We start from the raw sequence: 72,089 nt of genomic DNA on the forward strand, positions 1-72,089 counted from the left end.
CATCACCTGTCAAAAGAGGAATGTATTTAACGAATTCTGAAGTCTCCTTTTAGCTCTGACATGCTATATTTTAAAGCCCCCATCCAGTCCATTGTTTCTATGCTTCTATGTCTATGAGAAGGTCTCAGGCTTCAAGGAATTCATAGTCAATTAAGTAATATAACAATGACAACAATAGTAATAAATAGTCTTATAACTATTTTTATTTATCCTTTATGCCAAAACTAATAGTTCCTACTCCATGAGAGTAGGAACCTCTGTCTTAAATAAACTTTGTATCTACACAAGCATCTAGCAATGCTTTGAATATTATAATTCTATCCTCTGACACTTATTAGTTGTAACCATGGGCATGTCACTGTCTTCGTTGAGCCTCAGTTACCTCATCCCAAGGGTAATAATACCTTTAATGTGTACTTCACGGAGTATTTGTTATAATCTGATTAGATAATGGGTATATATCCCACCCCAAGCATTTATACTGGCATGTTGGGTCCTACCACCCTATGTTCAAAGATACTCTGCAGATCTAAATTGACAACCCCCTACTTTTTATCTTTAACAGTCACAATTAGCTTAAAGCAAAGTATTTATGGAAATGAGGAAGGAGAAAATTTCAGACTTAGAGTTAGTCAATGAAAACTCATAGACTTGGGAAATGTCCTGTGCAAGTAACAGGAGACCAATGTCATGTAATCACTGAGTACATGGACAAAAATAAGGTGTAAGAGTGGAAAGGTAGAAAAGAGACAGAATACAAAGGGTCTAAACAGAGGATTTTGGATTTGATGCTGGAGTTTATTGAATAAAGGAGTGACATGGTCAAAGTTGAGCTTTAGAAAAATGTATTTGACAGCTAAGTGGAGAACGGAATGGAGTGAGGAGAGACTTGGGATAGGAAACCAATCAGAAAGCTATTGAAATAGTGCAAGTAAGAGGTAATAAGAGCCTGCACCAAGGTGGTGGCAGCTTCAGAGGAAAAGGGGAAGGAGGGTATGTACAAAATATACTGAAAAGAATCAACATTACTTGGCAACCAATTGGATGTTACTAGGAAGTTGGTGGTACTCTCAACAGTAATAGGATAGTTAGGAAAATTGGAGGATTTGGGGAGAGAAGGATGATAATGAGTTCAATTTTGTACATGCTGAATTAAGATATCTATGAGACAACCACTTAGAGACTAAAGGTCAGGAGAAAGACTGGATCTGGATTAGTAGGTCTGAGAATCTTCTGCAAAGAGATGTTAATTGCATCCAAGGGAGCTGATGAAAGCCAGATAATGCCAGTAAAAAAAGGGGGGGGGGGGTTTCCACAGTTTTGAAGCAGATAGATATCCAGAAGATTGAGAAGACTGAAAAGGACTCTGAGAAGAAGTTGTCAGAAGGGCATCAAGATGGGGACATTGTAGAGTTGAACTAAATTACCAAGGGATGTTGGGGAAGAGAGAAGAGTGTAACCAGTGCGGGAGTGATTACTTGAAAGGAACTGAGGAGTGGAGGAACTAGAACTCTTGGTGAGGCTGAAGAACAGGATTAAGGATCACAAGGCAGAGGGAGGTGGAATGACAACAAATTATCAAATAAGGTGATTTCAGAGCTCATGGACATGGAAATGGAACATTTGTGGGTGACAACAAGATCAAGGGTATGACCATTTCTATATATAGCCAAGGTGGGTTGGAGGAATAGGTCATGGGAAATGAGAGCAAAGAATGTAGTAGCCTCCTGGACTGCTGAAGTTTGGGGTTGTTTTTAAAAAAAACTTTAAAACCAATTACTTTGTCAGAAGAAGGCTAGCAGTAACAGTTCAAAGCCCCTCTCCCCATTGGCAGGAGGTCTGAATATCAACTACCCCTGATTCCCCAGGAATCTAACTTCCCCAGCATGAATCAGCACCATTCACAAAGTCCAGGATCCTCACTCCCTTCTCTCAATGACTGGTCCTGTTTCGCCTAGATAAGAAACTTTTAAAAACCTATGTTCCTCATATGGGGGGTTTAACTCCATCCAGCACTACAGCAGACTGTCTCATGTGTGTTCATCTTCCTTGACAGCTCCTGCACTGTACACCTTCCTTCAATAAAGCTTGTTTCCTATGTTTGTCTGCTCCCTTATTGAGATAGATTTTAGATTTCTCTGGTGGTGCTATGTTTCTCAGTCATTCCACTTCTCAGAATTATAAGCTGTCACCTAAGGTTGTAAATAGAAATTTGTAGCCACATTTAATTTATGAATGTGTGATTGAAGGAATACAGATAGGAAAGGCCCAGTCTGGAACCACTCACCTTAGCAATATTAGGACTGTGAATTAGGGCTCTGTTCCTTAGGTTTTTCCCTTTGGTAGTATAAATGACAGATAAAGAAGATTCTGCCTTTCTCTATAGGACTTATTTTTTTTTTAAGCAATTGGGGTTAAGTAACTTGCTCAAGGTTACACGGCCAGTTATTTTGTGTGGGTGCTAAGTATCTGAGGCAGGAACTGATCCCGGGTCTCCTGACTCCAGGGCGGGTGTTTTTACTCATTGCGCCACCTGGCCGCCCCCTCTATAGGACTTCTATATTCCAGACCTCCACAATCACATATTAAGAGTAATTTGCAGGGCGGCTAGGTGGTGCAGTGAATAGAGCAACTGGCCCTGGAATCAGGAGAACCTGAGTTCAAATCTGGCCTCAGACATAACACAAAAAACTAGCCGTTTGACTTTGGGCAAGTCACTTAACCCCAATTGCCCTGCCTTTCCCCTCCAAAAAGGAAAAAGAAAAAAAAAAGGGTAATTTGGAAGTAAAAGGAGGAAGGGGTAGAAAACATTATAATAGGAAGCTGGGAAAGTTGGGTGAAGGGTGATGAGAATAAGGCATACAGAGGGAGAAGGAGAACAGAGTTTTAACAATAACAGCCAAAGGAAGAAAGGAGAGAACATGCATGAATACTTAGGGAACAGCTTGAAGAATTGTAAGATCATTTGGGAGAAAGAGTCAATGCCAGGGACTAGTGGGTGGAGCCAAGATGGCGGAGTAGAAGCACAACCTTCCCGTGGCTCCGGCTTCCACCCTCCCCAATCCATGTAAAAAGGGGACTGTAAACAAACTTTGGAGCTGCAAAACCCACAAAATGACACAGAGAAGCTAACCTCCCACTGGGGACAGCCCGGCAGGCCAGCAGGAATTGGCCAGCCCAGCGCTCTGGGAGCCGAGCCCAGCCCCACACCAGGCATTAGCCCCAGGGCGGGGCTGACCAGCCGCCAGCCAGAGGGGCTCCAGATCAGCAGCAGCTGTGGCTGTTTCCAGATTTATCAATACATAGATGCGAAGGACAAGGTGAGAGGCCAGTACAGTCTGGACTTTGGGACCCAGTAAGTGGGAGTGTGTGGCTTTTACCCCTGGGACAAGAAACCGCTGAGACACCAGCACAGCCTGCCAGCGCCACTTGGCAGCTTCAGCTCCTGGCCTGCAGAGTGTAGGGAGACCAAGCATCAGTCTGAGGGGTAATCACTCTTCCTTTAACATGCTTGGACCTGGATTGCAGTCTAGGGTGGAGGTCCTGGGGTGTGTGTCCAGCTTGCCAGAGCGTGTGGAGACCTCAGAGAGGGCACCCATCTAATACCTCCAGCAGCTGAGAAAACCCCAGTGTTTGGGACGAAAACTCCCCTGTCTGGTGGCAGAGTCCTACTGTGGCAAAAAGCCCAAAAGTCAAATACTTGAGTGGCAAAATGAGCAAGCAAAGGAAACAAAGCAGACAGAAGATTCCAACATTACACTCCTATTTTGGGGATAAGAAGGAGCAAGGCATGGAACAGGAGGAAAACAGTGAAGTCAGAACTCCTGCACCAAAAGCTTCAAAGGAAAATACAAGCTGGTTACAGGCCATAGAGAACCTTAAGAAGCAGATAAGAGAAGTGGAGGAAAAATTGGGAAGAGAAATGAGAACGATACAAGAAATTTATGAAATGAGAGTCAACAGCCTGACTGAAGAAAATAATACCTTAAAAAACAGACTGACTCAAATGGCAAAGGAGGCTCAAAAAGGCAATGACGAGAAGAATGCCTTAAAAAGTCGAATTTGCCAGGTGGAAAAAGAATCTCAAAAGCTCACTGAGGAGAATCATTGCTTCAGAATTAGACTGGAGCAAATGGAAACTAAAGACTTTGTGAGAAATCAAGATGCTGTTAAACAGATCCAAACAAATGAAAGAATAGAAGGCAATGTGAAATATCTCATGGGAAAAACCACTGACGTGGAAAATAGATCCAGGAGAGATAATTTAAAAATTATTGGACTGCCTGAAAGCTATGACCAAAGTAAGAACCTAGAAATCATCCTCCAGGAAGTTCTCAAAGAAAACTGCCCTGATGTTTTAAAACGAGAGGGCAAAATAGAGGTTGAAAGAATCCACCAATCACCTCCTGAAAAAGATCCCAAAAAGAAAACTCCTAGGAATATTATAACCAGGTTCCGGAATTCCCAGATTAAGGAGAAAATATTACAAGCAGCCAAGAAGAAACAATTTGAATATTGTGGAAACACAATCAGGATAACCCAGGATCTGGCAGCTTCTACACTGAGGGATCGAAGAGCTTGGAATGTGATATTCTGGAGGTCAAGGGAGCTGGGATTAAAACCAAGAGTCACCTACCCAGCAAAACTGAGTATCATGTTTAGGGGGAAAATATGGTCATTCAGTGGAATACAGGACTTTCAAGCATTCTTGCTGAAAAAACCAGAGTTGAATAGAAAATTTGACATTCAGATACAAGAAGCAAGAGAAGCATGAGAAGGCAAACAGGGAAAAGAAATCATAAGGAACTTATCAAATTTGAACTATTAACATTCCTACATGGAAAAACAATAATTGTAACTTATGAAACTTTTCTCAGTAGTTGAAGGGATTAGAAATATATATATGTCTTTATATGAGGGTATGCGGGCATATGAATACATATGTGAATGTGTGTATATACGTTTACAGGTATACATAGATAGAGGGCATGGGACCAATTTAACAGGAAGGGATGATACTTAAAAGGTGAAATTAAGAGGTGAAAGGAATATAATGAGGAGATGGGGAGAGACAGATTGGGGCAAACTATCTCATACAGAAGAGGAAAGGGAAAATGGTTACAATGGAGGGGAAGAATAGGAAGGCAAAAGGGAATGGGTCAACCTTATTCCTATTGAATCTGGCTTGAGGAGGGAGGGAAATACACACCAAATAGGGGATCTCACCCTCCAGGAGAATAGCGGGGGAAGGGGATGAGAGGGGAGATGATGGAAGGGAGGGCAAGCTAGGGGGAGGGAAGTTGGAAGCACCCACTTTTGAAAAGGGACAGGATCAAAGTAGAGAATAGAACAAGTGGGAGGTGGGATAGGAGGGAGGGAAATATAGTCAGTCTTTTACAATATATCTACTATGTTATTGTTTTGCATTAGCTGCACATGTACAACCTATACTGAACTGCTTGTCTCCCCAGTGGGGGTGGGTGGCAGGGGGGGGAAGGGAATGAATCTGGAATTGAAAGTTTTAAAATCAAATATTCATATATATATATATATATATGTGTGTGTGTGTGTGTGTGTGTGTGTGTGTGTGTACTATTATTAATACCATCTTACATGTAATTAAGAAATAAGATATACAGGCACTGAGGCATAGAGATCCACTGGAAAAGTCGAAACGGGTATGGGAGAAAATATGGGAGTGAGCAGATTGGAGGTGGGGATATCCTGTGGGACTGCTGTTTTGGGGGGATGGGTGGGGGAAAAACAGGCAGAAAATTTGTAACTCAAAATCTGGCGGAAACAAATGATGTAAATCAGAAGTTAATAAAGCATTTTTAAAAAAAGCAAAAAAAAAAAAAAAGAGTCAATGCCAGACTAAACAATTTCACAGTATCTAAGAATTAGAAGGAACTTTTGAAGTGATTTAGTCAAAGCCATACCTGACAAAGGACCCCTTCTAGATCATACTCAAGCAGTGGTTATCCAGCTCTGGGTTATAGAATTCTGGTAGTAAGGAATTAATTACCTTCCAACATAGCCCTTTCCACCTTTAAACAGCTCTAATTGTTAGGAAGTTTTCCTTATGTGGAACCTAAATAGACCTCTTCACAACTTTCATGTGTTGTTTCTAGTACCAATTTCTAAGATCACATAAAACAAGCCAATCTCTATTTCCCTGTGACAGCACCTTACATATAGGAAGATATTATGGAGGGCATTAACATGGCCTCCCTAAGTTTTCTTCTTTCAAATGTGTTTTATAGGCAATGAAGAACCACTGAAGCTTTTTGAGGAGAGGCATAATATATGGAAAATGGTGGTAAGGAAGATATAGTGGCAATGGGATAAAAGAATGGATTTGGTGTGGAGCAGAAGCTAAAGGCTGAGAGATTATTTAAGAGATTCTTGCAGTATATAAAAAGTGAAATGGTGATGTCCTAAACTAGGGTGTCAATAGTTCTAGAGGGGAAAAATAGGAAGACAAGAAAGAGACCAGGAGAAAAATGGAAAGGAAAGTATAAAAGACAATGAAATGGAGGGAAATACACAGTTAGCAATCACAATCCCAAATGTTAATGGGTTGAACTCAACCATAAAATGGAAGAGGATAGCAGAAAATATTAGGATCCAGAATCTAACACTATATCACTTACAAGAAAAACACATGAAACAGAAAGAAATACATGGAGTAAAAATAAAGGTATGGAACAGAATCTATTATGCTTCAGCTGAAGTAAGCAGGAGTAACAATCATAGTCTCAGACAAAGAAAAAGCAAAGATAGATCAAATTAAAAAATAACCAATTAAATTACATTTTGCTAAAACAATGAATTAATATAAGTAGTAAACATATATACACCAAAAATCATAGCATTTAAATTCTTAAAGGAAAAGTTAAATGTGTTATAGAAATAGTAAAACTATGATAGTAGGAGACCCCAATTTACCCATCAGACCTAGATAAATCTAACCATAAATTAAACAAGAAAGAAGTTAAGGAGATGAATAGTACTTTAGAAAAAGTTATATATGATATGTCTCTGGAAAATGGTGAATCAGAATAGAAAGGAATATACCTACTTCTTAGCTGTGAATGGCACCTTAATAAAAACCAATCATATATTGGGCAGAGGTCCCTAAACTTTTTCGGTCTACTACCCCCTTTTCAAAAAAAGTTACTCAGTACTCCCCTGAAAATCTACTTTCTTTAACCTTTTAATGTCGTTGTTTTTTAAATTTGCATCATTTCAAAAAAATATAATTTTTAAAATGCATCTCAAATTTAATAATTCATTGTAAATTTGTAGGGTTTCTGCATTAAAATTTTGATGATGTATTCTATCATGTAACTATATGATATCATATTGCAAAGTAGTCATTTCACACACATATTCCTGCCTATGCATGCTGGACTTCCCAACAATGCTCAATACATTTGCCTGCCAACACTTGTTTGTTAAGATATGTTGGAGGACTTGACCACTGATCAGCTATAACTTGCATTTTGTGTGTTTATTTTAAAAATAATGTAATCACTATGACTTTAAATCTTTTATACAACAGATGAAACATGCATGAAGTTTTTGAAGATTTTCTTCTCTTCTCTTCTTTCCTTATCCTTCTACCAACTCCTCATTTTTATTCAATGCTGCCTAATTACACTTGAGGCTACTACCATTCCCTGGATCATTCCAGCACCCTGCAGGAGGCAGTAACACCCACTTTAGAAACCTGTGTAAAGCACAAAAATCTCACAAATGCAGAAAAGTAAAAATATTAAATGTATATTTTACTGACTACAGTACATTAAACAAAATCAGATGCAATAAAGAGCCTTTAAGAGCAAACATTAAAAACTAATTAGAGACTAAATAACTCAATGCTTAAAAAAAAAGGTGGGCCCAAAGAGCAAATTATAGAAATAATCAATGATTTCATCAAAGATAATGACAACAATAAAACAAAATACCAAAATTTGCACCATATAGCCAAAGCAGAACTTAGGGGAAATTTTATATCTTTAAACACTTTCATCAATGAAAAAGAAAAAAATGAACAAATTGGGCATGCAACAACAAATAAAAACCTAGAAAACCAACAAATTAGAAATTTCCAATTAAACACTACAATAGAAATACTGAAAGTCAAAGGAGAGATTAACAAAATCAAAAGTTAAAAAATCATTTAACTAACAGATAAAACTAGGAGCCAGTGTCTTTTAAGTAAATAAGCCATTAGTTAATTAAATTTTAAAAAGAAAACCAAATTACCATTATCAAAAATGAAAAGAAGTAAATTCACAACTAATGAAGAAGAAATAAAAGCAATAGTTGGGAGTTATTTCACCCAACTACATATTAATAAAACTGACAATCTAAAAAATGGATATTTACAGAAATATAAATTGCCCAGATAAACACAAGAGGAAATTGAATATTTAATTAACCTTACCCTAGACAAAGAAATTAAGTCATAAATGAACCCTCAAAGGAAAAATTAGGACAAGAGGGATTCTAGAGCAAATTCTTCAAAACTAATTTAAAGAATAATTAATTCCAAAAGTACATAAACAAATGGGGGGGGGCAAAGAAGGATTCCTACCAAATCCCTTCTATGACACAAATATGGTCTTGAAATCTAAAGCTGTGGGAGTCAAAACAGAGAAAGAAAACTATGGACCACTTGCCCTAATGAATATTGGTACAAAAATAAATAAATAAAATATTAGCAAGGAGACAGCAGCAATATATTACAAAGATCATACACAATGATCAGACTAAATTTGTACCAGAAATTCAAGACTAATTCCATATTACAAAAACTGTAAATATAATTGCCCATGTTAATAGCAAAAGCAACAAAAGTAATTGCTTGTCCTTCATTCTCAAGGAGGACCAATGACATTAGGAGGTTGATGTCTTGAGTTGCAAGTGAATTGGATTTAAGTGAAACTGAGCTATACAAAGTCATCAACCTTACTCTCTCCACCAGGGTCATCTGAGTCCAGTGGCAAGACATAGGTCATGATGACTGGAGATGGAGACCTTGAAGGCCTTTTTAAGCTAGGGCTTTCCCCAGGTCTCAGTTTGTCTGAGGAAACACTCATTCAATGATTTAAGGCTAGGTAAGAAATGAGGCAAAATATGGCCTAGTTTGCCTACTCAGGAAAAACAAATCAAACTGAGAGGGGAAGACCATTATGGTTTCTGCCCAGAACAGAAAAAAATTGCAATTTACACTCACTCTGAGCCATCAAAACACAAACAGTAACCAAATGACATTTGACCTGGACCTATTCTTGGCCAATTGGTGAGAGCTGGAGTGATTTGGACTTAAGGAATGATTAAGTAGGTCCATCTGAATCCCAATAGACTTTATCAAACCCTGGCTATCTATTTCAAGAAATAATAAATAAAACTACATGAGACAAAAGAGTTAATTGTCCAAGTTTCTTTTTTAATGATAGAATAAATAAATAGGGAAGAGAAAAATTTAGCCCCCAAAACCCAAGATATCTTGAGAAGTTTCAGCAATCAAAATTTATATTCCTTTGGGCAGAGTACCCACATATAAGGGTATGATTCTCCATGTGGACAGAAGGAGAGGAAGAAGGAAGGAAAGAAGGATGGAAGGAAGGGATGGATGGAGGAAGGGAGGGAGTATTGCCCAACTAGAACTGGCCAGTTGGGTCCCCAGTGGGTCACCTACTACTACTCACAGGCTGATTTTTGTCCTTTGTTCCCAGAGAGGACCAATGATATCAGGAGGCTGATGTCTTCACTTAAAAGTGAATTGGATTTAAGTGAGGCAGAGCTGGGTAAAGTCACCAGTCTTACTCAAATAATAAGATTATTTCAAAAGATACAGAAAGAGCTTTTGACAAAATATAACACTCATTTCTTTTTTTCTTTTTTTTTTTTTAAAGCAGTAGGGGTTAAGTAACTTGCTCAAGGTTACACGGCCAGTTATTTCTGGGTGTGGTGCTGAGTATCTGAGCCTGGATTTGATCCAGGTCATCCCGACACTGGAGCCGGTGCTCTTACTCTCTGAGCCACCTGGCCACCCCTAAGCAATTGGGGTTAAGTAACTTGCTCAGGGTTACACGGCCAGGTGTTTCTGGGTGTGGTGCTAAGTGTCTGAGCCCGGGATTCGATCTCCAGGTCTTCCCAACACTGGAGCCGGTGCTCTTACTCGCTGTGCTATATAACACTCATTTCTATGTAAAAAAAAAAACTACTAGAAAGCATTGGAACAAATGGAGCTTTCCTTTAAATGATAAGTAGTATCTTTCTAAACCCAAGTGCCAGTACCATCTGTAATAGAAGTAAGTTAGAAGCCTTTCTAATAAGATTAAGGATGAAGCAACAAGATCTGTTATCACTATTACTATCTGATAATTGTTCTAGAAATGTGAGCTATAGCAATAAGAAAAGAAAAAGATGTTAAAGTAATAAGCATAGACAAGGAGAGACAACCATCACTTTTTTGTATATGATACAATGGTTTACAGAGAGCCCTAGGAAATCAACTAACAAATTAGTTGAAACAATTAACACCTTCAATAAAGTTATATGTTATAAAATAAACCCACAAAAGTCATTACATTTCTGTATTTTACCAATAAAATTCAGGAAAAAAAGACAGAAGGATAAATTACATTTAAAATAACTGTAAACAGTATAAAATACTTATAAAATAAATCTACCCACCAAAACACACAGAGGAATTATATGAATATAATTACAAAACATTCTGCACACAAGTAAGTACATATCTAAATAATTGGAGAAATATTAATTGTTCAGAAGTAGACTGAGAAAATAAAATTAAAATTACAATAATACTTAAGTTAATTTATTTATTCAGTACTCTACCAGTCATGCTGCCAAAGGAATAATTTATAGAGCTAGAAATTGATCAATGGAATAGATCAGGTATACAATACACAGAAACAAATTATCACAGTAACCTAGCATTTGACAAATCCAAAGATCTTAGCTATTAAGACAAAAATTCACTATTAAAAACTATTGATAAAAACTGGAAAAAATTCACTATTAAAAAATCTATTGAAAAAAACTGATAATAACTAGGTGTAGATCAACACCACATACCAAAATAAACTCAAAATGTGTGCATTATTTAGACATAAAGGATAAAATCATAAGCAAATTAGAAGAGCATATAAGAAAAGGATAGAGAAAGAGCTCATGAAAAAACCAGAGAAAGGTTCACAGAAAACAAGATGGACAGTTTTGCCACATAAAATTAAAAAAAAAATTTTGCACAAACAAAACTCAAGCAAGCAAAATAAGAAGAGATGGGAAATGGGGGGAAATATCTTTGAATCAAAGTTCTCTGTTAAAGGACTAATTTCTAAAATATACAGGGAACCCAGTCAAATTTACAAGAATAAGGCATTCCCTAATTAATAAATGGTCAAATGATATGAACAGGCAGTTTTCAGAGAAATAAATCAAACTATCATTAGTCACGTGAAAAATGCTCTAAATTACTAACAGAGAAATACAAACTAAATCTATTCTCAGATACTACCTCATGCCCATCAAATTAGCTAAGCTGACAAAAATAAGTAAATATGAGAAATGTTGGAGCTGTCAGAAAATTTTAATGCCTTGTTGGTAGAGCTGTCCGACTATTCTGGAAAGCAATTAGGAACTATGACCCAAAAGTAATTAAGCTGTGGATTGTATACTCCCTTTGACTCAGTGATACTATTACTAGTTCTATTCCCCCACAGAGATCAAAGAAAGAGAAAAATGTTCTATTTGTAAATATATATTTATAGCAGCTCACCTCCTCCTCCTCCTCCCTTTACCTGCTATGACTAAAACAGGAATTTGTTTCGCATGACTATACATATTTGTAATGAATTTTGTTTTTCCTGTTTTCTCAATGGTTGGGGGAAGAGGAGGAGAGGGGAAAAGAATCCAGAACTGAAAATAAAATAATATTGGATCATCAAAAGAGGACAGGTGCAATAGAGAGTATCAATAAGGAATTTACATTTCATAATAACTGACTAGATCTTGGAGGGGAGGAAGTAAGCTAATTCCATGACTAACTGGTGATATTGAAGAGGGGAAAAGACAAAGATGAAGTTCTGAAGAAAGAACAAATCATTTAGAGGTTTTGGGAAAGGGCATTTTTGGAAGAGAAGAGAATAAGGGAGCCAAGGGCAACCTGATTCAGAGGAAGAAGTAGTCAGCCTATCAAAAAACACTGAAAAGCAAGAGAGAAGGAAGGAAAAAGAGCCAGGGGAAAACCCAGGTTGCTCTAATAAATATGATGCTTAGCTAATATGGACAGCAAGAAAGGCAGGTCAGAGTGTTCAGGCCATGTGCCTCTGAAATCAGTTTCTATTGTGGGGAGAGAGAAGATTTCGTTTCTCCAAAGAAAGGACTGAAAAGAAGTTGAACCTAGATGTGAGGAAGAAATTAGAAGGGACAAATCAAACAAATCAGGGACTCAAAGAAAACCAGTAGAGTGCTTTGCAGATGCTGATATGGGAGTCAGAGGTCCTAGATTCAAATCCAGACCCTGACAGTTATTACTGTGTTCTGGGGAGACCTTTCCCCTCTCTGAGTCATAGTTTCCTCATTTGTAAAATTAGGGGATTGGACTGAGTGTTTTCTAAGGACCCATCTTGCTCTTAATTTCTATGATCCTCTATTAGGGTAGAGAGAGGCCCTAATGAATTGCATTTTAGAAGAACCATTCCCAGTTTCTTTCAGAGATTTACTTTGACCTGAAGCTATAGTTCAAGATTTTGTCATTGTTGTTCAGTAGTTTTTTCAGTCATGTTCTACTCTTTGTGATGGCATTGGCTGGGCGGGGGGCGGGTTTCTTGGCAGAGATACTGGAATCGTTTGCCATTTCCTTCTCTAACACAGGGTTAAGTTACTTGTCCAGGATCACACAGTTAGCAAGTGTCTGAGGCCAGATTTTAACTCAGGAAAATGAGCTTTCCTGATCCCAGGCCTGGTACTCTATCCATTGAACCACTATCTGCCGTATACTTCAAGATACTGTATTTTGAACCTGGAACTTGTTCCATTCTAAGACTTCAGAACTGGAATAAGATGGGTCAGTGTTGCTTCCCCTCATTTCACCCAGACACCCCCTTGCCCATAGATAATTTAGTAATTTTTTAAGTAGCATCAGATATGAGACATCACATGGAGAAGTGGTTAAAGAGGCAACCTTGAAGTCATAGACTCAGCTTCAAGCCCTGCCTTAGACACCTACTCCTATGTAACATTGGGAAATCCCTTGATCTCTCAATGCCCTGGGCAAGTCTCTGAGACTAAGATTTTACTGATCTATTTTGATAGAGGAAGTTCCTCACCAGCTGCTCACTACACAGATAAAATCTCAAATCCTGCTTTAAAAAAAATAAATAGGGTTACAAGAGGGGCTCAGTACCTGAGAGAGAAGTGATAACACAGAGCCTGGGGATAGAACCCATTTAGAAGTTTTAAATCTGCATGCCAAGTGAATTGAGCGAGACTACAACTTTCAGAATTACCTCAGCTGAATGGAGCGTTTCCTGAGAGTCTCACATGTTGGTAAAAATTGCTTCTTCACTTGATCAGCTGGGGATGTTGGAGTAGTAGGGGCTCCCTGTGGAAAGGGTAGTGGCTGAAGAAGAAAGAGGAGAAAGAATCCCAGGCTCATGGGCAGCCTCTCCCACTAATCTTTCCTCCCTTTCCAAACCCCTGCATTGTGACAGAAGGAAGGGCAGGAGAGGAGAGCAGATCCAGGAGAAGGCTCCTCTAAGGGTGCACCTCCTTTCTCATGCAAGCTGTTACAATCAGTTCTATGAAAAGGGGTGCATTCCATAGATGAGTTCATCCATTCATTCACTTTTTTGGCCCAATGAGACTACTTTGCTTTTTGTTCTCTCCCAAATTCCTGTAACAGGAAATTTCTTCGTTTCAGGTTTAAATAGCAACCATTTTATTAGTAACTGAGACCCAAACAAATTAACAGATTGATTAGGGCAGCTAGGTGACCCAATGGATACAGTAACTGGGCCTGGGGTCAGGAAGACCAGAGTTCAATTCCAGCCTTAGACACTTAGTAGCTGTGTGACCCTAAGCAAAACCATGTTTGCCTCAGTTTCCAAATCTGTAAAATGAGCTGGAGAAGAAAATGGCAAACCGGGGGCGGCCAGGTAGCACAGCGAGTAAGAGAACCGGCTCCAGTGTTGGGACAACCTGGAGATCGAATCCCGGGCTCAGACACTTAGCACCACACCCAGAAATAACTGGCCGTGTAACCTTGAGCAAGTTACTTAACCCCGATTGCTAAAAAAAAAAAAAATGGCAAACCAATCCAGTATCTTTGCCAAGAAAACCCTCCAAATGAGATCATAAGTTAAACATGACTGAACAACATCAACAAAAGAAAAGCAAAATCCAGTGTTCCACAGAGCCATAAAAGACATCAAAAAGAAGGAAAGGAGGTAGGGAATGTACCCAACAAGGAAACCCTCCTAAAGTGAGATCCTAAATTCCTAATGTGGTTAAAAATTATCAGAACCCTCTCTGCTATTCTAACAGCTTTCCCTCCATTTCTCCTTAATCGTGATGATTTAGAGGTAACTGGAGCTCTCTGTTTTTGTCCAGTGTAGTTGTTTTTTTGGTGTTTTGTGACTGCTGTTATTTTCAAGTGAAGCAGGTAGAGTGTGAGGTTGGAAGGACAAGAAGGAGGGGTCTCTAGGCACAGATGGAAAGGAGACACAATTATGTAGAACAAAAGACAGCAAAAAGAGAGGCCAAGAGAGACTAGCAGAGAGAAACAGAGATGGGCAGAGAGAGACAGAGAGTGAGAGAGATACAGAGGAGTGGCATAAGAGAAAGGCATGGGAGGGAAACACACAGAGAGGTAAAGAAAATGATGGAGAAAAGTGACAGAGAGGTGGGAGAAAGAACTGAGGACAGGAGGAGACAGAAAAGGGAAAGAGTAGAAAGATAGAAAGGAGGAGAGAGGGATAGGAAGGAAAAAGAGAGAGAAGAAATGACAGAGGAAGAAAGGAAAACTAGAAAGGAGGGAAAGGTAAACAAAAGAGAGAAAAGTAAAGCAAAAAAAGGAAGCATAGAGAGACAGGGAAAGGGAAAGAAGGGAGACAGTGGAAAGGTGAGAAAGTAGAAAGAGTGAGAATATCAGGATAGAAAGAGAGAGGAGAGACAGAAAAGAGAGATGGAGATGGGGGGAAAGAGTAACCTGAGAGTCTCAAAACATTGATATGGGACTCTTTTCTTATTGTTCTTCAATGTCTGACTCTTTGGGATCCCATTTGGGGTTTTCTTCACAGAGATACTGGAGTGGTTTGCCGTATCCTTCTCCAGTTCATTTTACAGATCAGGAAACTGAGGCAAACAGGGTTGAGTGACTTGCCTGGTGTCAGTAAGTTTCTAAGGCCAAATGTGAACCCAGGTCTTCCTGACTCCAGGCCTGGTACTCTATCCACTGTGCCACCCAACCGCCCTTGGCTCCCCCCATTGGTGGAGAGTAATGTCCTGAACCTACATGAAAGGAATGAGTGAGTTAAAGAGAGCAGGAGAAAAGAGAGATGTGGTCTGTTGGCATTCTTCCAGCTTTGAGTTTTGAAAGGAAAGGTATGCCATTCCAACCTCTCTTCACATTGCTGAAATGGGGGAAAAAGACTCGGAAGAAACAGACGTGAAAGTAATAGGCAGTCTCTATCATATTGGTATCCTCAGCTTTCTATACTAGAAACTTTGAGAAATTTCTCCCTTAGGTGAGATCTGAAACTCTCTCTCTTGGTTGAGCTAAGATATCTTGCTCCCAATGAGAGAGCTCCTTCAATCTGTATAGTTTGGTAAATATTCTCATATGTATACTTTCTCAGATTTCTATTTTGCCATCAACTTGGATAAATGGGTTTCTTTGCTGTGTGCTAGGTGTGTTCATTATAGAACACTGTATTTGATGGGAAAAGACTTAAGTCATAGATATAAAGCTTGGAGACCATTTTTCCCATTAAAAAATAGAAATCAGATGTTTAGCTTGAAGCTAAAAATTAAATCCCCTTGATCAGTGACGTCAAACAAATACAAACAAGAGGTACTAACATGTATGTAAGGATCCCTGTGAATTACATATTAACTTAGAAAACCACAAATAAACATTATTTATGCTTTATTATATTTTTATTTATTTTGTTAAATATTTCCCGATTACATTTTAAATCTGGTTTGGCCCACCCTGGGTGTGTTACAGAATATGTATTTGACACAACTATCATAGACTAGCACTATTTAAGGGAGCAGATAGATAAAATTCTTGACTGGCATTCCCTCTCTCAAACAAGAACAGAGTAGCCAGCCTGTGGCCCCAAACTTCCGCTTCCTTTCCTGGAAGGAATCAAAATCTCCCTTGGAGAAGAGAAGGGAGGGGGAGAAGACACTAGGGATGTTTTTTCCTTGTCTCTTATGAGCCACACATTAAACACTCCTTGCTACATACAAGAAATAGAAAGACAGATAGTGACAGAAAAGTAAGTGAATGAAAAAGGTGAAAGAAAGGAGGAAGGGAATACAAAAATGCAGAAAGACAGAGACAGAAATGTAGAGGAACAGGAAAGTAGGAGGAATAAAAGACACATAAAGAAAGATAATGAAGTTAGAAAAGAGAAGAGAAAAGTTCAGAGAGGAGAAAGAAGTTAGTGAAGGCAGAGAAAAGAGGAGGAATGAGAAACAGAAGAGGAAAAAGAAAGGGATAATTGAGAAATAGGGATAAGAGTGAGAGAAACACATAGGGAAGGGAAAGAGATAGTGGGAAAGGAGAGAAAAGTAAAGAAAAAAGAGGAAGGAGAAAGAGGGAGAAAAGAAACTGGAGAGAGGCAGGAGAAAGGGGAAGGGAGGAATAAGACAGATATGGAAGAGAAGGAAACATTAAAAGAGAAGAAAAGATAGAGATCATTTTAATTAAAGAACCTGCCAGCCAGGATCATCATGCTGTGGTTAATAAATGTTTGTTGAAGGGGTCAAATCTCACCCTTTGGCTTGATTTCATCAGGTGTCTGGCCCCAGAGATGTTAAAAAAAAAAAAAACCTGCTTAAATCGGAATCTCTGACTCACACTGCAAGAACTCCCTTCCCCTGGGTGGGCTGTTTTGGATGATCCCAAAATCTCTAAAGGTTTAAGGATTGAGACTTGAATACTAATCAGTAAAATCTGAATTTTAAGGAATGTTATCTCTTCATAAGAGATGATCCTTTGAAACCCACCACTCAAGTGTCACGCCAAAACTCACCTTGATATCTCCAGTCTTTCTCACTCGCTCTCTGCCCATGTCTCCCTTATCCCTTCTCATTGTTTTTGTCTTCTCTTTTTTCATAGGATCAGAGATTCCGAGTGGGAAGGGACCATATAGGTCATCTCGTCCAAACCCCTCATTTTATGGTGAAGGAAACTGAGATCCAGAAAGGTGAAGTGACCCATTGCCCAATGTGGTTACAGGTGGAACTGAGATTTAAAACTATGTCTTCAGACTCCAATTTTAGTGATCTTTCCATTCTCTTTCTCCTTGATATGTCTTCTCTCTCTTTCTCCCTCTGCTTCTTTCTCTCCTCTCCTTGATCATTTTCTCCTTCCTTCTGTCTCTTTTTCCTCTTCCTCTTTTTCTCCAACCCCTTAACCTCATTAGTATGCATTGTATTTATTGAATGAATTCTGTTTTTGTTTTTAATTTAAGGAATCAGTATGCAAAACATTTTTAGATTCCTCTGTCAGTAGGAAAACAAAACACTTTTATAATTGATCCTTGATTGCTGTTCTTCAATGACCCTTGAGGGACCCTCCATGAAATAAGTTTCCTTATTCTTACTCAACAGATCACACCCCTGCTTTCCCACCAGGATCTCTGCTCTACAAGCATATGTGAATTCTCAAGACTGATACAACATACTGGGTATGGAGGAACATTCTACACTCAAAATACCTCAAAGGAATGCTTGCAGCCACTAATGTCTTGCCAGTGTGGTAGCTGCTTGAATTCTCTAGGCTTGTGTCTTATTCACAAAATCCCAAGTTTGGAAGGGAGTTCAAGGAGCATGTACTCAAACTTGTACCTAACCAGGAGCCCCTCCTACAACATCCCTGATCATCCCACATGCTTCCAGCATCCTCTGCTGGAAGATTTCCATTGAAGGGAAGCCCACCACCCCTTGGGGAATCTCATTCCACTTTGAGATATCATAATCATTTGAACATTTTCCCTTTCCTTCAGCCAAAAATCTGTCTCTCTACAACTTCAACCCACGACTCTTATTTCTAGCCTCTAGGAAAAGCTGAACAAGTCTAATCTGAGTACAAGAAGCTACAATAAATACTTGAAGATATTAGTCATTCACCACCACTACCCTCCTGAATCTTATCTACTTCAAATTAAACATAGCTAATTCCTTCAAACTGATCCTTAATGCACTTGCTGTCATCATTGTTGCCCTCCTCCACAGAGGTCTCAGTTTGGCAATGCCGCTTGGCTTCTGCCTCAAACACCTCACTTACTGGAATCATGCCTATGAACTGTGGCAAGAGGATTCCAGCTAGGATATTCCCCTCCCAAAGCAACCTTCTGTAGCCAGGGAGTCATTCTCAGATTTGCCTGATACTGCCTAGGGAAACTCCTCATTGACATCATGGACACCCCAAAGTAGAAACTATATGGGCTATTTTTAAAAACTATCCAGTAAAGTCTACAAGTCCTCACTGCTCTGGGTAATGTGAGGTGGGCTTGTTCACAGATATGCTGTATTCTACAGATAGCAAGAGTGGATTCCTTAGCCTTCGTGCCTACTTTTAATACCAACACCAGTCCCTTAGTTCTTTCCATTCCTCAAAGTCAACTACCACCAGTCATTGACAACTGTTCTAAGTACCAGTAGAAAGATAGAGTGGGGATGCATATTAGTGAAACAGAAGGCCTTTTTCTGCTGCTTCTGCTGCTGAAAAAAACTAAAAATCAAGTTGGTGACAATACTAATGGTTATTTAATTTAATTCTTAACACATCTATTAAGTGTCTAATATGTGCAAGACACTGTGATAGTCATTTAATATGTCTGGGTCTCATTTTCCTCATCTGAAAATGAGGAATTGGACCAGATGTTTTATAAATTCTCTTCCAGTTCTAAATCTATGTTCCTAATTAGGGTCTGCTGGACACTAGAGATACAAAGACAAAAGTAAAAGAAAAATAACCCTGCCTTTAAGGAGCTTACATTCTACTAGATGATAACTAAAGTAGTAATAACTTATGTTTACATAGCATTTAGTTTACAAAGTACATTCACATCTATTGTTCCATTAGTCCCTTGAAATTTACCTATATGGAAAGAGTAATGGATTTGGAGTCAGAGGATCTGAATTTGATTCCTTCCTCACTACTTAGTGCCTCAACAGTCTTGAACTAGTCACTTCCCTATAAGATCCTCAGTTTCCTCATCTGTAAAAACAAGTGAGTGAGGAGAGATTGGGCTAGGAAAAGATCTAAAATTTTTATAAATCTAAATCCTATTATTCCCCACATGACAGTTAAGCAAACAGTTGAAGTGATTCATGTGAGATCACACAGATAATAAGTGAACAGAGCCAGGACTAAGAAGTCAGTCTCATTTCACCACACCAGGCTACAATTACAGCAAAAACATTCCTTGAGGGCAGCCAACATGTGTTAACAATATGTTGGCTTGGTTTGGATTGGATTTTCTGGAGACCAGGTTTCCTTCATCTTGCCTGGGCTTGGAATTACAACAGCCCCTCAAGGCCCGACCTCACTGATGATCAACACAGAAATTTTGGCCTGCTCCATTTCTGACCTGAAATAACTTGATTCTCCTTCAGCTGGCAGTTAGCCCCCTGCTTCCAGGGGCACATCATACCACACTAAACTTAAAGCAAATGCCCAATCAACTTCAGTTACACGGAAGCTCAGAACTCCGAAACTCAATTGATCCAAGAGCCCCAGCCTCTCCTATTACCAGGCATTAGAGGCATGCACCATCATATCCAGCTTTATCAAGAGTTTCTACCACCCCCAGGGCCAAGCACCATGTGCTATATGCAGTAGCTTAACTGAGGTCATCCAGTCTAGAACTATGCTGGGATCTGCTCAGAACCGATTGCTAAATTTTCAACATGAGCATTTATACCTCAGAAATGGCAAACACTACAAATCAGGCCTTGATTTATTTTTATCAATTGTCAGGACTTAAGAAAATGATGGAGACAGTGTTAACAATGCAAATTAAATTTAAGAGTCTACTGAGCTTTTCAGAGAGCCAGTTGTTAAACATCTGTCAGCTCACTACTGAACTAGTTCAACCACTTCATTTTGCAGATGAGAAAACTAAGGCCCAGAGCAATAAAGTAACTTTAGTCACAAAGGGAGTAAATGGCCAAATATTTATTATTATGAACGACACCATATGAGGATTTGTAAGCTACACAAATAAGACCCAGCCCCTGCTCTCAAGGTGTAAAATAATCTAGTTGGGAAAACCAAGAATACACATGAAAAGTTAAATAGCAGTGGAAAGCAGTAAATAATCAAGAGTCATATGGGTAACACAGACTATCATTTCAGGAATTTGAGACAGAAGTATGAGTGGAAAAGTCAAGAAATGCTTCATGAAGGAAGTAGTATCTGAGCTGGATTTTAAAGGACCTATGCAATCTGAACGGACAGAGAGCAAAGAGACAAAGGAGGTCACCTTTTAAATGGAGTCACAGACTGACTAGCAACCCGAAGGTAGAAGTGAAAAGACCAGCATAGGTGGAGCAAAGGGCTCCTTGTCAGGGAAGATGGACACAAAGTTTCAGTGAACGAGGTGGATTGGGACTTCGAAAGGCCTGGAATGCTAAGTTATGGAATTTGAACGGATTCTACAGATCATAAGGACCCACAACACCCTTGGGTACAACATTTTTTTAAATGGTGTTTTAAGAAGATAAATATGAAGGTGATATGCAAAACGGATTTGAAGGGGAAGAGAATAGAGGAAAGGGTACCAAAATGAAAAAAAAAATTATAATCTAGCCTTGAGGTGATGAAGGCTTGGACTAGAATGGAAAGGAAGGGACAGCAAAAGAGGTAAAGAAAATAGATATAACATGATGCCTGATTGCTTTTGGTAAGTGAAGAAGAGGAATAAGTCCAAGCTGACTCTAAAGTTATGATACTGGGGGCATGGAGGAATGATAATACCATTTATAGTAATAAAAAAGTCAGAAGATTCAATGTAGGAAAAAAGAGAGAAGTAATACAGGCCACCCTAACAAGTACTGAGACCTAGGAGAACCATGTTACAGTGCCTCATCCACCACTAATGTGACATTACCTAGAACAGATGATTTCACTTTTATGAGATCAGAGCTAGGGAGTGAAGTTTGAGTGTCATCAGCAATTGTCATAGTTGAGGCCATGGATGTGGATGAGATCACCAGTGGAGAGAACAGAGTGAGAGAACAAGAAGATTAAGCATGGATTCTTGGGTAACACTTAAAGGTCAGGAGTGGGAGAAGCCAGAGCCCTGGAAGGAATTAGAAGAGATAAGAGAACTAGGAAAGTTCAGTATTACAGAGAACAGAGTTTCCAGAAGGAAGAGGGTGGTCAATAATATCAAATTATGTAAAGAGTTCACAAAAATGAAGGTTGAGAAAACACCACACCTGCCAAATCCTCTGCATGGTTCTGATTTGGGGAGGAATGGCACCCTTTTATCTGATTGAAAAAGAAAAAAAAATTTCTTATATTTTTAGCTTTTTTGATGGTGGAGGAGGGGAAGAGGGCAAGTTTCTAATATGTGTTCTTGATATAAGAGTGGTAATCAGGGGTAGCTCTGATGCCTTCTTTCTTTATCAGTTTCTCCCTCAGAGACAGGGACTATCCAACAGCCATTTAAATATTTGACTAGTTCCATCAGGTACTTTCCTTAATTCTCCTTCCTGCTCCTAACTTGACATTTCCGGATGCCAACATGCTTCATTAGTTCATCACCCCAAAGGAATCACTGACATTTTCTTAGCATGAAACCTCCTGGGTTCAAGTACAGTCAATACTCATCTCTCCATATAAGCAGAGGCAGGGAAGGAATGAGACAAAATAATAATTAATAATAATAATAATAAACAATAATAGGTTATGTTTACATAGGGTTTTAGGGTTTGCAAAGCTCTTTGCATGCATTCTCTATCATTAAGAAACCATTGCTTGATGCAAGAGATTAGGGTACTTCACCTACTTCATCTCCCAGGGGCCTTTCTTCTCTGGATTCATACATATGTTACAAATTGAGCAAGTCCAACCTCTGATGAAAAAAGTTAAGTTCACTTTTCTCGACCTCTTTCACTTGCTATGTCCCCTGCCCTACTACCTGAGGGGAAAAAATTGCTTAAAGCTTAGGTTTATGCTTATATATAGAAAACAGATTCCAAAAATTTCTTAGTTCATCGAGTTCCCAGTTTCTTGGTAACTTTTTCACAGCACCCTTAGGCCAAAAGAAATATCTAACAGTTCCAATTATTAAGTACTTACATTCAAACAACTTAAGTACATCCTAAAAACTTGGTAAGCCCTTAATAAAAATAATGCACATAAATTGAAAGAAAAGTAATTTAAAAAATTTTTAACCATCACTAATGAGATGTGTGTTGGGCACTGTACAACTTCTCAAATCCTGGAATCAGATTGAACACCTTCATTTCCTATTCCACCTTGATTTTCTCACAGTAATTGCTTTTATCACTAAAAATACCCACCAAAAATCTGGCTTCACAAAGATATGATGTTGCAAACAAGAAAGTTAAAGAAATTACTGGTGTAGATGAAGATATAGGGAAGCAAAAAAAATCTCAAACATTCCAGAATGTCATCAAAAGGAATATAGTTCAGTGTTGGAACTGCGAAATTATGAAAAATCTCAATCAAGCAGTTCTTGTGGAGTATGACAGATGCTGAGTACATCAAGTACATTGGGCATCACAGGAAGTGTCACTTGAAAACTTAAAATATCCCCAGCAGCCCTGAGAGTTCACAGCCCCAGGACACTGCAGCCCATAATTTGGGAAGGTAGATCTAGAATATATGACAATAACAATAATAATGGTTAGTTGTTGTCCATTCTCAAAATGGACCAAAATGACATCACTTTATTGGAGTCAAGGTATGATGTTTCCAGCTGTAACTGATCAGGCCAATATGAATTGGGAATGCTGTACCACGAGTTGGGCACAAATAGTCCATTTGAACATTTGGAGTGGAGTTGTCTTAAATTTGCACATTGCACATTTCTTTTGAGCTAAATAATAATAGTTGCAATAACAGTAATAATAGCTATAGATATTATGCCTAAAAATTTGAAAAGCACTTTACAAATAGCCTTTCATTTTAACCTCACAGTTCTTGTGGGTAAGTTTAGTATCCCCCTTTTACAGATGAGGAAACTGAGGCAGAAGGAGGTTAAATGATTTGCCCAGATTCACAGTTAGTGAGTCAAAATTTGAACTCAGATCTTCCTGACTCCAGGTACAAAAATCTATCCAATGTGCTACTTTGGTGTTGAAAAGTGAGGAGAAATGGAAGGTACTCAATCCATAATATGAATCAGGTATGGGATAAGTATTTATTCAATACACTCAAAGGAAATTATTAACACAAAACATTTACAAATGTGCATTGACAGAAAGACTTAAGCAAAATAAGTAGTCGGCAACACTTGTTTGTTGTTCAGTCATTTCAGTCGTGTCTGACTCGTCATGACCCCATTTGGGGTTTTCTTGGCAAAGATATTGGAGTGGTTTACCATTTCCTTCTCCTGCTCATTTTACAGATGAGGAGCTGAGGCAAAACAGGGCTAAGTGACTAAGTATCTGAGGCCAGATTTGAACTCATGAAAATGAGTCTTCCTGACTCCAGACCTAGCAGTCCATGCAACATGCCATCTAGCTGCCCAGTTCAGCAGTACTAACTGCTGTTCAACTCAACATAAAGTTGACACTCAATATCATTTAAACATGAAACAGTTTGTGAAGTGCTGATGAAGCATTTTACGCCTCACCACCACTCAACGTTATCCCCTGGCAGGCCAAGCAAGACCTCGGGGCCATCCCCTCATTGGTTATTATATTCTCTAAGAGTTCTAGAGTATTTGCTGGAGACACCACCTTCTTATCACCAGTCAACTCTCCCTGGTGGACCTAACACCTAGCATGGTATTTGACCCAGAGTAAGTGCTTAATAAAAGTTGATTGAATGAAACTTGCAAATGTGATTTAAGCCAATGTTGTGAAGCATTAATGTTCAGCAAAGTATACTGTCTATTTTTGTTTCTGGCATAATTTAAGCATAATATATTTTTTAAAAGGCAATCTCATTGGTATTCCATTTGAAGCACCATTGCTCTCCCTAGAATTCTTAGGAATTTTTTTTGGCAGTAGCAGCTAAGAAAGGGAAAAGGTCCACAGAGTTCTTCACACCCACTTTCACTCACCCAACAATACTCAAGTAAATCACAGCATCTTACATCCTTAGAGTTAGAAAGAACCCTTGAAATCATCTAGTCCATTTCCCTAATGCATGAATTCTCTACAAGATGTCTGTGACAAGGTACATCTCCCATAATGCTAAGTAGCCTATTCTACTTCTGCAGAACTCTTTTAGGAATTCCTTTGTGCCTATTAAAAAAAGAAAGACAGAAAGAAGACCTTGAGCAAGAAAGGGACCAGATTTCACCAATTCCATCATAGGTATTTCTGTCCTCATTTTTGAAAGGTTCACACTCCAGAGGCTGGAGGAACAGGAGGAAAAAGTACAAGAACTGTAATTACAACCCCTCGAACTTTTAGTGTCTGGGATTTCCAGGGCCCAAACATGGTCCAGGTATGACCTAGTCCTAGTTAGGTATTCCTTGGATCCACTTCTACAGACCTGGACCTACTGAAGGGATAGAAATAGAGACTCATGGAATGTCAGAGCTGGAGGCAACAGCCACCTAGTAAAACCTTTCATTTCACAAATAGGGAAGAGCCCCAGAGAGGAGCTGTCCTGCTAGTACTCAGTTTCTTACTCCAACAACTAACCCTTCCTTCACATCTCACTTTTTGCCACATTCTCCTGAAACATGGCAAGCTTTTAAGATTTATTTGTAATGGAAAAGAGTGAATTCAGAAACAGTAATAATAATAACTCATAAATCTATAATACTTCAAGGTTTGCAAGGTTTTCACATAGACAACAACTCTGCAGGGTAAAAAATAATAGGCATATTATTGCCCTCACTTTATAGATTATGAAATTGAAGCCCAGAGACTTGGAGTGACTTCCAATATTATGCAAAAGTATAGGCAATCAGAAGTATAAAAATAATTTTGCTTAGAATAAACTCGGGGTGGGGGGGGAGGTAGGAGGCTCTTAAGCTTGCTAAATCCCATAGGCTAGCTATACATCCCCATACCACGTGGTACACCACATAACACAGCACCACCTGTGGAATCAGGAGGCGCTACTGATGTGGCCTTTTTTTGCTTATGACTCCCCTCTAAACTCCTGTCCTCTTCTCAGTATTCTTTCTACTCATAATTGATCACACTAAGTTTGTATCTTTTTAATTTGATCACATTGGCTAAGCAGATGCCATTCCAAAGAACCTTCCTATTTGCTCTACTCACAGGATCATAGAATTTGAAGCTAGAGAGGACCTGAGAGCAATTAGTCCAAACCCCACATTTTACAGAGGAGAAAAATGAAGCAGGCAGAGGTTAAGTGATTTACCAGGGGTCACACAGGTAAGTATCTAAATCTGAATTTGAACTCAGCTCCTCCTGACTCCAGTCCCAGCCCTCTAGCCACTGAACCACCAAGCTGCCTCTGAGGGTAGGCACTAGCAGGCAGGGTTCATCAGTAAAAAAAAAAAAAAAGTTTTATGAGAGGAGGAGTTAGAGCTGAATTCTGAAGGCAACTGAAGATACTAAGAGTAGACAAATTTATTCTTTCTGGTCACTAAAAGCCCATTGAGTGCAAAGGGAAATACAGATTGGGCCATTGAGGCAAGAGTATATGATAAGAAAAGTATTAGACTGGGAGACAGAAGACCTCCTCAGGTCTAGTCCTGGTTTTTTTTAATTAACCAGTTGTTTGGTATGGGCTCCTCACTGGGTCTCTTTTCCCTATTTGCAAAAGGAAAGGTTTGTACTAGGTGGTTGTTGCCTCCAGTTCTGGCATTCCATGAGCCTCTATTTCTATCCCTTCGGTAGGTCCAGGCTTGTAGAAGTGGGTCCAAGGGATATCAGGGTGGAGAACAAATGAGGAATGGGATAAATAGTAGGGTTGAGTCAAGGACAACAGAGAGTGAAGAGGAATTTAAAAGGTTGAAGGTGGGAGGAAGATAAGAGAAGATGGAGGAGAAAGGGTAGCTGTGTGACATACTTCAGCTATAATCATCTGTTGTCTATTTTTTTTTCTAATTCCCTAGTCAACCTTACCTCACCATTCTCTCCCAGACTGAATCATAGTTTCCTCATGCCCATCCTGGTAGAATGCTGTCATATTGCCCCCTCCCTCTGGAGTCATAACAATAGCTGACATTCCTATAGCACTTTAAGGTTTACAAAGGGCTTTTCAAAAAACAATACAGTGAGAAAGGTATTACAAATATTATTATCCCTTCTCTAGCTCTGCCAATGAAGTCCTCCCTCTCTCCTCCCCTCAGCTTACCAGAATCCCTAACTTCCTTCAAGGTTCCCCTTAAGGGCCACCTCTTAATAAGGCCCATCTCAACATCCTCTACCTTCTGATCCCCCTCCAAAATCCCTTCATATATGTTTTGTACTTTCTTATCTGTGTTCATGATGTAATAGAGCATAAGTTCCTTGAGGGAAGAAGGGACTATTCAGTTTCTGTCTTTGTATTGCCAATACCCAGCAGTGATTGAGCCAAACAAGCATAGGTGGGGCAGAAGGCAATGAATGAATCAAATATTGAAACCAAGATGCTGGCCCAAGGTCTCCTGACTCTTAAGTCCAATGAGCTTTGTACTGTGGCAACCTACCTGTACTTTTCTCAATGAACATTTTCTCCTATTCTTTACCCATTTTAATGGTAGCTAAAAACTAGGTGGTACAGCAGATAGAGTACCTGGTCCGGAGTCATGAAGACTCATTTTCCTGATTCCAAATCTGGCCTCAGACACTTCCTAGCTATGTGACTCTGGGCAAGTCATTTAATCCTGTTTGCCTCGGTTTCCTCATCTGTAAAATAAGTTGGAGAAAGAAATGGCAAACCACTCCAGTATCTCTGCCAAGAAAACCTCAAAGGGGTTCACAAAGAGTCAGGCATGATTTAAAAAATGATTCAACAACAACAAAACGTCACAGTCTAGATGGGGTAAACATTCTCAACATGAAGATCAAAGAAATATTCAAAGGACAAATGTCTATAGATGTCTACATTTCTGGAAATCGGGTAGTCACTGGATTACAATGCTTTAGTTTAGGCTAGAAGTTTCCTGGATAACAGTTACAGCTAAAAATCAGCATGGTGTGGGTGGAAAGAACAGTGGATTTGAAAATCAAAAGACATGGAGTCACATTCCTGCTCAGTCATTTGCTAGAAATGTGACCTCAGAAAAATTTCATATTTCTGAGCATTAGTGCCTTCATCTGTAAAATGAATATATGGTAATGCTTGCAAAAGCAACTTCACAAAACAGTTAGAAAGATCAAATAAGTTAATACCAGCTAAATACTTAGCACTTGCAACAACAATGGAATCACAAATTATGCTTTCTTGTCAGCAGACTGCTGTCAGACTGCAGATGAAAATCTTTTCAGTAAAGAGCCCCACTTGGGGTTTCTTTTGTTTGTTGTTGTTTGTTGTTGTTTTAAGCAGCAAACTGGTTTTTTTCAGCCTGACAGTTCCTAGCTCCTTCTTGCAGATTTGCTTTGGCAGCAAGCTACACTTCAAAATCCCATTGCTGAATTTTCAGCTTGGCTCCCTTCCAGATCCCTTGAGTTAGAATTAGGACAGGGTGCGCAAGGCTTTACCCCAGGAAGCCACATTTTGAGGGGTGCCACTTCCTCCCTGAGCTGATGCCTGAAGATTTTTTAGCAACTGCCATCAGATAAGAGAGGCAATGTGGTATAGGCAGTGGAGAGCTGGCCTGAAAGTCAGCAAGAGCAGGGTTTATGTCCTAGCTTTGACATATGCTGATTCTGACATATATACCTTGGGTAAGTCATTTTGCTTCCCAGTGGCCAGGGCTGCTCTATTAAGGTGAAAAGTTATAGAACCATGACTGGTCTATAGTGATAGAAGGGGTTTTGTACACCAGTGAAATTATAGGTCCAAGGGAAAAACGCAGCTGTGAAAAGTGGAAGCATAGTATAATCAATGATTTGGCAGCTAGGTGGCACAGTGGAGAGATCTCTGGGCTTGAAGTCAGGAAATCTCACCTTCCTAAGGTTAAATCCTGCCTCAGACACTTACTGTGTGATCCTGAGCAAGTCATTTCACCCTGTTTGCCTCAGTTTCCTCATATGTAAAATGATCTGGAGAAGAAAAAGGCAAACCCAGCATTTTTGCTGAGAAAACCCCAAATAGAACCACAAAGAGTCAGACGTGACTGAAAAACAACTCACAACATGGTATGATGAATAGAGAGTCAGCCTCAGATTCAGGAAGACTTAGGTTCAGGGACCACTTCTAACATATGCTGACTGTACGACCCTTGACAAGGCATTGAAAATCAGGTAATTCCAGAAGACTGTAAATTGCAGTTTGAGGGAGTTTCCTCAACAGGTATCCCTAGTCTAGACGACATATCAGATATTAAAGGCATCCAAACCACAAAGGATGTTGTCCTTCTGTTTTTTAAACCACTTGTCTAATGTAGGCTGGGCTTCATGTGCTTTGCCCTAGCTTCTTTTCCTCTGAAAAAGAAACACCCTTTGTCTAGTGGAAAGTGTACTACTGTAAGGCCTGCAGTGAGAGGATCAGGGTTCATATCTCATCTTAGGTGCTCAATAACTGGGTGGCCTTGAACAAGTCACTTAAACTCTGGTTTCCTCATCTGTAAAATGAGGGGGTTGGACTGAATGGTATCAAGTTCCTTCTAGCTTTATATATACATGATCCAATCATCCTTTATAGCAGAACATTCCAAAAAAAATCCCATTTCCACACAGATTTCACAGCAAAGCTTTCTGGAGGCAGCCCCCAGCCAACAAGCAACAATAACCATTAATATCTGGGCTGAAGGCTGACTCCCCTCAAGATTCTGCTCTTAAAGTTACAGCCTCTTCTGTCTTATCAACTAGGCCTCTGCAAGTAAACTGAAGGGAGTCATCTAAATGAGAAAGTCATTATTGGTATAAAGCACTCTGCCTCAGTTCTGAGCAAACCCTAGGCAAGGAACTTAAAAAAAATTTTGCTGGGGGTGGGGTGGGGCAGGGTGAGAATATTATAAGTCCCAATATACAAAGGAAGCATGGCACACTAGGGAAAATATTTGATTTGGTGTCAGAGGACCTGAATTCCAGCCCCAGCGATGTCCCTTAATAACTGTGTGACCTTTAAGAAGACAGTTTCCCTTCTCTGGGCCTCAATTTCTTCCTCTGTAAGAGAATATCTGGAAGGGACCAGATGACCTTTAAGGCCTCTTCCAGCTCTAAATGTATAGCACTATGAGGAGTTTAAAGATGTTTCAAAAGCCCTAGTAATATCACTCCAGCCCCAGAATATCCTGCCTCAGCAAGGTTACCATAGCAACAGGGAGAGGTGTCAAAGGAATATGGAGAAGAAGGGAAGGGGAGATGAGGGAGCTGATGCTTTGATACACAAACTGAAGGATGCATCTTCCCAGCAGACTCTGGCCCTATGCCTAACTGGGTGCCAGCACACACTCCATCTCCATCTGCAGCAACTGCCACAATTCCCTTGTCCAGGACAAGTCACTACTGCCTAAATATGACTGCCTTGCAATTTATTACTGCATCCCAAGATCAAGGGAAACACCTGCCATGCAGAAAAGGCGGAAATGGGATTGAGGGCATTTGTCTGCATTTCAGAGAGTACTGGCCGGTCTCCCCAAGGGACAGGTCAGCCTTCCTCCAGCACCACTAACTTGAATGGCTCCTAAGAAAGCAAACTACAGTACAATGGAGGTGAATCAGGCTGGTTTACTTTGGAGGTAGGGTCCCCAGACCTTCCCACACTACCAAGTAACTTCCTATGCTATTCTATTTTTCTGAATTCCCACCACTTGGTATAGTTTTGTATACAGAAACACTTTTTTGTTTTTGTTTAGTTGCATCTGACTCTTTATGCCCCTATTTGGGGTTTTCTTGGCAAAGATACTGAGGAAACTGAGGCAAACAAGTTCAAGTGGCTTGCCCAGGGTCATGCAGCTAGTAAGTGTTAGAGGCCAGATCTGAACTCAAGAAAAGGACCCTTCCTGACTTCATACCTAGTACTCTATCCGCTCTGCCACCCCTAGAATTACATTATCAGTATTATTAATAATAATAATTTTTATTATTAAATATTTAATAAACTTTCTAATTATTTTTAAATTTTATTCATAGTTTTTATTCATTCATTCACTCATTTCCCCCAACCTAACCATATCCTAAACCTTTCCTATTCCTTGCTTCAGGTTGGCTGCATGATCTTTCCCCACTTTCCTCAGGCATCAGAATTTCTCATTGTGTCTTTCTGTGTCCCACAGGATCTTAACCTTGATAATATTTTCTAAGAATCCTCCCTCCAAAAAACCTATCCCCTATAGGGCCACAAGACCAAATAAGGGCAATTCAATAAACATTAATTAAGTGCCTGCTAGAGGGACACTGGGGATAGTGTCAAAAGACAAAACAAACAACAGCCCCTACATTAAGAAACTTGCATCTTGTGGGAGGGACATAGCATGTCTCGAACATGTCTCGTGTTTTCCACCATCAGTCTCCTCATTTGTCCAGTGGCTCCCTCCTTCTAACCGAGCTCCCGTTTTCTTTTCTCTGCTTCTCATCTCACCCGACTAAAGAAGTAAAAGCATCAGCATGAAATCCATGACAGAATTGAACCTGACAATCATCCCCAAAGTGTGAGTATTTCTATCTATCCCTAGCCCAAGTTTCTTCATCTCACTCCCTGCCAGAGGGTCTAAGAGGAAAACACAAAAATGAAAGAAGTAACCTTCTCCCAGAAGGGCAAGTGGTTTATAAATATAATAAGGACTTTCTGGCTTCACAGTCCCCTGAGCAAGGTCAGTTACATGTTCCTCTCAGGGTCATAAGGAAACCATCTGAAGAATTCACATTTTTAATGATTTCTACAGTATTCAGTAGATCCTGGATTCAGCATCTATTAGATGATATAGTCATACCCTTTGTGTACATGTATAAATGTATCTGTGTATATGTGTGTACATATATAAACATACATATATATTATACATATATACATATTATATATATATATGCTTTTAAAAGCCATAACAAATATCTTTCTGAATGAATACTACATGTTAATGAATTAAATTACTTGAAATATATATATAAATAATAGACATAGTCCACATACAAATATACTTTTAAAATGAATCTGCCAAAGGGCCTATGAAACAAAAGTGTTTAGGGCCTTTGAGACCATAATCTAGCCCTGCTAAAAGGCAATAGAGATTTGTGATGGATGTAAGCAGGCCACAGATTACCAACCATGATTTGCTTAAAGGAATTTATACAATACCATAAGAAATTATGAATATAAAGAATTCAGAGAGGGGGTGGCTAGGTGGCACAGTGAATAGAGCACTGGCCCTGGAGTCAGGAGAACCTGAGTTCAAATCCAGCCTCAGACACTTAACATTTACTAGTTGTGTGACCTTGGGCAAGTCACTTAACCCCAAGTGCCCTTCCTTCCCCCCTCCAAAAAGAAAAAAAAGAATTCAGAGAAGCATGAAAAGACTTACTGCAGATAGACACATATATTCATATGTGTGTATACATATATATGTATATGTATATGTATATATATATAGTGAATACAATACTGTAAGTAAAAACAGCAATAACAACAAAAAAGAAACTGAATGCAATGTGATTGTAATGACCAACTTTGGCCCTAGAGAAGAATTGAAAAAATGTTCTTCCCTCCTTTTGGAGACAGGGACCTAGAGATCTGGAACACTGCATGTGTTGTCAGGCATGGTCGATGTGTTGGTCAGTTTTGCTGACTGCTTTTTTTCTCTTTTCTTTTTTATTCTTTTTTTAAATGAGGTAGTTCACTGGACAAGGGAGTTTTGAGGGATATATTGGGAAATGAAAGAAATAGAAAAATAAAGGGTATTAATAATTTTTAAATAATCAAAACAGAATTTACATAAAAGTCATTATTGACACATATAATTGGGGGGGAGGGGCGGATATCCAAAGTGAGAGATAAGAAGACAGCTCAGATATTACACTGATATTCCTGAAATATTAAAAGAAAATATATATGCTTATATATTAGAGTATGACTTCCAGTGCTTTGGATGAATCCTTTGTGGAGGTCTTATGCAAGGACACCGATAACAACTGCACTAGATGAGAAAGCATGGATGGATGGATGGGCTACACACAAGATGCATCCATGGAGAAAGTAGCCATAGAAAAGAGACTATAGGTCCTCCAAAGTATCCAAGTACCCATTTCTCCAACTCCACTCATACACTACAATTTAAGGAGTGATAGTTTAGTGACAAGAACATGAAATTGAGTTGGGAGATCTAGATTCATGTACAGGCTGTGTGACACCAACTGTTTCTGTGATATGAGAGAAGACTATTCAACTATCTGATGTCTCATCTCTATAATGAAGTAACAGATCAATACTAAAGTCCTTCTAACTCCTATGTGGCTGGGGAGGGGGGATGGAAGGAGAGGAGAGGAGAAGATATGGAGAAAGACACAGAGACAGAAATATTCGCAGAGACAGACTCAGACACAGAACACTTAATAAGTATTTACTATGGGCCAGACACTGAGTTAAATGTCAGGAATATGTTTTTTTTAAAAAGCAGGCAAAACAATTCCTGCAGAACAGCTAGGTGGCACAGTGAATAGAGCACCGGCCCTGGAGTCAGGAGGACCTGAGTTCAAATATGACCTCAGACACTTAACACTTACTAGCCACATGACCTTGGGCAAAGTCACTTAACCCTAACTGCCCTCCAAAAAAAAATCCTGCCATCAAGGACCTTACAATGTAATAGAAAAAGAACCATAAGGGGGTGCCAGGAAGGGGGAGGGAAGGGTATCTGCCTTCAAAAGGGAGACTGTAGGATCTGTGACCTATGATCACTCCCTAGTTTTCATTATTTCATGGGGTGGGTTTTTTCTGGGGCTTTTTTAGTGTTTTCTTCAGCTTTCCTAACAACAAGCCAAAGACTCAGAAAGGTGGTAGGAGAGAAAAAGAAAATGTTACTGTCTAGACACACTAAAAAAAATAATAAAAAGTTCTGAGATTCTCATCCATATAGGCTATTAACACATCCCACCATTACCAAATCAAAGGAGTATAACTGTTCTCCCTTCCTACTTCCAAAGAGATTTCAGCAAACTCTCTTGTGCCTTATTGTTACCCTTAAGAATGCACTTGATGGTGTGCTAGGCTGTGTGTGGAGGGAGGCAGGAGCATTGGTGGTGACAGTAGGGGTTTGCAGGAGGGGAGGAGGAAGGGAGGGACAGAAGAACAAAGTTCTTCATGAACAAGAGGACCATATTCATGAAAATGCTCTCCAAAACCTCATAGTAATAACCTGAGTGAAACTTTCAAATATTTGAATGATACAATAGCTATTTTGAAAAGAATAACTTTAAATACTGCCCTAAAATGAATAGAACAGTTTTAAATATCTTTGAGAAAGAAAAAAAGAAGGCCCTCATCCAGTTGTCACTAGATAGATTTTTTTAAAGAGTGCAGTAGGCTATAATAACAATTCACAATTACCAAACCTGTGAAGTAGGTAGGGCAAGGGCTATTATCTCAATCAACAAATAAATGTCGGGCAGTGTTATGAACTGAGGTACAAAGTCGAAAAAGTGAAACAATCCCTGCAGTCAGAGCTTGTGTTTTCTTAGGGGAAATAACATATATACATATAAATGTGAAATCTAAGTAAATAACACATTTACACATAAAAATAGGTTAAAATATCTACAAAACACATTTGAGGTAATTTCAGGGAGAAGGCATGGGCTGCTGGGGCGATAGCACTTGAGAGGGATTCTGAGAGGTAGAAGCGAGGAGACAGTGTCATCTAGGCATGAACAACAGCGTGTACAAAGGCATGGAGAAAAGAGATGGAGTATTGGATTGAGAAATAGCAAGAAGGGCACTGTAGCTGAACTGAAGAGTATGTCAAGGGGAGTAATGGATAGTAAGTCAGCAAACTTAGGTTAGAACTAGACTGAGGCAGAAAATGAAGTTCAGAGATGTGAAGCCATTTGACCATGTCCCATGGGAAGAGTCAAAACCATAATGCAAACCCCGGTTTCCTGACCACATTTGGTGTTCTTTCTACCAAGTCACTTCTCATTGCAGCACAATTATGAAAATAATCTTTTTCTTGCCCCAGTTCTGTAATACTTACAAAGGAATTCCACCCACCCAGCCCACCACCCACCACCCAGGACACTCAGCAGAGCAGCAGAGCAGTCCCTGATTTGTCTATGAGTGACTTAAGTACTTTGATGGTTTCATGGTTCCATGATCTCATTAGTATTTCCTCCAAGAGTGTAGATGACAACCTGCCCATGCTGCTCAGCCTGTATAGTTTTTTTTCCTCTATAGAGAATTGTACAGAGATGCTTCTCCAAGTCAGGAGTTCTTAACCTAGGTTCCACAAACTTGTGTGTGTACATATTATATCCAACTCTACATGAGACCACAAACTTTGCCTATAGGGTTTTCTTGGAAAAGATACCAGAGCACTTTGCCATTTCCTTCTCCAGTGTATCCCCATCTTATAGATGAGGAACTGAAGCAAATAGGGGTTAAGTGACTTGCCCAGGATCACACAGCTAATAAGTATCGGAGGTTAGATTTGAACTCAGTTTCCCCTGATTCCAGGCCTGGTACTCTGTCTACTGCACTACCGAGCTAGCTAGCAGATACTTTTTAAATGCTTGTTAATAAATTAATTGATGTGCCAATTATTACTTCTAAATTAGAAAAAGGCAAGAAAAATTGTGGAATAAATTTGTTATAGATGCACATTAGTTGTATATGTCAAATTTAGAATACAGTAAAGTCCCATTTATCATGGGTTGCATGTGAACTTTATATGGCATTGGTGCTTCTAGGATAATTTACATGGACAGTTCCATAGTACCCATTGAAAGGGAATTGTAGCATCATTTCATTATTATGGAGACTTGTAGCTCTTCTCTTTCTTTTTTATATATTGCAGGTTATATCTTAGTTCACAGGATGTCATATCCTTAATAAGAAACATAGCCCCCAATTATAATGTTCCTATGGGGACGATAGGCTTTACTTTCTGGGAAAAAAAAATCTATTTTATGATGGTTTCTGGAAAAACACTATGGTGGAAAATCAAGGACTACATTATACACATATATGATTGGTTTGGCTTCTGGATTTGCATAACCTTTCTAAAATGCAATATGATCTATATCAACAATGAGACTTTTGGATCACACCCATAAATTATCTAGTAACATCTCCAGAAGTCTTAAGGATGAAAAGAGTTTTATTTCATCCCTCCCACATGTGTACTGGCCCCACCTGTATTCCCCATTTTCCTTTCACTGCACTGCTTCCCCCCACCAGGTGAAGAGAACAAATGGGATACAACCACATCTATGTCTCCATCAAAGATAAAATAGAAAGGGGCTACAAAAGTAACCTCTTACACTTATTGTTTGCACAAGAGAAGTTTCACCGAATCCCTACTGGGATGCCCCACTGTGGAGTATAGGTGACCTTGGGTTTTTGTGGGTCAAATGTAGGAAAACATAAGCTTTGCCAGAGCTTGAAAAATGAGAAAAGTTTTGGATTTGGGCCCGGATTGTACACCTTTCATGCCAGGACCAGACTAGATAAATCTGGTGAAGTTCTTCACCAGGTTGACTACAAGGTGATAAACATTTTCAACCCAAGAAACTTTTTAATTAAATATGCTTAGCTGTAGACAGGTTGTAATTTGCACTGGTAAAGAGAGTACCCAAATCTATAAAAGCAGAGACCCTTGAAGTAGGTGTACAACAGATAGGGGGCTGGATTTGAAGTCAGAGGTACTGAATTTGAACACTGACCTGCCACTTACTACCTATAAAACCTTGGACAAGTCCCTTCACTTGTCCAGGCTTCATTTTCCTCATCTTTAAGATGAGGGAGTTGAACTCATGGCATTTTAGGTCTCATTCTATAAGCCTATGATCCTAGATAATCTATAGAATGGAGAGACCCATATGGGCCCTGCAGGTAAGATTAAGTCTATTGCCAATGTTGACTTATATATAAGCAGTAGTATAAAAGACATAATTGAGACCCAGGGAAGTACATGGACAGGACATGCAGTAACAAAAAGCACAGCTCATCCCCTCTCTCCCTCTCCAGTTTGGAAAACTACAAGATTGCTTTAAGAGTATTTGGTGAGTCTAGTTTGGCAAACCTACCAAAGACATAAGTAAGAGACTCAAAGGCAAAGAATTCATGGGTGGGTTGTGATCTGAATGGGTAGTAGGAGTGCCCACATCTGAGATTACAGATCTAAGTATTTCTGACACTCAGTACTTTAAAAAATAACTTTTCAAAGTGTTTCCATATATTTTTTTCAGATCTCATTATATCTATTTAACCATAAACTCTTAATTTAATCCAAAGATCATATCTCTTCTGAACTTGGCATCTCCCCAGTGCCCTATATGTGACCCTCTGCATACAGCAGGTGCTTAATTGATATTGCTGCACTTTTAGCTCCTTTTACTTGCCCTATCTTCAGTGGTTTTTATTCAAATAATGTATATAAAATGCTTTGCAAATCTTAAAGTGTAATAAATTTGACCTACAAGTGAATAATAGCTCAAGCATGAGTTATTATCATTAGCTTCATTTTATCAAGAAGGAAAGTCAGACCCAGAAAGGGGAAAAGCCTTGCTTGGGCCTTTAAAGTGACTGAATTTCCCAATTCTCAGTATTGTTCTATAAGAAGCATAATGGGTTAAGTATCTCATGAGCTTGGAAGTCTGATTTTTAGGCCTTGGAAATGGTCATTTTCATGATAGCCATAAAAATATGAAACAAAGTAAAATAAATTTAAAGAAATAAAACTAAGATGGAAGCTGACTCAAACTATTGATTTAGCCCACCAAATGATGTTTTATGAAGCAATATTTGAATTCCTGGGCAGAAAACCTCTGAGGCAGGAAACTTACCCATGTATCATGTCTGAAGGGTCAGACAGCAGCCTGTTTAATCTGATTCACAAGAGCATTCTTTATAAGGAAATACATGGTCAATCTAAAATCAACACAATTCTTTTTTAAGCCACAAGATACAATACTGACTGATAACCATACCTTGATTTACACCTGCTTTCTGAACCCCACCAATAGGGTGAGTTGACCATTTAATAAACAAACAACCAAAGAATTACTGAACTATAGTGATAAAGCAACTGCTGAAATGTCATAGTAAGAAGAAGCAAAGAGACATCAAACTTAAAGCTTGTCTTCCTCCCCCAAGCTGCTCCAACTCACAGTTTCCCAGCATTCTTTCCTCCCCTCAATTTTAATTATCTATTCATCCAAGAGTTAAAGAATGTTGAGGTAGAAAGGATATTGTTATTATTTATTATCATTTAATAATAACTAATTTAAGGTAGCACTATTTATAGGGTCATAACTACAAATTACTTTATAGACATCATTTCAGTTGATTGAATACTGTCATTTCAGAATTAAGAAATTAAGGTTTCGAATAGAGGAGCAAACTTGACCAAGGTCATACAGTGCATTAGTGACCCAGGAAAAGTGAAACACTAGGTCTCCTAATTCTGAGTTCCCTACATCATCAGGATGTCTTCCAGGCCTGGAGTGGCTTAGGGAGGATACAGTCAGGTGCTTTTTGTCATCTATCAATAGATTTCCTCTTGAAGATATATGAAGTAAAGGCAGGTGCTCACCTGAGCCCTTCCAAATTCCCTTCTAAACAACTTTAAAAGAGTGCCTCAAAAAAATTCTGGAGCACCAAAATCATTAAAAGGATGGAATGAAAACAATTTTCCAGCATAAGACAAATTAGAAGTTCAGAAGAAAAGGTCTGTCCCTCTGAGAGTATAATGGAGTCCAGTGCAAGCCATGATCTGCAAGCCAGCAGAAGGTATTGGGGGTGACTGAATTAGCAGCAGTGGTTTTTGGAAGTCTCAGCCCACAGACAATAAGGGCGTCAGACAACTGGTCAGAAAGAGTTTACAAAGTACCCTTTTTTGAAAATAGCCATTTGTTTTGTTGCTTTGCCCATACAGAGCTCCAGGTCACAGTCCCAGGGTAAGTAGGAGCACTAGTAAGAATAGGGACACCGGTCACAGTGCCAATGAAGAGAAGAGTGCTTGTGGCCACCCACAGACCAGAGCACAGGCCAGGAGAGCAGTGAGCACACCTCTCCTTAGATCATCCCACTTCAGAAGAACTGGAAACTTATAGACCCCCCAAACTATCTCTGAAAATAGCAATATAAAAAACCTAGAGCCTGAGACAGTGACCACTCCACCCCAGAAGCAGAACCCAACTATAATATAAAGTTAAAAGTCAAGAAATAGGCTGGGAAAATGAGCAAACAATAATAACAACAAAAAGAATCTTACCATAGAAAACTACTATGATGACAGGGAAGGTCAAAACATAAACTTGGAAGACAATGAAGTTAAAATAGCTACATGCAAAGTTTCAAAGAAATCTGTGAGTTGGTCTTGTGCCCAAAAAAGAATTCCTGGAAAAGCTCAAAAAAGAATTTTAAAAGTTAAATAACACTCCAGAAGCGCAGGGAAGGGGAGTCGCTGCGGTTTCCTGCTTCAACAGTGCTTGAACGGAACCCGCTGCTCGATTCCCGGCCGGAGCCACCCTTAGCCACCTCTCCACCTTCACCTCCACTAACCAACACTTCTTCCGTCCTACCGTTGAGCAGCAGCCACCCGCTCAGCCGCCCCCGGCCATCGCCGCCTCCGCCTCCTCCTCCGCCGCCATGACCACCTCGTCCCCCTCTCAGGTGCGGCAGAACTACCACCAGGACTCGGAGGCCGCCATCAACGGGCAGATCAACCTGGAGCTCTACGCCTCCTATGTCTACCTGTCCATGTCATACTACTTCAACCGCGACGACGTGGCGCTCAAGAACTTCGCCAAGTACTTCCTGCACCAGTCGCACGAGGAGCTCGAGCACGCCGAGAAGCTGATGAAGCTGCAGAACCAGCGCTGCAGCCGCATCTTCCTGCAGGACATCAAGAAACCCGACCGCGACGACTGGGAGAGCGGGCTGAACGCAATGGAGTATGCTCTGCACTTGGAAAAAATGTCAACCAGTCGTTACTGGAATTGAACAAGCTGGCAACTGACAAGAATGACCCCCACTTATGTGATTTCATCGAAACCCACTACCTGGACGAACAGGTCAAGTCCATCAAACAGCTGGGTGATCACGTAACCAACCTGCGCAAGATGGGGGCCCCGATTCTGGCATGGCGGAATATCTTTTTGACAAGCACACCCTTGGAGACAGTGACAATGAGAGCTAAGCCACACCTGGCTTCCCCCACACCTGGGAACTGTGGGCGCCACTCCTACTGTCTTTCAGTGCATGCATATTTTGGTTATCTGACCTTTTCATAATCTGTACCAAAAAACTACCACCATTTACATCCCAATAAAGTGACTTGGTACTGATGAAAAAAAAAGTTAAATAAAAGAGGGGGGGAATAAGAAACGAAATGAGAATGATACAAGAAAAGCATGAAAAATTAGTCAATAACTTGGTAAAGGAGGCATAAAAGAAATACTCAATAAAAATACCTAAAAAACAGAATAGGCCATATGTTATAAAAGGCACAAAAATCCACTGAAGAGAAGAATTCCTTAAAAAGCAGAATTGGTCAAATGAAAAAAAAAGGTACAAAAATTCATGGAACAGAGGAACTCCTTAAAAAGTAGAATTAGCCAAATAGAAAAAAAGGTTACAAAGGCTCATTGAAGAAAATAATTCCTTAAAAATATGAATTGGGCAAGATGAAGCTGATGACTCCATGAGAAATCAAGAAATAATAGGACAATCAAAAGTATGAAAAGTGGAGGGGAGGAGAATAAAATATCTTATTGAAAAAAACAACTGGGGAAGCTAGGTGGCACAGTGAATAGAGCACCTGCCCTGGAGTCAGGAGGACCTGAGTTCAAATCTTTCCTCAGACACCTAACACTTACTAGCTGTGTGACCTTGGGCAAGTGACTTAATCTCAATTGCTCTGCCCTACAAAAAAAAAGGCAAAAACAAACAAACAAAAAACAAAAACAAAAAAAACAACTGACCTGGAAAATAAATTGAGGAAAGAATAATTTAAGATTTATTGAACTATCTGAAAGCCTTTATTAAAAAAAAAAAGCCTAGACATCATCTTTCAAGACATTATCAAGGAAAACTGACCTCATATTCTATAATTGGAGAGTAAAATAGAAATTGAAAGAATCAACAATCACCTCCTGAAAGAGATCCCAAAATGAAAACTCTCAGGAATATCAGAACCAAATTCCAGAGCTTCCAAATCAAAGAGAAAATATTGCAAGCAGCCAAAAAGGAATAATTCAAATACCATGGAACCATAGTAAGGATACCACAGGATGTAGCCGCTTTTACATTAAAGGATTGTAGGGCTTAGAATATGATATTATGGAGGACAAAGGAGCTAGGATTACAACAAAGAATCATCTATCCTGTGGTGGCTAGGTGGTACAGTGAATAGAGCACCCATCCTGGAGTCAGGAGAGCCTGAATTCAAATCCAGTCTCAGACACTTAACACTTACTAGCTGTGGGACATTGGGCAAGTCACGTAACCCCAATTGCTCAGTCTTTCCCCTCCAAAAAAAAAGCAAAAAGAAACAAAAATTTACTTAAAAAAAGAATCATCTATCCAGCAAAACTGAAGATAATCCTTCAGGAGGACAAAAATGGGTATTTAATGAAATAGAGAATTTTCAGGCATTTGTGATGAAAAGAACAGAACTGAATAGAAAATCTGACTTTCCAATACAAGGCTTGAGAGAAACATAAAAAGATAAACAGGAAATAGAAATCATAAGGGATTCAGTAAGGCTAAACTGTTTACATTCGTATGTGGAAAGGTGATACTTATAACTCCTAAGAATCTTATCATTATTAGGGCAGTTAGAAAGAGTATACATAGACAGAAGACATGAGTGTAATTGATTATAATGAGACAATGTATAAAAAATAAAATTAAGGGGTGAGAAAGAAGAATGCACTGAGAGAAGGGGAAAGGAAGAGAAGGAATGGGATAAATTATCTCACATAAAAGAGACATGAAAGAGCTTATAAAGTGGAGAAAAAGATAAGAGGAGGGGGAGGCAGATAACACTTGAACCTTACTTTCATCAGAATTAGCTCAAAGATGGAATAACATACACCCTCAGTTGTTTTCCCCCTCAACAAAGAGGGAGTGGAAGAAGGAAAGGATAGAATTTCAACCTTAAAATTTCAAAAATCAAATGTTAAAAATTGCTTTTTACATGTAATTGGAAAAAAATAAAATAAACAAATTGCCTCTTTACATATAAGATAATCGTATCATGAAAATCATAGAATGTTAAAGCTTTTGAAAGAAAACCACTCTACAATCTATAAATAACATCTATCAGAGATGCATTTTGTGGATGTCCAAGTTACTTTCTTGGAAAGAGATTCTCACCAGCAGAATTTTCCCTGTTAATCAGAAAAGCCCAGTCCCAAGAAATATTCAATTCACATTTTATAGTAATCAGGAAGTAAAAGATGAAATGCCACATCAATGAAAGAGTACATAGCTTTTAGTTAAGGTTTTTGAATTATTTACCAAAGGAAATGAGTCAAGTGAGAACACCTTTGGGGGAGATCTGTTTTCTGGCAGAAAAGAAGACTCTTCCTCTCTTCATTTGGTTAATAATAGAAAAAAGTCCTCTCCCTCAATTGGTTTAGTCATTAATAAACTAAGAGACATTCTCTGTATAGATCCAGCTACAAGTTCTGTCTTTTTGAGGATTTAAGATTACTTCCTAAATTGATTGAGTCAACTATTCTAGAGAAATGGAGCATATTAAACAAAGGATACTATCACAACATTAATTCTTAAATTTTGTAACCCATCAAAAGGTCTTTGTGCTGTAGGTTTCCATAGCCTGAAGAGATCTTAAAAGATCATGTCATTTGATCTCCCTATTTTGAGAAAGGATGAAATTGTTGTGAATCATGGACCACTCAGTCTCTGAAATCTGCCCCCACCCCATGCTTTCAAGTGTCTCTGAATTGACCATTTTTAAAGTTTACAAAATTTAAAAATTAAAATTTGCAAAGCAAACAGATATTTTACTAATATTAACAAGACTATAGATGGTCCCTTATTCCCTACTATCAAAGATGATATAACCTCCAGTCATATTTTGATTGAGGGAAGGGGGAAGTCATTCTTAAAATATATCTCAATGACATATCTAGATAGAGAGAAGACAAATGAAAACTGTAATCTCATTTCTGTCTCATTTATCCAGACTCTTTAAGTCAGCATATCTTTGCTTCCTTCTCTGGCCCTTACTTTAAGTCTGCTATCATCTTGAACAGGGCATAGGTTCAGAAAGGAAGTGAAATTTTTATTTAACCACATGATTTTTATTCATTAGACAAGAATTTATTGAGACCCTTCGACATGTCCTTAGTCACCAAAACAGAGCAAAATAGAAATGTGAGTTGTTATATTACTCCCTGATTCTCTATCTCATTTCCAGAGTAGATGTTACCAACCTCTCTTAAAACCTCCCATACCACAGTTTCCTCTTACCCTCTCAAATGAGTACCTGATCTTATACTTAACAGAGAAAATTTGGTCTAGTCACTATGAATTTCCTCTTCACTACACTACATCTCAAAACACTTTGATGTCATCCCTTATTTTCTCCTCCTTTACTCCAATCTCTGATGATGATGTGCCCTTCTCAACAAATTCAACTCCTCTACATGAACCCTTGATCACCTTCCCTCCCAAATCTTCTGGCAAATAATCTCCATAATCATCCCCATTCCACCCCACAATCTTCAATCTCCTTAACTCTTCGTTCCTTTTTTGTTGACTACAAACACATCTAGGTTTCTTTCATGCTTAAAGAGTCCTCTCTGGATCCTACCATTCCCTCAAGCTATCATCTTAGAAGAAAAAAGCAACTCACTGTACTCTGCTCTATTTATCTCCTGGCATCCCTTAGCTCTTTGCATTGACTTCCTACATTACTGAATTGAAACTGCTCTCTCCAAAGTTCCCCTTTGTTCTCTTAAGAAACAAGACTCATGACATTTTCTCAATTCTCTTCTTTCCTGATCTCAAACAGAATTTGAAATTATTAACCTCCTTCTCCTGGACATTCTCTCTTCTATGGGTTTTCTACAGTATGGTTCTTAATTGGTTCTTCTACCTGTCTGAACATGGTTTCTTAGTCGCTTTGGTCAGATCCTGACTCATAACTGTGGGATAGGGCTCTTTTTGGGGTTACCTTTCCTCTTCACATTCGTGGTGAACTCATCAACTCCCATGTAGACAGATGACTCCTTCAATATTTGGATCAATGATTTGGATGAAAACATAGATGGCATGTTTATCACCCTTGCAGATGGCACAAGGCAAGAAAGGATAGTTTATTGGTCTGGAAAGAGAATCAGGATGCAAAATGATCTTGATAAATTGGAACAATGGGTCCAAAGTAACAAGATGGAATTGAATAGGCATAAAGGCAATATTTGGATTTCTTTTTAATCAATGGACGAGTATTCAACGTACAAATAAAGAAAGGGAATGGACACAACTTAATGAAGTTCTTGGTTTTGTTTCTTTTTTTTAAGATCCTTTTGGATAACTATCAGCTCCTGTGAGTCAACAGTGGGACATGGATGCCTCGCCACCCCCAGCAAAAAAAAAAAAAACACACACACAATTACCTTAGTTTGTATGAACAGAAGCAGAGTGTAGCTGTTAGGGGAGAATGCAGAAAGAGAGTACAGCTGTATCATCATACCTCATAGTCTGCTGATTTTAGACCATATTTGTGTTGACACACAAGCACTATATTTTAAGGAAGAACTTAAACAATGTTTTTATAACTGTTTTAACCACTGGGGACAGAAATCTTTTTAACATGTATCCCCCAGATCTCTGATATCTTAAAAGAAGATGCTAAAGAATTAATGAGGACATCATGGAGAAGAAAGATTGAGTATGTTCTGAGTTGCTCCAAAGACACAATTAGCACCAATCAGTAGTTACAAAAAGGCAGATCTCAGGCATGGAGATGAGAGGGATCACTGAGGAACTACTCCAACTTCTATCTAAACAATATTCTTCCCCTTACAACATACTTAAAAAGTAATCCTCCAGCCTTCGTTTAAAGATATCTAGTGAAGGGGAATCCACTACCTCCTGACGTAACCTATTCTATTTTGGGATACCTCTAGTTGTTAAAAAGTGTGTAGTAACAATGACCCGAAACACGTCTCTCAACTTACATTCATTATCACTAGTTCTTCCCTCCCAGTCTTGCAGCATCTTTGATGCTTACCTTCACTTAAGTCAAGTGTCTTCACTTTTTTGGGTTATGTGCCCCTCTGGCAGTCTGGTGAAACCTAGGGATCCTTGCTTAGAAGAATTTTTTTTTAATTCATAAAGTAAAATAAATTCACTTATAAAGGAAATTAGTCATAGTGAAAATAAAGTTTTTTTTCCATGTAAGTTTATGAACTCTCTGAAATCTATCCCTGCTCTAAGGTATTAACAAGGAACTTTAACAGTTTTAACTTTAAAAAAAATGTCATATATGTGTTGAGAATTCTTTATCATTAGAACTATGCAAGCAAGAGCTAGATGACAGCCTTTCAGGTTGGGAATTCTCTTTCAGAAGCTTCTCTAGAGCAGTGGTGTCAAACTCAAATTGAAATATGGGCGATTAAATCACACATAAGGATACTTGCAGGCCACATATTGACTTAGAAAACCACATATATTTGTATATTTCTTCTTTTATTAACACCACCACATAAAAATCAAATAGGAACTACATTTTAATCTAGTTCAGGATGCACTAGGAAGTATTGTGGTCTAAAGGAACACTATGGTTCCTTGCAATTCTGATGAACTCTATCTCTTCAATAATTCTTCATATGTCTTGAAATAAGCATCCCCCCCCCTTCCAAAAAAAATTAACCCTTTCTAGGACTTAGGAACATCAATTACTATGGCGTGATGAAGCCATTGGGCAGCTAAGTGACACAGTAGACACAGTACTGGGCCTGGGAGTCAGGAAGACATCTTCCTGAGTTCAAATCAGGCCTCAGATACTTACTAGCTGTATTATCCTGGGCAAGTCACTTAACCCTATTTACCTCAGTTCCTCTTCCATAAAATGAGCTAGAGAAGGAAATGGCAAACTACTGCAGTATCTTTGCCAAGAAAACCCCAAAAATGGAGTCACAAAGAATCAGAAATTACTGAAAAACAACTCAACAGCAAGGAAGCCATGCCATTAGGACCTAGACAGCTCTGTAAGGTCCCCATGCTAAATGACCCTAGATTGCAAAGTTTTCAAAGTTCTCATATCTGCTTTTTATAGTTCTCCTGTCTCCTCTTTTTCTACTAAGTTGCCTGCTAACACTTTTTTCCCAATTCAATTGAACATTTGTTATTTCCTTCTAAGTACTTAATATGTGTGACTCTAGAAGCTCTTTGCCATTTCTGCTTTGCTACTTCTAATCATCTGTAATTTGGGAAATGAGATAACCAATTGTAGAATTGTGGAATTTTAGAGGTAGAAGCAACAAAGATCTAGTATAACCCTTCCATTTTGGGATGAGAAATCTAACGATGAGGTGACACGACATATTTGTTTGGGGTTTTTTGGGGGGGTTGGTCTTTTTGGAGGGAGGGAGGTAGAGCAATTGGGGTTAAGTGACTTGCCCAAGGTCACACATCTAGTAAGTGTTACGTGTCTGAGGCCCCATTTGAACTCAGGCTCTCCTGACTCTAGGACCGGAGCTCTACTCACTGCACCAGCTAGCTGCCCCGTGACATGACATGTTTAAAGTAAATGATAGCCAGTCTTTCCTTTGCTCTGGTCAGACTTCATGTATACTACTGCATTCAGTTCTGAGTGCTACCTTTTAGAAAGGGCATTGATTCCATTTTCTCTGCTTAGTCCTAGAGGATGAAACAGTGAGTGAAATTGGAAAGAGATAGATTTCAGCTCAACAAAAAAGTACCTAACAAGTAGAGGTATCTGACAGTGGAATAGGGTGACTCAGGAGACCTTGACTTCACTCCTACAAGTGCCTACTAGCAAAGGTTGGATGGCCACCTGTGCCCTATGGAGAAGAGCATCATGACATAATGGAAAGAATGTTGAGTTCATGGTCAATATCCTTGTGTTCAAATTCCAGCTATCATAACATTTCCTAGCTGTGTAACATTTGAAAAGTCATTTAACCTCTCTCAGTCTCAAGTTTCCTCATTCTATAAATGAAGGGGCTAGGGTAGATGATACTTAAGGTCCCTTCAGCCCTAAATCTATGATACTAAGCTGTAAAAGAGGATCTTTGACTTCTCTTTGACACTGTTGCTTACCCTCTTCTCTCTTGGTTTTCCTCCTTCTCAGTGCCTTTTTCTAGGCAACTTTCATCTAGGTCAGTACCACTAACCACAGGTATCCCCGAAGACTCTTTTCTGTGTTCTCTTCCCCTTCTATGCTATTTTGTTTGGTTCAGTTCTCATGGATCTAATTCTCATCTCTATTCAGATGATTCAATCTGTTTGTCCAACTCCAGCCTTTCTTCATACTTACAACCTTGGAGCTCCAGATCCCTTTCAAATTTCTTAAACTGTATGTCTCATAAACATCTTAAATTCAACATGTCCAAAACTGAACTCATTATCTTTCCTCCTTCCCCAGAGCCTCCACACTTCCTAACTTCTCTATTACTTGTTGATACAATCATCCTCCTTGATGACCAAGTTCCCAACCTAGGTGCCATTCTCTTCCTCATTCTCACCCTCACCATATCCAATCTATTACTAAGTCCTGTCATTTCTACCTTCATAATTTGTCCCACATAAGCCCCCTTATTTCCTCTTACATTACCACCACCCTGCTGCATGCCTCATCATCTCATGCCTAGACTATTGTGGTAGTTTTTTTTTTGTGGGTCTCCCTGACTCATGTCTCTCCCCACTCTAGTCCATCCTCCATGTTCTCTCTAAAATAGCTCTTCCTAAAGCACAAATCTGACCATGTTGACCACCTATTTGATAAACTCCAGTGACTCCCTATTACCCAGGAAAAAAATCCTCTGTTTTCTTTTTAAAGTCCTTTATAACCTGGCCCCTTCCTTCCTTTCTACTCTTCTTACACCTTACTCCTTTTCACAGTCTCTGAAATCCAGTGATACTAACTTCCTTGCTGTTCTTCAACTAGACATTCAATCTCCCAACTCTGAGGGCTTTCACCTGCTGTTTCACCTTCCTGGAACTCTTTCTCTCTCCTCATCTTCATGTCCTGGCTTCTCTGGTTTACTGTGAATTCTAAGTCCTTCCCAGGCCTCCTTAATCTTAGTGCCTTCCCTCTGAAATTATCTTCAATTTAGCTTCCATATATGTCTTGTTTGTGCAGAGTTGCTTTCATTTTGTCACCTAATTAGACTGTAAGCTCCTTGAGAGCAGGGACTGGCTTGGGTTTTGTTGTTGTTGTCGTTGTTTGGGTTGGGGTTTTTTTTTCCTTTCTTTGTAATTCTGGCACTTAGCACAGTGCTTAAAGATGCTTCTTGTCTTGACTGGGGACAGGTAGGATTAAATGACCTTCCAATTCTGAGATTTTTCAATTATCCAATTAGGTCCTGAAAAAGCACTTAGAAAACCACTGTAACCATTTACATCACACTAGCTTAGTTGTACACTTTAAACTATGGGCCCCCAAATAATCCAGCATCTTTCTTGGATGTCTTTTATTTCTTTCATCCCCATCTTTCTCTAGTGAAGTCTTTCCTTTCTTTCTCCCATAATACCCCAACTGAGTCTTAGACCTCATATTCCTCTACCTTCCTTGGGCCCATAACTGAGCGTTGTTGTTTTTTATCCTTTGTTCTCTAAGAGTATGATGTCTTGACTTGCAAGTGAATTGGATTTAAGTGAGGCAGAACTGTGCAGAGTCATCAGCCTCACTCTTTCCTCCAGAGTCATCAGAGTACAGTGGCAAGACATACGTCAGCATGACTGGCAATGGCCTGGGATGCAGTGGGAGACCTTGGCCTTTTTAAGCTAAGGTCTCATTTTGTCTGAGGTAACACCCATTCAGTTGTTAAAGGTAAGAACAGAAACAATTGCTATTTATATTATTTATACTCACTCTGAGCCATCAAAACCCAAACAATGAGCAAGTGAGAGCTAAGTTCCATTATTGGCCAATCAGTGATAGCCATAATGATTGGTGTTTAAAGGCTTTCAAGTAGCTCCATTTGAATCCCACTGGGCTTTATTAAAGCCTGGTTTTTTAGAGCTGTATTTCAAGAAATCATAAGTGAAAACAAGGTGAGAAAAAGAGTTAAGTGTCCTAGATTTAAAAAGATAATGGCAGAATAAATAAGTAGGGGAGAAAAAATAGTCCCTAAACTCCAAGATACTTTGCAAAGTATAAGCAAACAAAACATATAGTCCTTTGGACAAAGCACCCATATGTAAGGGTATGACTCCCCACATAGACACAGAAAGGGAAGAAGTAGGAGAAAAAAATAGTAGGAGGAGAAGGAAATAGCAACATTGCCCAACTAGAACTAGCCTATTGGGTCTTCTGGGGGGGAGACAGTTACTACTACTCACAGATTGTTATTCATTCTTTATTTTCAAAGAGGATCAATGACATCAGGAGAATGATGTCTTGACTTGTAAGTGAACTGGATTTAAGCAAGACAGAGCTGTGCAAAGACATCAGCTCCACTCTCTTCTCTAGTCATCAGAGTCTAATAGAAAGACATAGGTCAGGTCAAATGGCAATGGCCCAGGATACAGTTAAATTTTTTGGCCTCTTTAAGCTAATCTCTTTTCCAGGTCTCAATCTGTCTGAGGCAACACCCATTCAGTGCTTAAAAGCTAGGTAAGAACTGAGGTAAAAGATGGCCTACTTTGCCTTCACCATCCATAACCGAAGACTTTGAAGCTTGGGAGGATGTGTCAGAGCTTTCATTGTACTGGCAGAGCCTTTAAGAGCCCAAAGTTACTTTCAGGCCAAGATGATTCAATGGAGAATTTTTTTTTCCTCTTGCCAAATTATTTATTTTCAGAAAAAACACTAAGTAGGAAAATGATTTTAATTTATAAAAAATTATGGATATAAAAATTCTATGTTCAGATTACATCCTGACCTTTTTTCTTTTATTTATTTATTACTAATTTTCAACATTCACTTTTATAAGATTCTGAATCTTAAATTTTTCTTCCTCCTTTCCCACCCCCTTCTCAAGCCGTCATGCCACCTGATACAGGTTATACATGTAGAATCATATTAATCATATTTCTACATTAGTCATATTGTGAAAGAAGGGAAAAACCATGAGAAACAAAAAAGAGAAAATAGTATGCTTCAATCTGCATTCAGATTCCATAGTTTTTTCTCTGGATGTGGATAGCATTTTCCATCATGAGTCTTTTGAAATTTTCTTAGATTAATGCATTGCTGAGAAAAGCTAAATCTATTAAAGTTGGTCATCACACAATGTTGCTATTATTGTGTACAATGTTCTCCTGGTTCTGCTCACTTCACTCAGCATCAATACATGTAAATCTTTCTAGGCTTTTCTGAAATCTGTCTTCTCATTATTTCTTATGGAACAATAGGATTCCATTACAATTATAACCACAATTTATTCAGCCATTCCCCAATTGATGGGCATTCCCACAATTTCCAATTCTTGACTGCCACAAATAGAGCTGCTATAAATATTTTTGTATATGTACATTTTTCCCATTTTTATAATCTCTTTGGGACACAGACCTAATAGTGCTATTGCTGAATCAAAGGATATGCACATTTTTATAGCCCTTTGGTCATAGTTCCAAATTGTTCTCCCAAATGGTTGGATCAGTTCACAACTCCACCAACCATGTATTACTGTTCTAATTTTCCCACACCAGAAGAAGGATTTTAAAGTCCACACCAAGCATTCATTGTAGAGTTTACATTCTAATGGGAGAGACAATATGCAAACTATGTAAGTGCTTTACAAATGTAAACTATTACTATTCCTAATTTGTTCTGTATCAAAAATATCTATCATGTAATATTGCATATGATAGTTATCAGTTTTGGTGTCTTAACTCCAACTAGACTATAAACTCCATGAGGTTAAGAACTGTGTCCTATCAAAACTGTGTCTCCTGTATTTAACATAGTGTTGAAAACATAGCAAATGGTCTGTTAATGTTTGATGAGTGGATAAATTAATGGATTAGCAAATGAAAAAAATAATTAAAATGATCACAATACTTAGTTAACTAGAAAATTCCCGGGGCACTTGGTCTTTTTATTACAGGAAGGATCCAAAGGTTATTGTTATTCCCCACCAGTCTATCAAAAGCAGAAGTTCTTAACTAAGAACCACAGAAAACTAAAAAGTTCTATGGATAGGTTTCAAAGTGTCCATGACGTTAGATTAGAAAAAAATTACATCCTTATTTTTACTAACGTCTAACTGAAATTTAGCATTTCCTTCAATTACAAAAGTAGGTGATAGAATGAGATCAAAACTGAATAAGGGAATGATAAGTAAAAGTGAAAAAAGGGGAGTTCTAACTCTGGCTAAGAAATAGAGAGAGGACTTCCCAACAGTTTCCTTTTGAACCAAAGGTATTTGCATGAAAAGCTTCTACACACAACCCTGGAAAAATCTAGGTTCTTTTTGCTCTTTCCTCTCTCTTCACCTGTACAAGAGCAGACAATGACCAGACCCTAGACCATCAATCTAGATGCCTAATGCCATTTAAATATAGAAGTTCTGAGAAGGGAAATGAGATTGGGTAATCAAAGTTAATTATCAATGCAGCCTTTGTATTTTTGTTTCAGTTTAGAAGTTTTCCAGGCAGAACCAAAATCTTCATTTTTCTCTTTGCCTCCTTATGAATCCACCATGGGGAGGGAAGGTTGACTGTGATCTCCCTGTAAGTAAGCACTTAGTATTACCCATGTTTCCCCGATAATAAGACACTGTATTATTATTTTTTTTTGGACAGAAAAACACCAGAGGGCTTATTTTCAGGGGAGGGCTTATTTTAATGAACATTGACAGCAAATTTAATAAACAGGTAAATGTGAACAAAAAAATGTACCTTTATTCAATAAGCAAACCACTGGGGAAGAACAGGATGACGCGCTCACTGCTGCAGCTCTGATTGGATGCAGCTCTGAGCGCAGCGTGCGTTTCACCCGGGGGGGGGGGGGACGGTGCATACAGAGGGTACTGTAATGTAGCATGTAGCGCAGGGGATCACCTTCACTACAGTAGCAATCTCAATAGGGCTTATTTTTGGGGGAGGGCTTATTTTAGAGGAATCTTACACAGTAAGGGGAGGGCTTATTTTTGGGATAGGTTTTATTATCGGGGAAACACGGTAGCTAAAGGTTTTGTCTCCCAAATACCATGCACAAAACTCTTTACTCAGTTGATATTTAGTTAAATTTGTTAAACAACTTTGAATTCCTTTTTTAAAGAGGGGGAAAATAAGAGTCAAAGAGATTAAATGATTTGCTCAAGATAATTTATCTAGAAAGGAACCCCAGCTATGACTCCAAACCAGAGCTTCTGATTCTAATTATGATTTCCCAGATGGCTTCACTCCTAAATTACCCTCCTAAATATGAAAGGATTAACCTAAGGCTTTACTAACACTGAGCTTTGCCCTAAAAGTGGCATTCAAAGTTCTCTGCTTGGATAAGGTTGTTACAATGAAGGGGAAGAGCAGGAAGGTGAAAGGGAAAGAGTCAACCTTATTCACATTGAATTTGGCTTAAAAAGGGAATAACATACATAGGTATCTTATCCTACAGGAAAGTAGGGGGAAAGGGGATAAGAGATGGGATGATAGGAAGGAGGGGGAGAGGGTAGTTAGAAGCAAACACTTTTGAAAAGGGATAGGGGCAAAGGACAAAACAGAATAAATGGGGGGCAAGCTAGAATAGAAGGAAATATAGTGTATTTCACAATATGATTACTACGGAAATGTTTTGCATTACTACACATATATAACCTATATTGAATTACTTGTCTTGTCAGTGGGGGTGGCTGAGGAGGGGAGAAAGAAGAGATTCTGGAACCCAAAGTTTTAAAAACAATTATTTAAAAAATTGCTTTTTATTGCAACCGAGAAATAAGATATACAGGCAATGGAATATAGAAATTCACCTTGCCCTACAAGAAAGAAAGGGGGGATTAGGGAGGATATAAGAGAGGGCTGATTGGGGGAAGGGATGTTTAGTATGCTTGCCATCTTGAGGTGGGGGGGGTAGGAGAGAGATGGGAAGAAAATCTGTAACTCAAAATCTTTGGGAAATGAATGTTGAAAACTAAAAATAAATTTTAAAAAAAGGTCTCTTCTTCATTTATACCATGCAGCCACACTGGGCCTTCACCAAGGAATCCAATGAAGTCATGCTGCTGGATGGGGGATACCAAACATATTTCCTCCGTAATACATTTGCATGAAGTTAATGTTTCACATGAATTAATAATTATTTTCACCTCCCTCCAAACTGAACCATGATATTTGCATATATAACCATAAGGGGTTGGTGTGAAACAAGGTTTAGATATATGAGGACTTTCCCTCCCACCTTTAGAATATGGGAGTTTCCAGCCAGTTCTATCTATCCATGCCTATTTTGACTCTGACCAAGCAGTTCCTACTCCCTAATCACTGTCCTAGATTCCATTCTTGCAGAAAAGTAAAGAGAGAGAAAGGAATGAGTAAGGACACATGACCCAACAATCCCAGACTTGTCTGACACACACACAAAAATGTCACATTGACTTGGTTTTAGCCTAGGGTAATGTTCCCAATTCATGTCAATTATCTCTCTCTCTTATTATTAAAATTATAAAATTTTAAAAATATGTTAAAATTATTAATAAACATAGCCACAAGATTCCCTCTCACCTTCAGCTCAGAGACCCCAAGTAATCTTGACTTTTAGGTTAAGATTCAAACCCTCAGGGGTGGCCAGGTGGCTCAGCGAGTAAGAGCACTGGCTCCAGTGTTGGGATGATCTGGATCAAATCCAGGCTCAGACACTTAGCATCCACCCAGAAACACCTGGCCATGTAACCTTGAGCAAGTTACTTAACCCCAATTGCTTTAAAAAAAAAAAAAGATTCAAACTCTCATCCTGTTCTAATAATGTGAAGTTATAGTTTATCACTAGTATCCTCATTCCTTCCCCTTACATGCACTTAATGTATAAACATACATCACAAAGAAAGTATGAGAGTTTTTATATCAAAATCAAGTACTAGAAACAACCTGAAGACATAGAGAAAATCATGTAGAAAGTGTCTGCCAACAACAAGCTCGTGGAGAATGTTAAACCTTTTAGTGTTCTTGTATTGACCCCCAAGCAATAACCATTGCCAACACCATCAGTGTGTTCTCACCTAATCCCTAATTCTAAGAGTTCTTTCTTCATGAGCAGAGACTTAACCATAAAAGCTACTCCTGCAATGCTCAGGATCTAATCTCTTTCTCTTGGGTCACCATTACTGCTCCCCTCCTGATTGGACCCAGTCTGGGGCTGCTTGGCACCCATCAAAAGAGCCACAGCTGCCATAGCTCCTGCTCCAGCCATTAACATTTTTCTTAAACCTTTTTTTAAGTTTTAAGTTTGGTTTTCTTAAACCAAAAACTAAAACTTTCTTCTGACCACTCAGGTTCATGATGCTTGCCCCAAAAGTCACAGAACTCACTTATCCATAGATTGTCTCCTAGGATGAAGGGCAAATAATTCTGTCTGACCAGGACTACAATTCTGAGTGCACAGTCAGGTGCCAACACTTTTCAGTTTCTCCTAGGGTGTGTAGAAAAATAGCCTGTCCCTTTAAGACATCTTTTAACCTTTAACTTTTTTTTGTGGGGGAAGGCAGGGCAATTGCGGTTAAGTGACTTGCCCAAGGTCACATGGCTAGTTTTGTATTAAGTGTCTGAGGCCGAATTTGAACTCAGGTCCTCCTGACTCCAAGGTCCGTGCTCTATTCGTGGCAGCACCTAGCCGCACCAGCTTTTTTTAACCCTACCTTTATTGATGGAACAAATTGAAAATGGCTGTTCCTACACATAGGCTTCTTTTTTAGCATTTATCTGTCCTTGTGTAGCAGCAAGCACCCTAGCATCCCCAGGGCAGCTGTCAACACAGGTTCTTAGACCTGCTTTTCTAAGGGAAAGCAACTCAAAATGGGTTAACAATCTTGCTTTAATCAATCAAACATATCATTTACCTAGTTTAGAGGGAAAAGGTCAGCACCCTAAATTTCAGAGTATACAGCCAGAAACACTTCAAGCAGACAGGCCTCCAACTGTCCAACCATTACATCCATACCAAATCACAGGTACCAGAGAGAAAAGCCTCAACATCCAGTTTTTTCAAAGCCAGGGGGCTCTCAACAGCTGCCCAGAGTCTCATCTGGTCAAATCACACAACACTTCTCAAAGTGAGCTCCAAAACAAAATCTCACATCAGGGCTTATATAGCCTTCTCCTGGCTCAGAGAATGTAACAACCTTCTTGACCCACTGCCCAATCACAAAGTATCTCCTGAGAAACAAGCCTTAACCACAGGCTCCAGGTGCACTTAAGCCTAGGGGCAGGGAAGATCTTAAAAATTTACATTCCTATAACACCTTGGCAGGGATCAGTACCTGGATATCATCTGAAATACACCAATACTCAATCTTAGTTTATCTGTCCATAAGTTTCTTATTATTATTTTCTCACAACTTTATAACACCTTATGACTTTTTAAATGCTCTCAATTAATCTCATTATAGTCTCTCACACTCTTTGATGTGGATAGTCTAAGCCTTATTATTCCCATTTTCCAGATTGAAGAAAGCCACATCATTAATGAGAAGTAAACTGAAATATATAGGTGCTACATCAGCGCTGCCTTCCACAAGCATGGGGAATAGAACGATTCCAAATCCAGTGCCCAAATCCAACCCTTCATGCCACACTGCCTCCCCACCACACACACCCTGTCCCCATCTCTTGGGAGAATCTCTTTTGCTTTTCCATCCCTCCATTTTAGTGTCTAGTTAGTGTATGTTGAGAGACTGTCAATGAATGTTTTTGTCCGGAGTCACAGAATGCTAGAATAGGAAGAAATTTAATTCCTTCAATAGATTGTACCTTCACAACAGCTCTTGTTTATACCCCCTTCTCTGCAAGCCCTCATTACCTCATGCCTGGAATATTTCAATAGCTTGTTGTTTGATTTCACTGCTTCCAGTCTCTCCTCACTGCAGTCCATCCCCCACTCAGCTGCCAAAATGGTGTTCCTCAATCACAAGTCTAACAATTTCACCAACCCCTCCACCACACTCAGTTAAACTCCAATGGCTCCCTATCCCTTCCAGGGCCAAATATAAAATCCTATGTTTGTCCTTCAAAGCCATTTATAACCTCACCCCAGACCTTTCCAGTCTTCTTACCCACTACACCTACTTCATGTACTCCACCATACAGTGACACTGGCCTCCTTGAGCTTCTTGAGCAAGATACTCCATCTCTCAAATACGATCAAGCATTTTTTAATTGCTATCCCCCATGCCTTCAATGGTCTCCTTCGTCTTCTCTGCCTCCAGGCTTCCCTGGCTTTCTTTAAATCCCAGCTTCCTTCAGAAAGCCTTTTTTGGTCCCCCTTAATACTCCTGCTTTCCCTTGAGATGATCTCCAATTTATCCTACATTTATTTGGTTTTTACAAAATGGATTTTCTGTTATCTCCCCCATGAGATTGTGAATTTCTTCAGAACAGGGACAGTTTTTGCCTTTCTTTGTATTCTTAGCACTTAGCATAGTACCTGGTACATAGAAAGCACTTAGTAAAGGTTTGTTCACTGACTCACTCAATAAACATTAAGTTCATAGGTACTACCCTGGGCACTGATGGAGGAGGGGGGGACGTTCAAAAAGAAAAAAAATTCTGGTCTTTTGAAGCTTGAAGTCTAATGACATTCCTTAGTTCATAAAATAGCAGAGTTTGGAGGAAATAGTCCAATTTTCTGCCCCTTCTCCCAGTCTCTACTTCATTTTGAGAAAAAAGATCCAGAATGAGGAAATGAATTGTCCAACATCACACAGCAAGTTAATGTAGAATTAAGACTAGAACCCAGATTTATTAAGTCCCAATCCTGTGCCCTTTCCATTATACTATTAGGAAGAAAGGAAAAAAAAACATCATCAGGAAAATAAACCCATAGATCAACATATTGTGTTCCAGTCAGTCAAAAAGCATTTATTACATACTTTCAATGTACCTGGCACTGTGTTAACACAACCCCTGACCTTAAGTAGTTCCTATTCTAATACAGGAGAGAAAAAGCAAATTATTGTACATATAGGAAGGTAATCTCAGAGGGAGGGTATTAGCAGGGGAGGAGACTGGGAAAGGCTACCTGCAGAAGGTGGGGTTTGAGCTGAATCTTGAAGGAAGTCAGGAGGTGAAGAGGAAGAGCTTTCTGAAGATGAGGGACAGGACAAGGCACAATAGATGGAGACAGAGAATCAAGCTCAAGGAACCACAAGAAGCAGAGCACTTGTGGACAATGACAAAGTCAAAGACGTGTGTAGCGGGGGTGGCCAGGTAGCACAGCGAGTAAGAGCACCGGCTCCAGTGTTGGGATAACCTGGAGATCGAATCCCGGGCTCAGACACTTAGCACCCACCCAGAAACATCTGGCCGTGTAACCTCAAGCAACTTACTTAACCCCAATTGCTCAGGAGAGGCCAGGTGGCTCAGCGAGTAAGAGCACCGGCTCCAGTGTCGGGATGACCTGGGGATCAAATCCGGGCTCAGATACTCAGCACTACACCCAGAAATAACTGGCCGTGTAACCTTGAGCAAGTTACTTAACCCCAATTGCTTAAAAAAAATAATAAAAAAGATGTGTGTAGCAGAGGAGAGATGGAGTGGAGTCCTGGGAACTGACTAGATTGAAGAACTGGAAATTTTGAGTATCTGATGGATAGGGTATGTTCAAGCCCCCTTGTATATGGGCAGAAATTGAGATGGAAAATAAAAATGGAAACTGGACACTGAAATCATTAAGGAGAAAGAATGTCCTGATAAATAAAAGTCATCAGTATCTGGATTGGGTGATAAATTTGAACAATGTGAACCTCAAGGAAGAAGAGGTTGCTGAGTGATAGAACTGCAATGTAGTGAAGGGAGAGTCTGAATGTGGCAGTTGGGAGCAAGGAGTATTCCCAACTCATCTATCAGGACCAGTGGGGTCAGGGAGAGGTGGGATGCAGAAGGAAGGGCAAACTAATCAATTACACTGACTTTTTTTAACCTAATAATAATTCTGATGTTATTATATAATATAATTTGAGACCAGGCAATGTTGGTATAGCACTACATCTTGAGAATAATGTGGGTATTATCATCATTTTAACTATATTGTCATAAGCCAGACAGGAATGTTAAATGTTTTCAATTATTTAGGTCAATCTATACTTCAGTAAATATTGTTCAGTAGTCATATATATATATATATATATACATATATGCACACAGACACATATACATACATATGCATACATATATATGTGTGTATATATGTATACATGTGTCTCCTTTCTGTATGTTGGTAAATAACTAGCTATTAGTTATAATTATAATAGTTAATAGAATAGAATAGAAGTTATAATAATAACTATTCTTAAATAGAATTTCTCCTTCTATATTATTATCTTTGCCTTTGTAACTAATGCACAAGAAACAGAAAATAGAGACAGTAAAATACTATAGAAACCTAACCAGTCTATTCTAAGAAAGAAAAACTGAGCAAGTCATTAATGAACAAAAGATGGGGTGGCACATCTCCTAAACAAGATGGATTTACAAGTAAATTCAATAAAATGTTTAAAGAGCCCATTGATCCCCATGCATTACAAACCCTCTTAAGAAGAGAGAAAAATGATAAAAGACTTAGGGCTAGAAGGGTCCCTAGAGACCATGGAAGCCAACCAACCCATCTTACAGATGAGAAAACTGAGAGGCAGAGGGACTAAGAACAGGGTCGCACATCTAGTAAGTGTCTGACACAGGACTGGAACTATGCTCTTTCTCTTTCTCAGTACAGCATCTTATCCACTATATCATGATGTCTTTCTATCATTTTGTGGGAATTTTTCTGTGCAATACTCATACCAAACCATGGAAAGAGAAAGTAAATCAAACCATAGGCTAATTTCACCAGTGCCGGCTATAGAAAGACAAGGAACCAAACTTAAGGGGATTGATTATCACGGGGCAAGGAGACACTGTCCCCATTTACTTATGATCTACTTAAAAGATGTAGAAAAGCAGCAGCAACAACAAAACTAAAAACTTCTTTAAAGTAGCAAGATACAAAATAAATATACAAAAAGCATCAACATTTCTCTCCATCCATTGCATTTCTTCAGTTTTCTCTTATCAAGTCCTTTTAGAATTATAAAACAATCATCCATGCCTCCATTGGACATACTCCTCTCTCCCACCTGTACCAAGTTCTATTAGCTTCCTCCCATAAGTTGGGCTCTTAACAGATAAAACCACAAAGAGGGGATGGGAGCAGCATAGTACATTGGAAAAACCAATGGTTCTAATGTCAGAGAAGCTGGGCTCAAAGCCCCATTTCTGATATATGCTGTTGAATTGTTACAGTCATATCTGACTTTTCATGACCCCATTTGGGATATTCTGGACAAGATACTGGAGTGGTTTACCATTTCCTTCTCCACTGGATCCATTTTGACAAGTAATCAGAGGTTAAGTGACTTGCCCAGGGTCATACTGCTAGGAAGTATATGAGGCTGGATTTGAACTCAGGTCTTCCTGACTCCAGGCCCAGTGTTCAATCCACTTAGTCACTGGTTGTCTCTCTGTTATATTCTATCTTGAGCAAGTTGCTTAACCTACATATGAATTGCTTTTCTTAGCTGTAAAATGAGGGGGTTGGACTCATGATGAAAAATGCTAACCAGAGAGAAAACTGATGAACTCTTGAGTGTAGACTGAAGGAGATTTTTTTCACTTTATTTTCCTGGCTTTTTTTCCCACAACAAGGCTAATGTGGAAATATGTTTTGTTTTACATGACTTCATATGTATAATGAGTGACATTTCTCACCTTCTTAGTGGGTGGCAGAGGGGACGAAGAAGAGAAAGAATTTTGGACTGAAAATATTTTTTTTTAATAAAGGAATTGGACTAGATGGTCCAGTACCTTCTAGCTCTAAATCTAGGCTTCTATTATTCTATGAACTTGACATTTCCCACAGTACTCAGTGTTTTTCTCAGGGTACTCAGGCTTTATAGTCTGGGAATGGGAGGGAACTAACCAAGCAAATTCTGATTGGATATGTCAACAAACAAAACCCCCACTGCCAAATCTCCCAGTTTTTCCCTTCACAAACCACTACTTCATCCAGACTTCTCTACTTCACATCCTGTGCCTTTCTCCCTACAGAACCTCCATTTTCCCACCGCTGTGCATTTACTCATAAAGTGTACTGGCTTTCTTCCAGTAGAACACAAAATCCTCCTGAATAGGGAATATTTCCTTTCTGTCTTTGTTCCCAGAGCCTAGCATAGTGCCTTGCACATAGCAGGTATTTTTAAAATAAACACTTGCTAAATGCAATTAAATATCCGATTCTACCTCTGAAAATCCTACTCATTTCCCAAGGTTCAAATCCAACCAACCCTATTCCCCCTTTTATTCAGTGGGTGAATCTCCAATCTAAAACCATCTCTTCCTATTATGAACTCCTATATCCGCAGAGATCCATTGCGTCAAGTCAACATAGGAAAATAGTGAGTCATAACAAGATAGCCTATCCTAGTGGATAGAGTAGGTAACAGAGCCACCTAGACCTGGGTTCGAGTACTGTCTCTGACTCATATCATCTGTGTAACCACAGGAAAGTTACTTTGAGTCTCAGTAATCCAGGAAGGTCTTAAAGGCTGTATGTTTCACACAGGTGTCAATCTACATTGGTGGAAGGTGTTCCTTACAAGTAATTAATAGCATTATTATAACTCCTTTGACCTGCACAACAACCCTGGGAAGCTGTTGCTATTATTGTCCCTGTTTTTAAGATAAGGATAACAAGGTAGAGAGAAGTTAAGTGACTTGCCCTGGGTCACACAGCTAATAAGCATGTGAGGCAGGATTTGAACTCAGTTCTTTCTGGCTCTAATTTCAGTGCTCACAACACTGTACCATCTAGCTGCCTAGAGGAATTCTGGCCTAGACCAATGAAATCACAGGTCTAGTCCCCATCCCCCATACCTAATGATGATCATTAGTCTGGGAGGAAAAAGTTCAATTATGTTCAATGTCCTCTATCTAAGGGGGGGGGGGGGAGGAATTGTGTAATGTATTTTGGAAATATTTCCATCTGAAATGGAGAAAATAAATTTTGACTTTTGAAAAAGTAAATTTCAGTTGTCTGAAAAATAGAAGCAACTGGGTGGAATGGTGGATAAAGCACTGGACCCAGAACCAGAAAGACCTGAGTTCAAATCTAGGTTTAGACACTAGCTGTGTGACCCTGGGCAAATAACTTAAACTCTGCCTGCCTCAGTTAACCCCATCTATATAATGGGGACACTAACTTCACCTACTTCCCAGGGTTGTTATGAAGATAACATGAGATATTTGTAAAGTGCTTTGTAAACCTCACAGTACTATTATCTTTTTTATGAATTTTGCAGCCTGAATAATACTAATTAAAGTGTTACTTCATTCATTCAGGAATCATTTATTGAGCATCTACCATGTGCAAGACCCTCTTCTGGGCACTGAGAACTAAACTGCTGGCCACAAAGGAAGACAGCAGGCACAAGGCTCCGTGCAGAGGATCAGAGACGACAGGAAAAGGATAATGCTCCTACTGCTTCTGCAATATTTGAGAAATAGGGATTTCGGCTCAAAAATATTATTCCTGAAATAATATCTTTTTTCCCAGATGGGAGACATTAGAGGGGAGGGAGGAACTCAGTATAATTACCCATCCCAGCTTGCCACCCATTAACTACAGGCTGCCCAGGTGTCCTAAATAAGTCATGCTACTAGGCTCTCGGTGCCAGTCTCCCATCAAGTCTAACCACCTGATTTGCACATATTAATTTGGGATTGCCAGGGCACTGCCTCGGAAAATGCTAGTCAGCAAGTAAGTTCCTGTACAGATCTGAGACACCTGAGGCCACCCAGCCCAACTCGTAGCCCCAGATGGGAACCAACAAAAACACAGAAAGAGACTTTAAAGGATGTTACTCATACTATAGCACATAGAATGTCACTGCTGGGAGACCTTAGAACACAGAGGGTCTGAAAGGACAGCCCTGAAAGAGGCCTCCTCCGAGCACACAATGAAGGTTAAAGCTGGAAGGATGCCTCAAGGTCATCACCACCAACCCCCTCTTTCATAGAAGAGGAAACAGGGAGGTAGAGATGGGAGTGACTTACCAGAAGTCACAGAGAGTTACTGACTTCACTAGAATGTGAACTGAATATCCCAGCCCTCCCAGCCCTGGGCTATTCCCAGGGCATCGTGCAGCAATAACCCAATTGAGCCACAAATGGACTCAATCCTTCCCTTTGAACCAACACATCTGCCATTTTTAAAGCAGAGACTTCTATAAATACATCTGTGAAAATGAACATAATTGTAAACAATCTAACGTGGGCCATTTCTAAGCACTCCATGACCTGAACTGGACATTGTCCTTGGGAGAGCCTCTATAATTCAATCTAGCTGGGAAAGAAAACATGAGGTTATAAAAGACCTGCAAAGTTACCATTCCCTGGGGCAGCTAAGTGGCACCGTGAATAGAGCACTGGCCCTGGAGTCAGACCTGAGTTCAAATGCGACCTCAGACACTTAACACTAGCCATGTGACCTTGGGCAAGAAATTTAACCCCAATTGCACTACCTTCCCCCCCCCCAAAAAAAAAAGTTATTTCCCTAGTCTTCCTCTTGAAAATTTCAGATATGGCTTTCACCACTGCCTGAAGATTTAGAGCTGGAAGGGATATTAGAGATAACTCTTATTTTACACAGAGGTAAACTGAGACCTAAAGAGGTGAAGTAATTTGACCAGTGCACTCTAATTTGTGTTGACAGTCTATAGCTTCCTTCTGCCTCCATGCATTTACAAAGAACACTTTCTCCCTCTCCCCTCCTCCCATTTAAGGTAATGCACTCCTTCCTTCTCTCTGCCTTTCAGATTCCTTCTCTTCTTTCAAGGCTCAGGGAAGGTGCCATCTCTTCCAGAAACTTTTCCCACCTTCCCTCTAACCACTGCTCAACCAAATTTTCTCTCTCCTCAAAATGTCCCTTGGGCCTTCTCCAGGTCTCTCCTTTTCTCCCCATCACATCCTACTCTGTATTATACTAACCATATAAATGTGGAACTTCTTATTGTTCAAAATAAACTCCTTGAGGGCAGATTGTATTTTTTATCTTGTTATCTCCAAGGCCTAGCACAGTGACTTGCACATAGTAGGTACTTAGGACATATTTGATGAACTCTGAATAAGGAAACTAAACCTCAGAAAATTGCAGTGACTTGACTTACCCAGGTCATGCAGCTAATAAGTGTCGAAATCACTTTTCAGCATCACTACTCTATCTTCAAGATTCTGATATTTCTATTGGAGCATAAGGATTACAGCTTTTTTGTACATGGTATTTGATCTGTCTTCCTCGATGTTAATGCCACACCTCATCTGTGGTCTTCTTCTGGACCTTTTCCCAGTGCTTGGGGTCACCTCATCTTGGAACATCCATGTAGACCCATAGTATTTTTCACCTATCTCATGAATCACTGTCTCAGCTGCTTTGTCCCACTGGTGATTTTTCTCCAGGAGCCTCCATTTTGATGAGGTGTCCTGCCTAGCCATTGTTCATTCCCCTCCAGACACTTCTGACTTTCTAGACTTCACTGGGAAGTGAACACTGTCCCACAAATGTAGTCACATCTCGGGATTGTCCTCTGTGCCTGCAGTCACCTCACCCTGGAACACACATTTGTCCATGGAGATTGTTCAGCCTGGAACATCCCTCTCCCAAGCCAACTATTTCACATACTGCATGCCTCAGATGTGGTCTCACACTGGAACTTCCTTCAGTACCAGGGCCTCCTCACCTTGCAATGTCCCTGCTGCCCACCCGACTTCTGGATCTGAAGCATTGCTTTACCATGCCTGCCCACTTTTCCATTGCTGAGTTACACCAGAGGCCTGGGTTTTGGCCAGCGACCCAGCCAACCTTCATTCACCACCACTCTATGCTTCTGAATATCAGATTTGAACCTGATTCAGTTGTAGCTTATCCTGTAACTTCAATCAGCACCTGGGATACAAGACTGACCAGCCCTCATTCCCTATCCAGCTGTGTTTCTGATTTTCCAAACATAAACAGTAGTAGTTTGGGTCAATTACAGTGTCACAAAGGTTCTTCCTGAGGGTCCACTGCCTGGGACCACATCACCCTGAAACATCAATGCTCATCTGATGCATTGCACCCTGGAAAGTCACCCCACCTCACCTTTGGAATCATTTCTCCTTGTCTCCTCACCTGGAATTCACCATTATCCTGAGACATTTATCTTCCTGCAGGTTCATTTCTACTTGGCAACTCATTGCTCCTCAGTACTCCTTGCCTCTTGGGTCACTCCCTCCCCTTGATTAGAGGAGGGTCAGAGCTTGGACACTAGGCAGCTCCTCCCAGACCCTAACTTTAAGGAGGGGCCACTAGGCATACACCTCACAGTTTCCCAACTGGATGCAGGACTTCATATTCTCCTTTCTTCTTACTCTCTTCCTCCTCTCTGCTCCCTTCCCCCCCACACACACATTTCAATTTCTTTTTTGTGTGTTGTCTTCCCCAATTAGATTATGAACTCCCTGAGGCCAAGGGCTGTCTTTTACTGTTCCTCTGTATCCCCAGTGTTTAGCCCAATTCCTGGCAAATAGTAGTTATGTAATAAATGTTTATTGACTGGAAAAAAAGAACGGGTATAAGAACCAACAGTTCTACTGGAAGAACAGAACACCTCAGTAGAGCCGAATGTGGTACCTTTTGCCCATCAGTGTTCTCCTGACCCCCATCCACGTTCAAAGCCAGATCATGGAAAGTACCAGCCTTAAAACTGAATATGCCAGGGTTGGAAGTCCTGGGGAAATGCAGAGCTATTTTCCTTGGCCTCCTACAACTGTCTAAAGGATTAATATTCACCCTTTTCTATCTCCTATATTTTTAAAATTTCACAATGATGCTAATAGCTAATGTTTATATGGCATTTACTATGTGCTGGGTACTATGTTAAGCACTTTGTAACTATTATCTCATTTGATCCTTACCACAACTCCGGGAGGTAGGTGCTATTATTAACCCCATTTAAAAAATGAGCAAACTGAGGCAATCAGAAGTGACTCAACCAGGGTCACACATTAAGTATCCAAGGCTAGATTTGAAATAGGGTCTTTCTGACTCCAGGCCCATGGTTCTCTCTACCGTACTACCTAGCTACCCCAAATCTAGGTCAGGGGTTCCTAACCTGAGGTTGAGGTTTTTTAATTTAGGGTTTTTGTTTGTTTTTAAATTTTTATAGCTGTATCTCAATATAATTTATTTCTTTTGTAATCTTATATATTTTATGTTATGTTTTTTAATTAATTTAGTTTTAGTTTTCAACATTCACTTCCCTAAGATTTTGAGTTCTAAATTTTCTCTCCATCTCTCCCCTCTCGCCCCCAAACAGCATGTAATTAGATATAGGTTCCACATATATTCCAAATATTGAACCTATTTTCACATTAGTTATGTCATAAACAAGAATTAGAACCAACAGGGAAAACCATGAGAAAGAAGAAACAAGCACAAAAAAAGAAATAATATACTTCAATCTGCATTCAGACTCCATAGTTCTTTTTCTGGATGTGAATAACATTTTCCATCATGAGTCCTTGGGAATTGTCTTAGATCCTTGCATTGCTAAGAAAAGATAAGTCTATCAGTTACTCATTGCACATTGTGGCTGTAAATGTGTACAATGTTCTCCTGGTTCTGCTCACTTCATTCAGAATCAGTTCTTATAAATCTTTCCCAGTTTTTCTGAAGTCTGCCTGCTCATTTCTTACAGCACAATAGCATCCCATTACATTCATATGCCACAACTTCTTCAGTCAATCCCAAACTGATGGATATTCCCTCAATTTCCAATTCTTTGCCTCTACAAAAAGGGCTACTATAAATATATTTTATCTATGTGGGTCCTTTTCCCATTTGTATTTCTTTGGGATACAGACCTAGAAGTGGTATTGTTGGGTCAATAGGTATGCACATTTTTATAACCCTTTGGGCATAGTTCCAAATTGCTCTCCAAGATGGTTGGATCAGTTCACAACCCCACCAACAATGCATTAGTGTTCTAACTTTCCTACATCTCCAGCATTTATAATTTTCCAGTTTTGTCATGTTAGCCAATCTGATAGGTGTGATGTGGTACCCCAGAGTTGTTTTGATTTGCATTTCTCTAATCGATAGTGATTTCAAGCATTTTTTCATATGACTATAGATAGCTTTAATTTATTCCTCTGAAAACTTCCTGTTCATATCCTTTGACCATTTGTCAATTGGGAATGACTTGTATTCTTATAAATTTGACTCAGTTCTCTATATAATTTAGAAATGAAATCTTTATCAGAAACACTGGTTATAAAAATTCTTTCCCATTTTTCTGCTTACCTCCTCATCTAAGTTGCACTGGCTTTGTTTGTGCAAAAACTTTTCAACTTAATGTAACCAAAATTATCTTATTTTGCATTTCATAATGTTCTCTATCTCTTGTTTGGTCATAAATTCTTCCATTCTCCATAAATCTGACAGGGAAACTATTCCTTACTCTCCCAGTTTACTTACAGCATTAGCCTTTATATTTAAATTGTGTACCCATTTTGACTATATTTTGGTAGAGTGTAAGATATTGGTCTTTGCCTTGTTTCTGCCATATGATTTTCCAGTTTTCCCAGCAGTTTTGTCAAATAGTGAGTTCTTATCACAGAAGCTGGAGTCATTAGGTTCATAAAACTGTACATTACTATAGTCATTGACTATTGTGTCTTGTGTACCTAACCTATTCCACTGATCCACCACTCTATTTCTTAGCCTATACCAAGTAGTTTTGATGATTGCTGCTTTATAATACAATTTAAGATCTGGTATGGTTAGGCCACCTTCCCTAGCATTTCTTTTCATTAATTCCCTTGATATTCTGGACCTTTTGTTCTTCCAGATGATTTTTTTCCTAGCTCTATAACATAATTTTTTGGTAGTTTTATTGGTATGGCACTGAATAAGTAAATTAATTTAGGTAAAATTGTCGTTTTTATTATATTAGCTCGGCCTACCCATGAGCAACTGATGCTTTTCCAATTATTTAGATCAGACTATTTGCGTGAAAAGTGTTTTTGTAATTGTGTTCATATAGTTCCTGGGTGTATTTTGGCAAGTAGACTCTCAAATATTTTATAATGTCTACAGTAACTTTAAATGGAATTTCTCTTTCTATCTCTTGCTGTTGTACTTTGCTAATAATATATAGAAATGCAGATGATTTACATGGGTTTATTTTCTATTCCGCAACTTAGCTAAAGCTGTTTATTATTTCAAGTAGTTTTTTACTTGATTCTCTAAGTATATCATCATATCATCTGCAAAGAATGATAACTTTGTTTCTTCTTTGCCTATTTTAATTAGTTCAATTTTTTTTTCTTTTATTGCTAACGCTAACATTTCTGTTACCATATTGATTAACAATGGTGATAATGGACACCTTTGTTTCACCCCTAATATCACTGGAAATGCTTCTAGCTTATCCCTGTTATGTGTCATGCTTGCTGAAGGTTTTAGGTTGATGCTACTTATAATTCTGAGGAAGACTCAATTGATTCTTATGCTCTCTAGTGTTTTTAATAGGAGTAGATGTATTTTTTCAAAAACTTTTTCTACATCTATTGAGATAATCATATGGGTTCTGTTAGTTTTGTTGTTGATATGGTCAATTATGCTGATAGTTTTCCTAATATTAAACCAGCCCTGCACTCCTAATATAAATCCTACCTGGCCATAGTATATTATTCTTGTGATAAATTGCTGTGATCTTTTTGCTAATATTTTATTTAAAATTTTTGCAACTGTATTCATTAGGGAAAATGATCTATAATTTTCTTTTTCTGTTTTGACTCTTCCCAGTTTATGTATCAGTACCATATTTGTGTCATAAAAAGAAATTGCTAGGGCTCCTTCTTCGCCTATTTTCACATACAGTTTCTACAGTATTGGAACTAATCATTCTTTAAAAGTTTGATAGAATTTGCTTGTAAATCCACCTGGCTTGGAGATTTTTTTCCTAGGGAGTTCATTAATGACTTGTTCAATGTATTTTTCCAAAATGGGGTTAAGTATTTTTTTATTTCCTCTTCTGTTAATCTAGGCAATTTATAGTTTTGTAAATATTCATCCATTTCACTAAGATTGTCAAATTTACTGGCATACAATTCAGCAAAATAGTTCCTAATAATTGTTTCAATTTCCTCTTCATTGGTGGTGAATTCACTTTTTCCATTTTTGATACTGGTAATTTGGTTTTCTTTTTTTTTTTTATCAAATTAACCTTAAGTTTATCTATTTTATTGTTTTTTCCCATAAAATCAGCTCTTAGTTTTATTTATTAGTACAATAGTTTTTCTTAATTTCAATTTTATTAATATCTCCTTTGGTTTTCATTATTTCTAATTTGGTATTTAATTGGGGACATTTAATTTGTTCTTTTTCTATCTTTTTTAGTTGCATGCCCAATTCCTTGATCTCCTCTTTCTCTATTTTATTCATATAAGCATTTAGAGATATAAAACTTCCCCTAAGAACCACTTTTGCTGCATCCCATAAGTTTTGGTATGTTGTCTCCTTATAATCATTCTCCTGGATGAAGTTATTGATTGTTTCTATGATTTTTTTTGTTTGACCCACTTATTCTTTAGGATTAAATTATTTAGTTTCCAATTAATCTTTAGTCTATCTTTCCATGGCCCTTTATTACATATAATTTTTATTGTATCAGGATCTGAAAAGAATGCATTTGATATTTCTGCCTTTCTATATTGGATTGTGAGATTTTTATGCCCTAGTACATGGTCAATTTTTGTGTAGGTGCCATGTACCACTGAGAAAAAGTTATATTCCTTTCTAATCCCATTAAATTTTCTCCTGAAGTCTACCATATCTAACTTTACTAAAATTCTATTCACCTCCTATAAAGCCAAGCATGAGCAGCTCTGTAGAGGACTGCTACTGGGAATAGCTCTAAGGTTCTGATCACATAGTATAGTGAACTCTCTATTTATTCAGCAGTAAACTAAAGTAAAACATTCACAGAAACCAAAGTACAGCATTCACAATGATATAACATAACAACTTATCACCTAGGTGGCCACATATTCTTAAACAAAAGATATCATTCAGTAAGTCCTTTACTCAATCATCCTCAAGGAGCAATCATCCTTAAGGGATACAAAGTACAAAGGTCTCCCACCCCAGGTCACAAATGTCTTAATCTCATCAGTCAGAAAGTCTTCTTTCATCTTAATTAGAGACTAGTTTCCAATCATCCTTTATTCAATCATCCTTTAGGGGGTACAAAGTACAAAGTGCAAAATTCTCCCACCCCTAGGTCACAGTAAATCATGATCTTGTCAGTCAGCACTAAGTACCCAAGAAAAGGTCCTTTCATCTTGGCTCAAGGTTGGCTCCCAAATTCCATGGTTCCTCTTCCATGCTTCCAGCTCTTGTCCGACTTCACTCAACTGTCACCTGGACTCACAAGTAGGCAGCTCTCAGCTCCTGTTCCAGTTCAAAGCTTATGGTGACCTCAAGCCCTTCGAAGTCTCTGTTCCTGGGAAGAAAAAAACTTAACAGAGCCACAACAATATCTATACACATCAAGCTTAACAAAATTACAACAACATTCAAACATATTGCCAGCACTATCATCTCAATTCACTTTCTGCCTGTGAAATCAACACAAATCAACAGACAGGGTGCATCTGTCTGACAAAGTAACACAATTCAATGGATAGAATGCTTCTTTCTGACAAAGTAACACAAACACAAATCAACACAGACAGAATAGACAAATAGAGTGCCGGACACCACAAGTGTTCTTCTCAATTCTGTCAGTCCCAGCTGTGCTTGAGCATTTTATATGTCATTAGTTCCTCCCTGTTCCACCCACCTCTTATGCCCTTCCTGTTCCAGTCTTTGGCAAGTCCCTCCCACTGTGGGCTTCACAGGTTCTGTTTCTAACAAAGACTTGATATAATCATGATCAAGGTTCAAAGACACTTGAACTGAAACAAGATGCTAAATACTTTACAAGGAGCTAAATACTCCTTTGCTTGCCATTACACATCCTTAACTTCTTTCTTGTTTATTTTGTGGTTAGATATATCTAGTTCAGAGAGGGAGAGGTTGAGGTCCCCCACTAGTATAGTTTTGGTGTCTCTTTCTTCCTGTAACTCCCTTAACTTCTCCTCTAAGAATCAGGATGCTATATCATTTGGTACATATATGTTTAGCAATGATATTACTTCATTGCCTATGGTGCCTTTTAGCAGGATGTAGTTTCCTTTCTTATCTCTTTTAATTAGATCTATTTTTGCTTTCTCAAAGATGAGGATTGCTGCCACTTCTTTTTTTTACTTCAGCTGAAGCATAACATATTCTACTCCAGCCTTTTACCTTTACCCTCTGTGTAGCCCTCTGTTTCAAATGTGTTTCTTGTAAACAACATATTGTAAGATTATGGTTTTTAATCCATTTTGTTATGTTCCTATTTTATTGGAGAGTTTATTCCATTTACATTCACAGTTATTATTTCTATCTGTGTCTTTCTCTCCATCCTATTCCCTTTCCCCTCCCCATGTATGCTTTCCTTTCTCCCTTCTCCCTTTCTCTCCTCACTAGAGTTTTGCTTTTGACCACCACCTTCCTCAATCTGCCTTCCCTTCTATCCCCATTTCCCTTTCTTTCCCCTTTCCCTTCCTACTGCCTATTGGGCAAGCTAGATTTCTAAACCTAATTTAGTATGTTATTTTCTCCTCGAACCAAATCCAATGAGAGAAAAGTTCAAGCAATGCTCATCTCTCTCCCTTCTTTTTCTCTACTGTAATATATCTTGGTGCCTCTTTATGTGATGTAATTTAGCTTTTTCTGCCTCCTTCTTTCCTCTTCTCCTATTAGAATCCCTTTTAACTACTTAATTAGGTATTTTCATCATCACCACCTCTTACACCTTCATTACATCAAAGTCACCTTAAATCCACCCCCTCTGTCTATATATACCCCTTCTAAATGTCATAATAAAGATACAATTCTCAAGAGTTGTAAGTGTCATCTTCCCATGTAGAGATATAAATAATTTGCCCTTATTGAATAGCATGGCTTTTTTTTTCTTTTCTGTTTACTTTTTTATGCCTCTCTTGCATTTAAAGATCAAATTTTTCATTGAGCTCTGGTCTTTTCATCAGGAAGTCCCCTATTTCATTGAATATCCATCTCATCTCCTGAAAGATTATGCTCAATTTCCCTGGGTAGTTTTTCTTGGTTGTAATCCAAGCTCCTTTGTCTAATGGAATATCATATTCCAAGCCCTCCAATTTTTTAATGCAGAAACTGCAAAGTACAGTATAATCCTGACTGTAGTTCCACAATATTTGAATTGTTTCTTTCTGACTGCTTGCAGTATTTTCTCCTTGATATGATAATTCTGGAATTTAGCTACAATATTCCTTGGTGTTTTCAATTTGTGATCTCTTTCAGGCAGTGTTCAGTGGATTCTTTTGATGACTATTTGACCCTCTAGTTTTAGAACCTCAAGGCAGTTTTTCTTGATGATTTCTTGAAAGATGCTGTCCAGGCTCTTTTTTTGATTATGTCATTCAGTTAGACCAATAATTCTTTTTTTTTCTTTTTGGAGGACAATTGGGGTTAAGTGACTTGCCCAAGGTCACATGGCTAGTTTCTGAGGCTGGATTTGAACTCATGTCCTCCTGACTCCAGAGCCAGTGCTCTATTCACTGCACCACCTAGCTGCCCCCCAAGGCCAATAATTCTTAAATTATTTCTCCTAGATCTATTTTCCAGGTCAGTTGTTTCTCCAATGAAGTATTTTGTTTTCTTCTATTTTTTCATTGTTTTGATTTTGTTTGACTGATTCTTGGTGTCTCGTGGAGTCATTAGCTGCCACTTGTCCAATTCTAATTTTTTAACAAATTGTCTTCTCCAGTTAGTTTTTGTACCTCCCTTTTCATTTGGCCAATTTTACTTTTTAAGGAATTGTTTTCTTCAGTGTATTTTTTTTTCCATTTTGTCAACTGTATTGTT

The 72,089-nt window shown here is 39.0% G+C and overlaps 1 pseudogene; it reads left to right on the plus strand.

Annotated features, from left to right (window-relative positions):
• Positions 1-39,087: 39,087 nt before the first annotated feature.
• LOC138150405 (ferritin heavy chain-like) lies at positions 39,088-40,015 on the plus strand (annotated as a pseudogene).
• Positions 40,016-72,089: the final 32,074 nt, after the last annotated feature.

Source organism: Petaurus breviceps, unplaced genomic scaffold (assembly GCF_028583685.1).
Source record: "Petaurus breviceps papuanus isolate PSGF00001 unplaced genomic scaffold, PetGlider_PUasm1.0 90879, whole genome shotgun sequence".
Lineage (NCBI taxonomy): Eukaryota > Metazoa > Chordata > Mammalia > Diprotodontia > Petauridae > Petaurus > Petaurus breviceps.